Consider the following 72,089-nt stretch of genomic DNA (forward strand, 5'->3'; position numbering starts at 1 on the left):
GCAAGACTTCATCCTCTAGAAATCTTCCCTTCTCAAATACAACTCCTGCCTCCACGCTGCTAAACAAACCTACTACACCATTCTCATCAAAACCCTCTCATCCACTCCTCATTAACTCTTTTCCTTCCTTACTTCACCCCCCCCCCCCCCCCACTGCCTCTACCCATTAACTCACTTACTGCCCAGGAGATTGCCAGTCAATTCAAGAACAAGATCAACACAATTTGTGAAGAGATCTCCAGTGTCCATTTTTCTCTTCCAACCAACATACCAGGTCCAATACCACAATCAATACTTTCCTCCTTAAACCCTGTTACCACTGAAGATGTCAAACTCCTTTTTGAGGCCCATCTTACCACCTGGCCCCTCACAATTACTATGGCCCCTATTCTAAACTCTCTAACCCACATCTTCAACCTCTCCACTGCCACTTTTCCCTCCCTGCTCAACAATGTACTGGTTACCCCCATACTTAAAAAACCCTCATTGGACCCCATCTATTTAAATAACTTACTGCTCCCATTTACCTCCAAGCTTCTTGAATGCCTTGTTCACAACCATATGAGTTGCTACCTCACCGACAACAGCCTCCTCAATTCCCTATATTCTTGCTTCGCCCTCAACATTCCACTGAAACTGCCCTACTAAAACTCACCAACGGCCTACTAACTGATACAATCAATGACCATTACTCCATAGTCATACTCTTAGACCTTTCCGCTGGCTTTGGCACAGTCGACCACCCGCTCCTCCTCAGTAAACTCCACTCCCATGGCCTCCACGGGTCTCTTTCCTGGTTCTCCTCTTACCTATCCGAGAGCACTTTCAGTGTCACATACATTACTACCTCCTCTTCTCATCTTCCTCTTTCTGTTGGGGTAACCCAAGGCTCTGTGCTCCCCCCCCCCCATTCTCTCTCTATGCCTCTTCCCTATTCCAATTGATAACCTCCCATGACTTCCAAAACTACCTCTACACCAAGAATAACCAGATCTATCTTTCTATTCCCCAAAATACCCCCTTGATCTCCTCACGTATCACTAATTTACTGAGCGACATATCAATATAGATGTCACACAGCTTACTCAAACTCAATATTTCTAAAACCGAGCTTGTAATATTTCCTCCCCCAAGATCCCCCACTCTTGACTTGCCCATTGAGATCAACAGCACAAGCAATGTCCCTCCCCACATGCCAGGGTACCAGGTAATATTCTAGACTCTTACCTCTCCTTCGGGGCCCCACATCCAATAACTTGGTAAATCCTGCTGCCTCAACCCCCGCAGCATTTCCAGAATTTACCCCTTTCTGACAAACGACACCACAAAACAACTTATCCACCCCTTGGTTATATCCCACGTTGATTACTGCAACTATCCCCTTACTGGCCTCCCTTTACACAGGCTATTCTATTCCCCCTTCAGTTCTATCATGAAACTAGACTAATTACTAACCAATCTGTGACTGCTGCCCCTCTCTGCCAATCCCTTCACTGGCTTCCACTATAAAATTCAAAATATTAACCACAACGTACAACGTCTTCCACAACACTGCCTCTAGCTACATCACCAACTTCATCTGCAGATATTGTCCAAATTGTTCTCTCTGCTCCTCCCAAGACATCTTGCTATCTAGCTCCATTGTCACCTCCTCCCATGCTCGCCTCCAGGACTTCTCCAGAACCTCTCCCATCTTCTGGAACTACCTCTCCCATCCTCTGGAACTCCCTAACCCATTATGTCTGGTCAGCTCCCACCCTGTCCACCTTTAGGTGATTTTTGAAAGCGCATTTATTTAGGGAAGCCTACCCCACCTCCACCTAAGAACTGTACTTAAGTCACCTCCATCAGATCATCCCTTGCAGATATCACTTTTTATACCACCTCCCCCTTCATTTAGATTGTAAGCTCCATGAACATGGCCCTCCTATTCCTTTTGTATTAAACTGTATTGTAATTGTACCGTCCCCCTTTATATTGTAAAGAGCTGTGCAAACTGTTGGCGCTATATAAATCCTGTATTATAATAATAATAATAATATTAATAATAATAATATCAGGCCCTAACACTACTTTAACTTCTGGGTGGAGGTCAGTGATGGCAGATAGTAAAACATTTGGTGGGTGACACATTGTCAGTCAAAAATACTACAAAGCATGTAGAGGATCAAGTTCATGCAATGAGTGATAATTTCTGCATTGGATGATTTGAAAAACTGTTGCCAGTGTTAATCTTGTAGTATATTCTATCCTTTTTCTCTTTTAGCCTTGGTTCACACTGGTGCGACTTGGCATGTGACTTGCAACACACAGAGTTGTAAAGCAAATGAAAACACATTCATTTCAATCAATGCGACTCAAGTTGCAGCAGCTTTAAAAAGATCCCTGCACTACTTTGATGCAACTTCAATGCAACTTAGACAATGGGGTCACAGCAGTGTAAACCAAGGATTAGCTGTAGCATATTTAATTATTTATTGTAACAATTTAGCCCACCATTTACTTATAACATTTCAATCTTGCTGGGCAAAATTTATATAGATTTGACCTGGGACACTATAGTAACTTGAAATTATTAGTTCTGAGGACAAACCCACATAGTTACATACATTATATTACCAAAAGTATTGGGACGTCTGCCTTTACACCCACTTGAACTTTAATAGCATCTCAGTCTTAGTCCGTAGGGTTCAATATTGAGTTGGCCCACCCTTTCTTGCTATAACAGCTTCAACTCTTCTGGAAAGGCTGTCCACAAGGTTTAGGATTGTGTACAAATAATTTGGTGGAGGGGGGATTATGGTGTGGGGTTGTTTTTCAGGGGTTGGGCTTGGCCCCTTAGTTCCAGTGAAGGGAACTCTTAGAGTGTCAGCACACCAAGACATTTTCGACAATTCCTGTTCCAACATGACTGCCCACCAGTGCACAAAGCAAGGTCCATAAAGAAATGGATGAGCGAGTTTGGGGTGGAAGAACTTGACTGGCCTGCACAGAGTCCTGACTTTAACCCGATAGAACACCTTTCAGATGAATTAGAGCAGAGACTGTGAGCCATGCGCATTTGGAAGAACACTCCCATAGACACACTCCTATACCTTGTGGACAGCCTTCCCAGAAGTGATGAAGCTGCTAAGGGTGGGCTAACTCAATATTGAACCCTACGGACTAAGACTGGGATGACATTAAAATTCATGTGCGTGTCAGGCTGGATTCACAATGTTGCGAATTGGATGCGGGTTTCCCCCGCATCCAATTTGCATGACAGGAGACTGTATCGGGCTCTCAATGAAGCTGGTTCACACAGCTCTGTGTAGGCTGTGGAGTGGCTTGCAGAAAAAAACCTGTGCGTCTTCTGGTCTGTTTCAGGTCCGAATTCAGTAAAAAATTTGGACCTAATTCGAACCTAAAACAGTGTACGGGGTCACGCCAGACTCCCTGCTGCAAGCCACTTCAAATTCAGTATGAACTTTTTATATTACTTTTGGTAATATAGTGTAGTTCGTTTTAAAAAGTTGGAAAAAGGTACAAGTCCATTTAGTTCAACCAATAGAAAAAATAAATAAATATAAAACCCCCATATAGAGAATCTTATACCCACAGTTGATCCGGAAGAAGGCAAAACCCTATAAAGCATGATATTATTTACACCAATGGGGAAAAATAAATACCTCCCTGATCATCCAGAAGTCAATCAGTTATTCTTCATATTAACTAGTATTGAACATTTTACATGCTTTTCTATAGAAATATAAGTGAATTGTCTGCTTTCATTAATTTACTATATATCATTAATATTTTCCAAAGTAACTACAAATATGAAATATATAAAATATTGTAAGTGTGGCCTTTGAGTTACCGTATACGTCAAATATTCTACATTTCCTGTTTACACACTCAGAAATGAAAGGAGAGTTTCTCTACCTTACTGAAATTTCTAAAGAATTTTCAAAGGTGCACTGACAATTTGTAAGTCAAACATACTCTGAAGTTAATGATTTCTTGAAATCTTTTTGCAGAAAAGACTCCTCTGTATGTTAGTTCCTGCATAATGAAGTGGTTTTCCCCTTAAAAGTGTGTGCCAAAAAAAAAGATCTATTATGAGCAACTGATGAGTTGGTGTGGCTGGCATGATAACAAGGTAGCTCAGCAGCAAATGCCAACTTTTCTTAGATGTTTTTTTAGATGTCCACCCCCTGCCTTAACCACTTGCCGACTGCCGCACGACTATATACGGCGGCAGTCAGCCCCTCACAGGCAAAGTGACGTAGGGGTACGTCACTAGCCTGTGAGGCTCTAGGGAGCGAACGGGAGCGAGAGCCCCGTGCGAGTGACCGGCGGACCTGATGTCCGCCGGTCACTTGCGATCGTCGCTGCAGAGGGAGAAAGGCAGGCGGCTAATGTAAACAAGCCGCCTGTCATTCTCCCCTGTGTAATAGCACAGATCATACGGTCCTGTTATGTAGGACCGTTGATCTCTGCTGTTACACACACAGCGACATCCAATCACAGTTAGAAGCATGCCCCTAGGGACACACTTAACCCCTCCCTTTCCAATAAAGTTAACCCCTTCCCTCCCAGTGTCATTATAACAGTAACGATGCATATGTATAGCACTGATTACTGTAGTAATGTCACTGGTACCCCCAAAAGTGTCAAAAATGTCAGTCAGGGGTCCAATCTGTCCGCCGCAATGTCGCAGTCCCGCAAAAAAAATCGCAGATCGCAGCCATTACTCGTTAAAAAAAAAAACAATAAAAATGACAAAAATCTTTCCCTTAGTTAGTAAACGCAATAACTTTTGCGCAAACCAATCAAAATACGCTTTTTGTGATTTTTTTTTACCAAACATATGTAGCAGAAAACAAATTGGCCTAAAATGTTAAAATAATTAGGTTTTTACTTTTTTTTGGGGGGAATTTCATATAAAAAAATGTGAAATATATTGTTATTTTTGCAAAATTGTCACTCTTTTTTTGTTTATAGCGCATGATCAAAAAATCGCACAGGTGATCAAATACCAACAAAAGAAAGCTCTGTTTGTGGGAAAAAAAAGAAGTCAATTTCATTTGGGTACAGCGTTGCACGACCGCGCAATTGTCAGTACATATACTGCAACAGATTGGCTCGTTCCCACAAAACAATGTACCTGTACGTTGCTTTGCAGGATCGTGAGTGGGAGCGCGTGCGTGCCTCCGGGGGGTGTACTCACTTTTGTGAGATACTTTACGTGTATATATATACCTGCGCTATTGGATGTGGTAAGAAATAATAAATAAACTACATGAAATAGTGAATATTATACATGAGGTTGCTGCTCCTTCAAATGGTGTAGTGCCTTAAATAATATATACTGTATATGCGTAAAAAAGGGCGCTCCCACTATGAAAACCTAACATGTGTAAACAGTAGCATAATCATATATATATATATTTTTTTTTATTTTATTTATATATATATATATATAAATATATATATATATATATATATATATATATATATATATACACATACACATATATAAATATATATATATATATATATATATATATATACACACACACACACACACACACAATGTCAAATTTAAAAATCAATAGAAATCAAAATCAATAAAAGTCCATCATATTGGTGAAAATTATTGCAGTTCCATCTTAATTAAAGTGCTGAGTGTGCTGCGCTTTGTGAATGGGCCGGCGGCTGAGGAAGGAGGAGGGGGGACCTCCCCGGCAAGGTCTTTTAACAGTTGGGGGGTACCTTCAGCTGTTCATCTGTGTACCTAGAGCTATCCTGGCCTGTATGCAATTCCAAAGAACGGATTGTCAAATGATCCAATAGCTCTCTTGGCAAACCGCGCTATGTATAAAGTGAATAGTGCCAATAAATACATACAATCAGTAATTAATATATAAGCTCGTTAAAAATCCATAAATGGTGTGCATCTAAAATAAATCAAATACATTTTAGCAAACCATGATTACTAAATATTGCAAAATATGCATAAACAAAAGCGTAAGAAATGCTAGAAAGTGGAGTATGATAATGAAATGATAATTGAATATTGCAATATATGCGACAATAAAGTGCTAAATAGTGCTAAGGCCCCGTTCACATTGCCGCGATCCGACTTGGGGGGGCGACCTCCGAGGTCGCAGTGCGAGCAGCGCGCTGCGACCTCGGAGCGGCCGCCACGGACTTCATAACATTGAAGTCTATGGCGGTCGCCTCCAGGTCGCCCCAAAGAAGCTCCGGACCCTTTTTCTAAGTCGGAGCGACTTGTGTCGCTCCTATTAGAAAGGGTCCGCAGCTTCCCTATGGAAGGCGACCTACGGCGACCTGTGAGGCGACCAGGTCCCCTCACAGGTCGCCTTAGTGTGAACGGGGACTAAAGGTGCAATATTGATAAATAAAAGAATAAATAATGTCCGTTGTACTATCACAGTTCCAAATTAGTGCAGATAAATGTGCACTGTGCAAAGTGAAGAAATTGTCCTTATTGTGTGTAGCAATATTCCCAGGCTTGGAGCCTGAGGTGGGTTTGCCATCAGTACCGGTAACACTTCCAACACATTTAAGTTGTGAACCCAGGTGTGAGAACTGAGACAATGACCATTCCGGCATCTTTGGTTTGTTTTGTTTTATTGTAATGGGGATGGGAGAAGGGAATGAGTGGGATACTCCTCTGGCTCTTCTAGGCTTAACTGGGACTTTGTACAAAAAAATGCTCACTAACGCTGCCTTGGTGCCAGTTGAATGCCGACCAGCGCTTCCTGACGCTTCAAATGCTGCTTGAATGAATTAGTGCTGAAACCTCGACTTTAACTTGGATTGTTAGCTCAGAAGCTCCAGGACTGTAGAACTCTTGACTCCCAATACTTGGTATAGCTCAAAAGTCACTGAACAGCTCCCTCTAACCCTTCACTGGCTGAGGTAGCTCCTTGTCACTACTTGTGCTGCTGCAGCTCTCAACTTTGTACACTTCACACTGTACACTGACTCTTCAGGGCCCAAACTGCAGGTACCCCCTCTAATACTTCAGGGTTCTCTGACTAGGTACCCCCTCTAATACTTCAGGGTCCTCTGACTAGGCACCCCCTTTAACAATTAGCTGACTCCTGGATCCCTAGAACCTTCTCAGGAGTGGTCCCCTCTGACACTAGGCAGATCCCTAGGGGCAGTCCACAGTACTCAAGATCTTTGTAGGCTTTCCTGGAACTGGATCCCTCTCTCTCTCCGCTGGTTCTTGCCACACCGGATCCCCTCTGCAGCTCAACTCCACGCTCTTTGGATTCCCAGGCCGCCACCCGAGACACCCGCTTCCTCTGACAGGAGGAGAGACAGCCGTACTCTCCCTTCTGGGACTCTGCTTCCCGCTAAAGACGGGATGCGTCATGCGTTCCTTCAGAACTTATACCCACTCCCAGAATCCTCTGCGGCAGAATCTGCCTTCTAGGGTAGATACAGGCCTGAGTGTGTCTCTGATTGGATTTCATCCACTGGCCAATGAGAATCCTCTCATGAAGCCAGTGGGGAGACTCCCCTCTCAGCAGACACACCTGGGAGACATGACAGCCAGCTAAAATAATGGCCCTGCTGTTAGGCAGCCAAGGCCCACTATACTTTACCTAGCACCTACCTGTAGGGTGCTACATCTGCATGTGGTTCACACATGAAGAATCCTGTATCGCTCTTCAGAGGGACTTCCACATTAAAGTGATCAAATCCACCACCAACAGAAAAACTCACTTACCAGAGGTAAGTGTATGACTTGTGAATATCTCCGTCAAAGATGTAAACCCCATCAAAGGTAATTTCCACACGCCATACTGGGTAGGAGGGTAATCCTATCTCCATCACATTGTCTCAAGGGTGCATATCCAAGGAAGATAAGAAAGAGAGGCTTCCATAGCATAATACCGTCTTTTTATTAAATATTTTAAAGATCAAAAAGACTTTCAAGCATAAAAACGATTCTGGCTCTTCAGGATACACGGGGATGCCGATTGAGATCCACCTGCATTCCAACCGGCAGATGTGACGTATCACGTTAGTGCGAAACCCAACGAGTTTCGTCACAGGCATCTGACGTCATCAGGGGTCTTGTCTAGTGCCTAGCCTGGACTGTGACTGACACAGTTTATGAGCACAAATACCTATGCCTGGGGCTTTTTTACTAAACGTTGATCTCAGCTAGGTTCTCTGTCCTTTTGGAGTCTTTTAGAGCCTATTGTAGGCAGCCACATGTTACACTGATTGAGTCACAACAACATTGCTGTAAAGAATCCTTGTTTGAACAGCTTTCATATATTTGTGGAGTGTTCATGTTATGTGTATATACATGAAGTGGGCTTTGGAAAAGAGCAGTATATCATCTTATACATGTATTATATGGGTGTGGTATATAGGTATATAGGTATACCAGCATCTAGAGGTAATTGTTGAGAGGTCAATTGGGATGCAGTTAAAAGTGCACTGCTAGATGACTTCAGGCTACCCCTTTTGCAGGTATAGTGAAGTAAAAGATTAAAATAGGTGTCTATACTGTTTAAAATCCAATAATACACTGTCTCACCCTGCTCTGCACATGCTCAGTTGCTCTCCCTTTTTAGGCATTTTTAGGCACTGCTGACTGAGTTTGTAGAAACTGATCTGCTGACATCCTTAGGCCCCTTTCACACTTGTGTGACTGCAAAGTCGCATGACAAGTCATACCCCATGATTTCCAATGAGTGCTATTCATATCTGTGCGACTTCAAGTCGCAGTGACTTCAAAGTAGTCCCTGCTCTAATTTGGTATAACTTTAATCCGATACCTCAAGATTACACAAGCATTGCTTCAAGTGGCATCGAAAACGCTTGGTAAAGTTGCATCGAAGTGGCGGCAAAGTTGCATCAAAGTAATGCAACTTTCAGGTTGTACAAGTGTAAAAGGGACCTTAAAGTGGAATAAACCCTCCTATCCTTTACAGCCAAGGAATCTGCTTCTGTTTGATCTGCACCTGCCATGGTGCTGCACATTTGATCAGTTATGATACCAGCCATTTGATGGTTTGACAGTTTGGTGGAGGACACAAGCAAATGTGACAGTTAACAATCCCGGCATTCCAGGAATGTAACTTTTTTTAAACCGTTAAATTGATGGGTTTAGTTCCGCTTTATGGTTTACTGGGCTTCAGCAAAATGGTAGCCTTTTGGCAAGATGAAACAGGAGCAATGCTGGAGGCAATTTACAGCACACACTAATTTTGGTAGCATAATTAATTATTGTGGAATGTACATTCCTTGCTAAAGAACATTATTTTTTAATCAAGTTGTTATGTTTCAGTATTGTTAAAGTTCAGCTTTTAGGTCAATAAAAAATTAGCAGTATGGTGTAAAGTGTAACAAATTGTTTTAAGCTGTTTCAAAATATGTTTGTATATGGACTAATGTACAATTGTATGATTTTAACATATGGGGGTTTATTTACTAAAGGCAAATCCACTTTGCACTACATGTGCACTGCAAGTGCACTTGGAAGTGCAGTTGCTGTAGATAAGAGGGGGACATGCAAGTGTAGCACCCTGATAGGTAGGTGCTAGTGAGGGAGTATAGTTTTTGGCTCTGTCTACTTATTAGAGGGGCTGCAGGCAAATCTATATTGCTCTTTGCTTACCAGAGAGCAGGATCTGTGAGTGAGGTCTGCTCATTGTGCTCAGTATGCGATTCATTATGTTTAGAGAGTGTTTCACACTGGTCCACTAGGGAGCCATGTTGGACAGTGGGAGGAAACCTGACAAATTAATGCATATGATTTGATACAGTCCTGGTGATTGGCAGTGGCAAGTTGCCTCAGTGTATTCTGGGATACTGAATAAAATCCAGGAGCACATGTGCTGCGGGGTCTTTGGCTGGAGAGCGGAGTCCCGGAGGGAGGGGGGCGGCTGCCTCCTCCTCTGTAGCAATGACACGTGGCATCAGGAGGTCGTCCTGAGGGCCAGAGGAACGGAGCTGAACCCAGAGGTCCAGGAGAGGCTGAGCTGACTAAAGGGGAGACACTGGAAAAACAGTATTGTGAGTACAGGGACTCGTGTCAAGGGGTCTGACCAGTGGCGGCTGGTGCTCCATGGGCTGGGGGGGCAGCAGACGGACCGCACTATACCACCCCCCCCCCAGACCACACCAGGCCGCACACCATCCACCACCCCCCCTGTTCACTCACCCTGCCTGGACATGTGGAGGGAGGGCAGTCAGGCAGCAGCAGCAAACAGCGGTGGCGTCTTCGGCTTCTTCCTCCTCAGTCTTCTGCGTCTTCTCCCTCCTCTTCCATGGCCAATGGCATGGCTTCTCCTTTCGGCCAATCGGGAATCGGGTCTCAGGACTTACTTCCTGTTTGGCCAGGAGGAGGATTTGTGTGACAATAGCGAATATTCATTCGCAATTGTCACACAACTGGGTGGGCTCGGGGCGCAGTGCTCTGCGCCCCGAGCCCACCCTTTTTCTTTAGCCTACTAGAGCCTCTGGCTCTAATCACATGCTAACAAAAAAAAAAGCCCCATTGAACTCCATGCGTCCGGCGCCCTGCATGTAGATTAGGGGACAAAACGCATGGATAGGGGGGGCAGCGCCCCTGGGCCCTCAATGCACCAGCCGCACTGGGTTTGACCTGGTGGGGCCACCCCAGGAGTAGAGTAGTCAGTGGACAGGTGTCGGCGGTCAAGAGAGAGAGAGAGGATGCTGAGGAGAGTGTCCTGAAGATAACCTTTGGTTCATTAGGTCATCTTAGGAAAGAGGCTTAATCTAAATTCACCTTTAGTGGCAGGGTGAATCAACAGCCTGGCTGTACATGAAGATAGAAGTCCTCCAACATTGTGCATAGTTAATTCAGAGTATCCCACTATTCCCTTCTCCTATCCCTAATTTATAATAAAACAACCAAATACCCCTGGACTGGTTATTGGAGCGAGCCAAGGAGAAAGAGTGAGAAACTGTCCATGTCAAGGTTGCTATTGGTAACTCAGGGGGACCTGAAAAGTTTACATTTGGCAGTCCTTGCAGGGGCAGCGCTACACAAGGAAAATTAAAAAATAGCATTTTAGCTTGCACATGAATGGAAGATAGAAATCAGCAGCGCTTCCCCTCATTTCAGAGCTTCCCCTCAGATCAACAGTACTGCACTTCCAAGTGCACTTGCAGTGCACTAGTAATGCACAGTGGATTTGCCTTTAGTAAATAACTCAGGTCTCAGATCTATATTTGTCACCTTTAAAGTCCCACCCTGTTTGAGGGACTAATTTTGGATATGACTATTTAGGGATGTGGTGCGTTGGTCACTCCTTCATACCACAAACTCCTCATACCTCATACCACAAACCCAATTTTCTGTGCCACCATCTGTGTTCCCACTGGGGAAATTCACTCCCTCTATTTGTATTATTGACCACTGTCCATGGGATGGAAAATGAAGGATAAAAAACAACACTCCGAGTTTTGTCCAGAACAGAGAGAAAACCTTCCAACGAGGACACTTGTTCCGAGAGAGAACTTCTGTCATTATGGAGAGTTGACCTTCTGCTTTCTGTTGGGTCAATGGGACACATGACAAAAATCTGAAAGGGCCTTGATTAATTCCCTTCTCTATCCAAAAAAAAAACGTTTAATTTTAGAGATTCCGCTTCTACTTTCACTTGTTCTTTTCTGTCTTTTGAATAAACCATGTTAATGACTAACAGCCTCCTCTAGTTATCTTGGCTTGAATATGGCTTAAAACCATCCATCGTTGTCCAGACCACTTTTAAAACAAGATGAGACTTACTGTAAACTCAAATTATAATTTAGCTATGATCTTTTTTTTTTGTTACCATTATTCCTTTTTTGTACTCATCATGGCTTCCTCTAAAATGGTTTACAAGATACATTATATAAACATTTGCTTTTTGCTTTGGACAAAAGTTCCTAAAACTCGTTATACAGTCAAACTTGTGGCTCACCACACCTTTTGTGTAGGCCGTACCAGCTATGATCTGGGTTTATTCTAGAGGTCAAATAAGCCCACACTTTGTAGTGCATGGTTTAGTGGTGGATGAACCAGAATGTAAGAGAAAAGACAGGCCATACATGACTGCGATTCAGCTTCAGATTACAAAATGTATGTACTCATGAGTGTTTGGTCCAAGGCTGCAGCTTTGTTCTTGCCTCGTAATAATTCCAATCAAAAATTGGTAATCAGTAAGTATTCCATTGCTCTATTTAGTAGTTGGCAGTCAGTTTTTGACTTTATATCCACTTTATTGCTACCTAGCACAGCGTTCAAGTACAGTTTACCGAAAAAGGCAGGCAAGTGTCCGTAGCACCCTCCTAGGTAGGTGCTTGAATCTTTTCTGCTTACCAGAGAGATTGCTAGGTAATTCAATATCGTTCTCTGCCTACCAGAGAGCAGGATCTGCTAGTGAGGTCTGCTCATGGTGCTCAAGGGCAGCTCAGTTTGTCTGAAGTGTTTCACACTGGTCCAATAGGGAGGCATATTGGACAGTGGGAGGAAACCTGACAAATGAGTGCACAGGCATTTAGTACAGCCCTGGTGATTGGCAGAGGAAAGTGTCCTGGTGCATACTGGGATAATACCAAGGGCATATGTGCTTGGGGTCTTTCAGCTGGAGAACGGAGTCCCGGAGGCAGGGGGCGGCTGCCCCTCCTCTGTAGAGGTTGCCATGTGGCCTCGGGTGCTCCCCCCTGAGGGCCTGAGAGTCAGAGAGGAGCTAAACCCAGAGGTCCTGCGGAGCTGACTGGAAGGGAGACACTGGAAAGGATCTGATTCTGCATATGGGGAGTACAGATCTGTGTTATGGGGCCTGTCTTGAGAGCGCCATCCGTTCAGTTAGAAGAGTCAGTGGATGGGTGTAAGTCAAGGGGATGCTAGAGAGTGACCTGAAGATAATGTAGTTGCATCAAGTCTGCTGCTAGAGTGAGCAAGAAGACTTAACCTTTCCATACGAGTGTCAATATGGTTAAAGCAGTGTGGCTGCTTCCACGAGTAACCTGGTAAGGCCAAGCGAGAGTTTTCCTTATAAACTGTGAATAGTTAAAGATGGCGTATCCCACTATTCCCCTCTCCCATCCAAGTTCCACAATAAATACCAAAAACCAAATCCCCTGGACTGTTTATTGAGTAATGAGCAACTGAGAGTAAGGATAAATGTGTGAACTGTCCCCAAGTGACTGTCTGCTGGTAATCAGAGGAGGTCCAACAAGTCATCACACAGCAAGTCCTACGGGGACAGTGCTACAAGTCATTAAACCCAAACTATGAAAAATTCTCATTATATGCTATATAACAGAGTGTGGAATTCTGCCTGCCGGCTGTGACCTCAGCGTGTATTCTGACTCTGCTCCTGTCTTGTGTTCCTGTACTTTGCTGCCCAGCTGTGTACCGATCCCGGCTTGTGTCCTGACTCTGTCTCTATCTGATGTTCCTCTACCTCCCTACCCAGCTGTTGATGACCTTTTGGATTGTGTTCTGGCTACACTCCTGTTTGCCAATCAAGTGTCATCATGTTCCAGTTCCTGGTTCCTGCCTGGTGATCCAAGGTCATCTGCTTCCTGCAAACCCCAGCTGGCGCTACCTGCTACACCGGCCCTCGCACCATTCTGTGCCCTCACACTTCCTGTCATCACTACCAGGGGTGTTGGACCAGAGGTGCAAGAGAAGCCCCCTCTCCAGCTCGCTCTCCACCAGGTACATGACAACGTTTTTAATTTCCCCTTTTTGTAAATATGTGCAGCCCGCATGACTATAGAGCCATGGATGTGGGCGTATAAACCGTGGTAAATTACACTCCCCTCCCACCCTCCTCCTCAATGTCCTCTAATTGCTAAATGCTATGGGGGCGGGAAATAGTATGCTGATTGATTGCATTCACTAAGAAACTCACAAAAAAAAGCTTAGTTTTACTATAAATCACTTCTAATTAAATTAAATGTAATTGCTAATACCTGTAACCTAAAAAAAGAGCCTTGGATGCAGATGCCGTCTGAACAAAATGAAAGCTAGTGTCAATTATCTTTGAAGCCTACACCATATAAATGCACAAAAATACACATTTGATGTTCAATAAAGATTTTTTGGGAGCTGTAAAATAGTTTTTTTTTATATTAATAATCTAATTTGAATTGCTTCTCTAAAACAGTTTTTTCTTAGTCATGTGTCTGCCACAGCACCAATCAGGGCTGTGCAGTAATAGAGTCACACTGTAGAGAGCATACATCAGCAGAGTAATTGAAGCCCCTTCCAATTACACATTTTTCATTATTCAGAGATTCTGATATATCCGAATCCCAATGACAGTACCGACAAATTTTACCGAATTCTCAAAATTGCTAAACTAAATTCTTCTGAATTTTTTTAATTTATTTTTAAAATTCTACTCAAATTTTACGTCAAATTATATTCAAACTGTAAACATATTGTTGAAATCAAAGACTGTGTGTTTTTAGTGTACCATTTCGAAATAATGCTGTTTTTGTTAAGCCAAAGGTGATTTTTCTTTTATTCGTTCACTTTGCAACTGTAAAATTGATAAAAAGAAACCAGTAAAAAATAAATATTTAAAAGCATTTGTACTTGACATTATTCTTTTCTCAGCTGGCTAAAACTCCTGTTGAAAGTAAGATACTACTTTTATCAACCACCTTATCCCCGGAAGGTTTTGCCCCTTTAATGACCAGGCCATTTTTTCGATATGGCACTGCTTTAATTCAACTGACAACTGCATGAACGTGCGACACTGTACCCAAATAAAATTAAATGTAAGCCTAGGGGAGCATTTCTAACTGTATGGGGAAGGGGCTTGTGAAATGAGCATAGAGACCTGTGATCCTATATAGAAGGATCACAGGTGCTCTGTGATCATTCCAGAGAGAAGAACAGTCGGCTGTGTTTACAACAGCCGACCGTTCTTCTCTCTCAGCGGGGAACGATCGAGGGTGCCCAGCGGCAATCAGAGCAGCGCCCCCATGTTTCGGGGTCCCCGCTGTCAAGTGGGGGCGGGAGCGCGCCGTCGGTGGTACGTGCTCACCTCCTAGCTGCAGGCGCGCGACCGACGTAGAGCTACGTCGATTTGCGCAGGAGGGCCAGCCTGCCGCAGTAAATCTGCGGCAGGTGGTCCTTAAGTGGTTAAGATGCAATTTTGATAGGATAATCAATGTTATTCACTTTACCGGTCAGTGGTCACAATGGTATCGCTTATTGATATATACCTGTTGTTAGAAACAAAATGGCTCTGTTAAATGGAACTAAAGATAAAGAAAGAAGGCACTGAAGTGAATTAACCAATAAAGCCAGCCACAGTAAAGTTCATGTAACAGTCTGCATTCCGATGTGGCCACATCTTATAGTGTTTTATTTACTCTGATATGCTTATTGAGACATCTTCCACGAATGCTGATTCCAAAACAAATAAAGCCAGAAAACCATCCATCAGAGTAGAAAAGCAGACAAGAAAATATTTTCTTTCTTTTGGGTTTTCTTGTTTGGTTTCTAACTACCTATATCAAAAAAAAAACTTCCATTTTTATGTACTTTATACTTTGCACAGAACCTTTTATGGCACAGATGGTCTGGATTTGTGGGCTTTACAAATAAAAGGAGAATGCAGAAAGAGAGCATATGGGTGCAATCTCCTCTGCTCATCATTCAAGGCCAAAGGAAGCCTCAAAAAATGTTCTTAAATGTCAACTCACGATTTTCCTCATAACTATGGAATATGTTAGAAGCTCGGCTGGGTCATTATTTGAGGTTGAAATTACAACATTGCATATTAAATAGATTCACCATGTGCTTTCTGCGTTCAATCTGTAAATTATCAGCAATATTAAAAATAAAGGAGAGATGGATTGAGAAATGAATGATGATGGGATAATATTAAAATCTGCAAGAGCCAATAAAATGAAGAACTCAGTTGCATTAGAAAAGCAGGACATTGTTTGAAAATTAATTTCTGTTGAAGTCACTAAAATATCAATTTGAGTTTGAACCTTTTTTTTTTTTTACATTTAAGGAATTGGCTTGACAACTTGGAGAAAGCACGGTAACTTTTCATTTTATGATTCAAATTTGCTTACTTACGTAGCGCTACTCCCGCAAGAGCCACTAAATTTCTGGTCCCTCTATTCCTGTACAGCCAGGTAATACACATTTCGAACTTGCATCCAGACACCCGTAAACAGTCCATGGGGTGTTTTTGTTGTTTTATTAGGGAAATACTTTGATGGGGTATAGGGATTATGGGATGCCCAACTTAATGTAAAGAAACATCAGGTGAGGACAACTTCCTACTCTATGTACAAAAATGAAGATGCTGGATTGTACTCCATCCGGAATAAACACAGTCTCTATGTAACAATAACAAGATCCTTTATGGACCAGGAGCTCTCAGTCCTCTTTAGAGAAATAGCACAAAGTTGCAAACTGTATGCAGAAGTATCTTGTCCCTCTGCAGAACTTCACCCAGTTCTGACGTTTGCAGATAGTGTAGTGGTGTGCCCCTTTATCCAGATGCAGGTGCAAGTCCCTTTAACTCGATTCCCCACAATCCTCTTGGCTCCCAGCATCCCCTGAGTTCCAGGACACGCCCAGGGAGTATAAATGCCAGCTCCGCCCAGCTTCTTGTGCTCAGAGAGATCCTGCCTGATGGGACAGCAGTGACTGGGCAAGTGAGCTGTCCCCAGGTGCTGGGTCCTCATCTGATCAGTCTGGTGTGTGAGCCACCAGCAGTGAGCACAAGAGCATGCAGCATCTATCCAAGCCCCAGTCACTGGAGAGGACTCTGTTACAGTCCATGTGGAGAAGCTGTCCAAGCAGTGGGTTGGTCCTATCTACGGCCCCCAGAGCCTCCTGACCAAAGTCAGCATCAGCAGTGACAGTGTGAAGTCTGTGCCAGCAGGAAATCCCTCAGCTCACAGTCTGCTGAATGAACGATTAAAGCGGAGTTCCGGGCAGAGAAACGTTTTTTGGATGAACATTCCCCCGGGACAGTCAGGGCTAGCACATTCCACAATGGCTAGCCTCTGATCTGTCCCGGTTCGCACTTACCTATTAGAAGAAATACTTACTTAGAAATTTTCTTCCACAGCGTTTCCATCTCGGTTGTGGGCAGCTGAAGCCGGCGCGGTCCTCTTCTCCGTCTTCTTCCGCGTCTTCGTGTCCCAGAATGCACTGCACCGGCCCCTCTCGTCACTTCCGGTGCGGCGCCGCATTCCTAAACAGCTTCTGGGCATGCCCAGAAGCTGTTTAGCAGGGGAATGCGGCGTCGCCCGGAAATGACGAGCGGGGCCGGTGCGGCGCATTGATTCCTGGGAGCAATGACGTTTAGCTCCCAGGAATCATCGCGAGGCAGGAAGTGACGGGGTGAGCCTCGGCGCTGGAGGAGGAAGCTGTCATAGGTGAGTATTTACGATCGTCAATAAAAAGGTGAGTAAACAAAAAAAAAAAAATAACTATCCAATTCCTTTTCAGGTGCGGCATACCTAGCGGAGGGGCACAAAAAAAAAAAATCTTTTTTGTGCCCGGAACTCCGCTTTAACATCTTGGGACACGTGAGATTTCTCTAGCTCTCTATCCTATCAGTAAACTGAACTCAGAACACTTAGCTGCCATCTAGTGGCCATTAGCAGAACTGCAATAGAATTGTTTTCAAATGTTTTATGCCTGTTTCTCCCTACCTCATATTGCTGTTTTGTACTGCAAACCCCTGTCCACATGATCTCCTGTGTAATCTACGTTCTACATTGTTAAGTAAAGTAGAAATTGCACATCACCACTGTTCTGATCATTTTGCTGATACCGTTACATAACACTATTATGAGCCCACCTGGCTGCCTTGACTACCCCTGAAGAATTCCCCTGGACAAGGGATCGGGGTTTAGCACAACGCTGTCCCTGGAAAGTAAGCTGCGTCAGGCAGTCTTTCCCTTTGTATGCCCCTGGGTGTGCTGAGGTACTTGCACTGTCCTTTGCTCCCCACTGCGCCGGGCAAGACTTCTGTTCAGGCCTCCAACTGATCAGATCTTCCCATGCCAGCCCGGATTTCCAAAAACAATGGAGATTCCTCTCTTAGGCACCCTCTCTGTCCTTTCCTCAGCTCCCAACCTGGAGGCAGAGCCCCTAGCCCTGGGGTCCCTTTCCAGGCCGCACAACAGCAACCTCGGAATTCCATCTTCCACCCGACTCCACTGCTGATCAGGCTCCACCATATTCAAAGGATAAGTCCATCCTAACAATAAAATCCCTGCATCTACAGACATCCATGATCTAACAATAACCTATCTAGCCCACCCCAGTTGAAGTCTCCTCAAACGCGTTGGTCCTGGGAGTCTACTCCACTACATTGCGCCATTGTGTAATGTTCTGGTACCTCTGGTACCCTTATTCCACTTTCCATTCCGTGTATGTGTCCCACCATTCTTTTCTGGTAGGTGCGCATACACCTTTAAGACCGATGCTGTCATCACTGAGCGCTGCAGAGCGGCTATTTCAACCGCCGGCGTTCTCACTCACATGTTCGTTCAACCTGCCTTGCATCTATGCTTACAAGCGTGTCTCGCTGTGGAACCTCGCTACAGATCCCTGTATCTCGCTACCAGGATCACTTCCTCAGACCCGAACCTCGCTACTGATCCCTGTATCTCGCTACTGGATCACTTCCCCATCACCGGACCCTTCTACTACAATACTATAGTAATAAGTACCCCGCAGGGGAAACCTCCATAACTTACACTACTACTATTGCATTAAGGACTGTTATTACCTATCCATACTATCCTATCATCTGCACTGTTACATAGATTGCTAGCTCTTGAGACTACTACCATCTATCATCTGCACTGCTGCATAGATTGCTAGCTCTCCTGTCTACTACTATCTATCCTTGCACTGGGTTAGTCTATCCTGTATTTGTCATCTGCTGTCCTCACCACCTGTTAGCATACTCAATACTAACCTATCTGCATTCCTAAATACCATCTTGAACTCTCCTGTACAAACCTATCAAGTGCTTACCATCCTTGTCACTGTTCACACCTGTCCTTTCAGCACATCACCTTCATACTATCATATACATCCTATCACTCCAGGAACATCTCATTGAGTGTGTATATATCTGTATGTTGAAGCTGACAGGCCCACGGTGATGAGTCCTGGAGAGTTGGATCTGGTATTCAACACATCTCTACATGACTACTGAGTGGAGATTTTGCAGCTGTAAATCCAGCCTATAACAAAAACGCAGGAGCGTTACACATTGAAACCTTTTTTGATCACAACCTCTTTTGTATATTGCCTGTATACCATTGGGAGCATGTAAGTGTTCTACCACTAAAGTTATACCAATGATGGTTTTACGCTATGAAGAGTTATTTATATTTTTTGGGACATCCATGCTTACTGACCCAATTGAGATCTGATGGAATGACGAAAGCTATCAGGAGATTTCCTTTGACCTTTCTGCCTGCATGACTCTGTACTGCTGGTAGCAGAGTCCACTGGCTTCGGTAAGCTCTTCTGACTCTTCTTTGGTGATGGTCCCACCCAGGGTGTCAAGCTTTTGATTTCAGAACACAGGCTTCTCTTGGATTTAAGGTTTCAATTGGGAAGCTCATTTGTCAACCAGGTCTCTATACAGTGGGTACGGAAAGTATTCAGACCCCCTTAAATTTTTCACTCTTTGTTATATTGCAGCCATTTGCTAAAATCATTTAAGTTCATTCTTCTTCCTCATGAATGTACACATAGCACCCCATACTGACAGAAAAACACAGAATTGTTGACATTGTTGCAAATTTATTAAAAAAGAAAAACTGAAATATCACATGGTCCTAAGTATTCAGACCCTTTGCTCAGTATTTAGTAGAAGCCCCCTTTTGATCTAATACAGCCAGGAGTCTTTTTGGGAAAGATGCAACAAGTCTTTCACACCTGGATTTGGGGATCCTCTGCCATTCCTCCTTGCAGATCCTCTCCAGTTCTGTCAGGTTGGATGGTAAACGTTGGTGGACAGCCATTTTAGGTCTCTCCAGAGATGCTCAATTGGGTTTAAGTCAGGGCTCTGGCTGGGCCATTCAAGAACAGTCACGGAGTTGTTGTGAAGCCACTCCTTCGTTATTTTAGCTGTGTGCTTAGGGTCATTGTCTTGTTGGAAGGTAAACCTTCGGCCCAGTCTGAGGTCCAGAGCACTCTGGAGAAGGTTTTTGTCCAGGATATCCCTGCACTTGGCCGCATTCATCTTTCCCTCGATTGCAACCAGTCGTCCTGTCCCTGCAGCTGAAAAACACCCCCAGAGCATGATGCTGCCACCACCATGCTTCACTGTTGGGACTGTATTGGACAGGTGATGAGCAGTGCCTGGTTTTCTACACACATACCGCTTAGAATTAAGGCCAAAAAGTTCTATTTTGGTCTCATCAGACCAGAGAATCTTATTTCTCACCATCTTGGAGTCCTTCAGGTGTTTTTTAGCAAACTCTATGCGGGCTTTCATGCGTCTTACACTGAGGAGAGGCTTCAGTCGGGCCACTCTGCCATAAAGCCCCGACTGGTGGAGGGCTGCAGTGATGGTTGACTTTCTACAACTTTCTCCCATCTCCTGACTGCATCTCTGGAGCTCAGCCACAGTGATCTTTGGGTTCTTCTTTACCTCTCTCACCAAGGCTCTTCTCCCCCGATAGCTCAGTTTGGCCGGACGGCCAGCTCTAGGAAGGGTTCTGGTCGTCCCAAACGTCTTCCATTTGAGGATTATGGAGGCCACTGTGCTCTTAGGAACCTTAAGTGCAGCAGAAATCTTTTTGTAAACTTGGCCAGATCTGTGCCTTGCCACAATTCTGTCTCTGAGCTCTTCAGGCAGTTCCTTTGACCTCATGATTCTCATTTGCTCTGACATGCATTGTGATCTGGAAGGTCTTATATAGACAGGTGTGTGGCTTTCCTAATCAAGTCCAATCAGTATAATCAAACACAGCTGGACTCAAATGAAGGTGTAGAACCATCTCAAGGATGATCAGAAGAAATGGAAAGCACCTGAGTTAAATATGAGTGTCACAGCAAAGGGTCTGAATACTTAGGACCATGTGATATTTCAGTTTTTCTTTTTTAATAAATCTGCAACAATGTCAACAATTCTGTGTTTTTCTGTCAGTATGGGGTGCTATGTGTACATTCATGAGGAAGAAAAATGAACTTAAATGATTTTAGCAAATGGCTGCAATATAACAAAGAGTGAAAAATTTAAGGGGGTCTGAATACTTTCCGTACCACTGTATACACAGTAGTTTCCCAGGTTATTTGATGAACAAATATATAATTTCCTTTAAAATGTGATAATTCCGATTTCTAACATGACTAAGATTTATTAGTGTGTTGTTAGTTAAACTCAAATAGAGAATTTGTATTACACTGATGAAAATGAGAACATGAAGTAACCACAGGGAGCTGTTTATTGCTTATTCATTAGTAACAGGCTTCAGAATTGCTAATACAAATTACTATAGTGAACTGTTAATGATTAAAGATGGGCTCGGGGCTTGTTCGGGATCCCACCTGCTCGATCCCGCCAGAAAGTGACACTGCGCACTGCTAATCACAGGCAGAGATATTTCCTGGTCTGTGTAGCTGTGGACCTGGAAATGTCTTGCTGCCTGTGATTAGCCGTGTGCAGTGTTGGCTTCATGGTGGGATCAGGCAGGTGGGATTCCGAACACGCCCAAGCCCATTCCTATTGATGATACTCCAAACAAAATAATTAAAGACGATACACCGTTGAGGCACAGGTTAAATGGACAGGTGTACAACGATTCCCTGCTCATGAGACCCAAAGTACAGGCTATTCATCAAAGGGTGGGAGTACAAGGCATGCTATATGGGGAACAAAATGGGGAGATGATGGCCCTCTCTTTACCGGTGGTCATCAGGAGCCCTCAGTAGAAAAGCAACGCATCAACAAGTATACTTACACTCTGCCCAAAGTCATGCAAAAGTTGATCTTCTCCGGTATTCACAGGTCAATTTTTGAACAGACAGAGTCCCCTCTAATCCCAGAGTGAATTATAAATCAAATTTTAATTAGGTATTCAGTTTGAGAGTCTTGTGCCAGCCTTTCCCATTTCTATGCTTTTTCTACTAGACTGGCACTGTGATTGGTGATCTCACTAGAAAATGATGAATATATCATAGACTACCTCATTCCAAAGAAGAGTTAACAACTTCTGTCTGACGTTGCGTTTGCTTATGAATAGCAAAAAAAAAAAAAAAAAACACAGGTGCATCTAAAAAAAGAACAATATTATCAAAAAGTAAATTTATTTCAGTAATTTAATTCAAAAAGTGAAACTCATATATAGATTTAATACACACAGAGGGATGTATTTCAATCATTTCTTACTTTAATTTTGATGATTATGGCTTACATAATTGTAAGCTTGATTGGCCAGCAAACTCGCCTGACGTAAGCCCCATAGAGAATCTATGGGGTATTGTCAAGAGGAAGATGAGAGACACCAGACCCAACAATGCAGACGAGCTGAAGGCCACCATCAAAGCAACCTGGGCTTCCATAACACCTCAGCAGTGCCACAGGCTGATCGCCTCCATGCCACGCCGCATTGATGCAGTAATTCATGCAAAAGGAGCCTCGTCCAGGTATTAAGTGCATACTATACTGTACATGGACATACTTTTCAGTAAGTCAAAATTGTATTAAAAATGCTTTTTTCTATTGGTCTTATGTAATATTTTAATTTTCTGAGATACTGGATTTTGGGTTTTCTTTAGCTGTAAGCCATAATTATCAAAATTATTAGAAAGAAATGCTTAAGAATATAGAATATATCTGTAGAATATATGAGATTCACTTTTCGAATTGAATTACTGAAATAAATTAACTTTGTGATGATTATAACATTTTTTGAGATGCACTTGTACAGCGCATCCGGAAAGTAATCACAGCGCTTCGCTTTTTCCTCATTTTGTTCTACAAACAATTCTACAAACAATACCCCATAATGACAACGTGAAAGAAGCCTTTTTTTTAAATCTTTGCAAATTTACTAAAAATAAAAAAACTGAAAAATCACATGTACATAAGTATTCACAACCTTTGCCGTGACACTCAAAATTGAGCTCAGGTGCATCCTGTTTCCACTGATCATCCTTTGGATGTTTCTACAACTTGATTGGAGTCCACCTGTGGTAAATTCAATTGATTGAACATGATTTGGAAAGGCACTCACCTACCTATATAAGGTCCCCCAGTTAACAGTGCATGTCAGAGCACAAAATAGGCCATAAAGTCCAAGAAATTGTCTGTAGATCTCCAAAACAGGAGTGTATGGAGGGAGAGATCTGGAGAAGGGTACAGAAAAATGTCTGCAGCATTGAAGGTTCCAATGAACACAGTGGCCTCCATCATCCATAAATGGAATACGTTTGGAACCACCAGGACTCTTCCTAGAGCCGGCCGCCCGGTCAAACTGAGCGATCAACATAAGGAACTTAGTCAGGAAGGTTACCAAGAACCCGATGTTCACTCTGACAGAGCTCCAGCGTTTCTCTGTGAAGAGAGGTGACCCTTCCAGAAGAACAACCATCTCTGCAGCACTCCACCAATCAGGCCTGTATGGTAGAATGGCCAGATGAAAGCCACTCCTAAAAAAAAGCACATGACAGCCCATCTGGAGTTTGCCAAAAAGCACCTGAGGGACTCTTAGACCATGAGAAACAAAATCCTCTGGGCTGATGAAACAAAGATTGCACTCCTTGGCCTGAATGGCAAGCGTCATGTCTGGAAGTAATCAGGCACCGCCTATCACCTGGCCAATATCATCCCTACAGTGAAGCATGGTGGTGGTAGCATCATGCTGTGGGGATGTTTTTCAGCAGCAGGAACTGGAAGACTAGTCAGGATCAAGAGAAAGATGAATGCAGCAATGTACAGAGGAAGCCTTGAATGAAAATCTGCTCCAGAGCGCTCTGGGCATCAGACTGGGGCGAAGGTTTGTCTTCCAACAGGACAATGACCCTAAGCACACAGCCAAGATAACAAAAGGATGGCTGCAAGACAACTCTGTGAATGTCCTTGAGTGGCCCAGCCAGAGCCCAGACTTGAATTTGATTGAGCATCTTTGGAGAGATCTGAAAATGGCTGTGCACCGACGCTCCCCATCCAACCTGATGGAGCTTGAGAGGTCCTGCAAATAGGAATGGGAGAAACTGCCTAAAAATAGGTGTGCCAAGCTTGTAGCATCATACTCAGAAAGACTTGAGGCTGAAATTGGTGCCAAAGGTGCTTCAACAAAGTACTGAGCAAAGGCTGTGAATACTTAAAATGTCTGTACATGTTATTTTCTTTTTTTTTTTTTTTTTTTAATTTGCAGAGATTTCAAACACATTTTTCACATGTTGTCATTAAGGGGTATTGTTTGTAGAATTTTAATGAAAATAAAGAATTGAATCTTTTCATGCAGTTTCAGGGCCAGCATTGCAAATACACAAATCTTCTAAATAACATGCTAGGAGGATGCCTTAACCACTTAAGCCCCAGCCCTATTTCGGACACTTTTTGTTTACAAGTTAATATCAGTATTTTTTCCTAGAAAACTACTTAGAACCCCCAAACATTATATAGATTTTTTTAGCAAAGACTCTGGAGAATAACATTTCGGTCATTGCAATATTTTTTTTGTCACGCGGTATTTGCGCAGCGGTCTTTAAAACGCCATTTTTTTTGAAAAATTTTGAAAAATCACATTTCACTGCATTTAAAAAATACTAAACAGTAAAGTTAGCCCATTTTTTTGGCATATTGTGAAAGATAATATCATGCCGAGTAAATAGATACCCAACATGTTACGGTTTAAAATTGTGCCCCCCCCTGTGGGATGGCGATAAACTACGGTCAATAGAGATTAGGCGACGCTTTCAATTTATTTAACGGTTACCAGTTTAGAGTTAGAGTGTAGCTCTTTTTTTTTAATTATTGCCCACGCTCTGTCGATCGCGGCGAAACCTCACATGTATGGTTTGAACAGCGATTTCATTCGCGGCTCGACTTCCGTATACGTTTTTTTTTGTGTGCGAGCTAACGGTGATGGGGGCAGCTAAAATTTTTTTTTTTCCTATTTATTTATTTATTTTTTTAACTTTATTACAGGTTTTTTAAAAAAAAAAAATCTGATCACTTTTATTGCTGTCACAAGCAATGTAAACATCCCATGTGACACCAATATGTAGTGACAGGTATTCTTTATGGAGGGATCGAGGGTCTAAAAGACCCTAGACCCCTCCACTACACTTCCATGTATGCAAAACGCTGAAAACGGCGTTTTTGCATACAGCCGTTTTTTAAATTTGCCGCCTTTTGCAGCACAGTAACCCGGAAGTGACGTCATGGACGCTGCCTCCGGGTTACATCATCGGAGACCCGATTAAAGCCATTTTCGGCTTTGATCGGGACTCAATCCAGCCGGCGGACGTGCCGGCTGGGTGCTCGGGGCTCCTGGTGGGACGGGAGCCCCGAGCAAAGTCACGGAAGGCGGCGGGGGGTGGGGACGTCCCCTCCCGCTCACCCGGGTAACGATCGAGCGGCTCCGAGCCGCATCGGTCGTTACTGATGGAAAGCTGACCGTCGGCTGTAAACCACGGTACCGGGATGGTGTCTCTAGCTCGAGGCATCATCCCGGTATACTACCGCAAAGTTTGCTGACGTAGATCACTTTTACCAAAAAATAAATACATACCGTATTTATCGGCGTATAACACATACAGGCATATAATACGCAACTTCATTTTAAGAGGGAAGTTTCACGAAAAAAAACTTAAATTTCAAAACAAGAACTTTAGAGCAAAATAAGGGTAGCTCAGAACTTTTTTTTTTTTTTTTATTAATATTATTACCACCTATAAGGTAAATAACACAATATGAGAGTAAAAGCAACTGTTTTAAGAAAGAAACTTGGATATTATATGTTTTTACAAAAGTTTATTCTGAAATTGCTGCTATCTGGGAAAACAAGGAACTCTTCATCTTCACTGCTTGCTTCAAAATCGAACTGAACACTGCTGCTTTCACTGCTACTGTCTTCATAAATCAGGTTGTCTTCTTCACCATCCAAAGCATTGCTTTTGCCACATTTCATAAAAGATTTGATAACAATATCTTCTTTAACTGCGTCCCACGAAGTCTTTATCCACTGACACACTTTTGAAATGCCAGGTCTTTTCATTCGCCCAGAATTTGTAACTCCATGTTGGTTTTCATCACACATGTATTTATCCAATTCTTCGTGCATGAAGGCTTTGAAGGGCTTGTTAACGCTTGGCCTCTTGACAGGGTTTTCTCAGAACCTTGAGCTTGCTCCCTCCAGGGACTTCTGGATTCCCTCCAGCCCCCTGGATTCGCTATCCTCCTCAGCTTCCTCAGTCTCCCAGAGCCTCTCCTGGTCTCCCAGACTCTTGTAGCTGTCCAGACTTTCCCAGTCCTTGGGCAAGGAATCCCCCTCACAAGGGTTGCAATCTCCAACAGGAACTCCCAGCTCTCCTGACAGGGCACTGTCCCCACATGGTAGCAACTGCCCTGAGCTGTGCTCAGACCTGACATGTAGAGTGTGTAGAGCCTGACCACCTGTGCACTCAGGCTGTAGGCACTTAGCAAAACTTTGACACAGGATTGAAGGCTCCGTCCCACCCAATATGCTTTGGAGCCTTCAAGCTTCCAGCCCTGGTCAGGACTTACCAAATCCAGAGAAAACTTAAGACACTGGGGTTGATTCACTAAAATTGGAGAGTGCAAAACCTGGAGCAGCTGTGCATGGTAGCCAATCATCGGCTTCTAGCTGGATTTGCTATCCTCCTCAGCTTCCTCAGTCTCCCAAACCCTATCCTGGTCTCCCAGACTCTTGCAGCTGTCCAGACTTTCCCAGTCCTTGGGCAAGGAATCCCCCTCACAAGGGTTGCAATCTCCAACAGGAACTCCCAGCTCTCCTGACAGGGCTCTGTGTCATGGTCTTACCTTCTTGCTGTTCTCCTTCGTTTGACATGTGCTGGCGGCCATCTTGGTTTCTGGGTTTCTTGTAGCCTCCCACCCTGCGGCTCCTCCTTCCCACTGGGAGGAGCTGGATGCCTAGCTCATATATATAGGAGGTCTGTGGCTTCAGTTCCTTGCTTGGTCCTCCTGTGTTCACATGCTTCTAAGACTGCTGCTGCTTCTGGTCCCTGATCCTGGCTTCGTCTGACTACCCTGCTGGTTCCTGATCCTGGCTTCGTCTGACTACCCTGCTGGTTCCTGATCCCGGCTTCGTCTGACCACCCTCCTGGTTCCTGACCTCTGGCTTCGCAAGGACTCTGCCTCGGTTTCGCCATCCGTTTGGACTTTTGCTTTACAGCTTTATTTTCAATAAAGCCTTCTTATTTTCACTTATCTGTTGTTGTACGTCTGGTTCATGGTTCCGTGACACTCTGTCTCCACCTGGTAGCAACTGCTTTGAGCTTTGCTCAGACCTGGCATGTAGAGTGACTATTCAGCAGAAGAGGCCACAGAGGAAAAAGAAGAGGAGGGGGTGAAGCAGACAGATGTGGCAGAATCACCACCGGCTTTTTTTAGGCATGGTGGTGGAACAAGCTCCAGCACTGAACCCTATCCTGCATCCTTCCCAGCTGCCAGCAGAGTTACCCAGTGCGCCATGAAGGAAATGTAACATAACTGACCATGCATGCTGGACCATGGGTCAGCAGTAATGTGAACCTTCCTGCTGACTGCTTTGTCCAACAAGACCAAAACATTGCCTTCCATATGATGGTGCAGAGCTGGAATGGCCTTACCTGAAAAGAAATTTATTTTTGGAACCTGCCACTGGGGTACAGCACATTCTGCAAATTCACGAAAGGGAGCAGAGTCTACCAGATGAAATGGCAACAATTGTAGTGCTAGCAACTTGGCCAAGCTAGCATTTAGATGCTGGGCATGTGGATGGCTGGGACAATATTTTTTTTACGGTTCTGCAAACAGCAGCACTGCGGTCTGCTGCACGTGTTGAAAAAGCCCACACTAATGCACTTTTGGAGGTTAGCAGGGAGTTAGCAGGGCCCTGCACCTGTGGAGCTCTGTGGAGCTCTGTGGTGTGATGCAAAAGGGTGGCTGCCCTTAAGCCGGCCCCTGGAGGACATTCTGCCTCATTGGCCTCCTCTATTTTCTCAGGTACCAGGTCTCAAGCAGAATCAGTGACCTCATCATCCCCTCCTCGTCACTGGAGCAAACTTGGCAGTATGCTGCTGCTGGGGGAACATGACTGCTAGTTTCTTGACCGTCATTGCCACCCCCTTCCTTAACCTGGGAACCAACATCGGAGCATTCAAATTGCTGTGCATCCTCCAGCATCATGTAACTGACACTATGATCAAATAATTCAGGTGACTCCTCTGTGCATGATGGTGGGGCTACAGAAGGAGTAGCTATGGACAAGGAGCCTGTGGAGTAGGCCACCTTGGCAGCTGCGGTGGAAGGCAAACTAGTATGAGCCTGGGTAACAGAGGATGAGGAGGACGAGGACGGCTTAGTTATCCAGTCCACCAACTCTACTGCATGTTATGCCTCAATAACACAGCCAGCTGCTTGCCCTCCTTTAGTGGCCTGTGAGTGTCTGCCTCTCTTTGCTGGCCTTTCAGACATGATGGGGATATTTTAGGGGGATTTTTTATAACTTTTTATTATGTGGGATGGAAATATGGTGCTTCGGCGCAATACTTTTGTGCTGGGTGCACAATAAACCGTTTTATTATATATTTATTTTTTTTAAATACCAACCTAATCGCTCTCTTCGTTCCTCTCAAAACCTCCTGCTCTCTAGCTCCCTCGTCACCTTCTCCCATGCCCGCCTCCAGGACTTTTCCAGAGCCTCTCCAATCCTATGGAACTCCTTACCCTTATCTGTCGGATTATCTCCTACTCTATTAGCTTTTAGGCGATCTCTGAAAACCCTCCATTTCAGAGAAGCCTATCCTACCAACCCCTAACAAATGTACCTCCGTTTTCTCCATCAACCCATCCCCCACGGTTATTGCCTTTTGTTTCACTTGACCCTCCCTTCTAGATTGTAAGCTCTAACGAGCAGGGGCCTCTAGTTCCTCCTGTTTTGAACTGTATTGTAACTGTATTGTCTTCCCTCACATTGTAAAGCGCTGCGCAAACTGTTGGCGCTATATAAATCCTGTATAATAATAATAATAATAATTAATAAAGAAAAACGTAATAAAGCAAAAAAAAGAAAACCCCTGCTGATGCAGAAGGAATAGCACCTCCAACAAAGAAAGCTGGACAGCAATTATGCCCTAAATAATATTAGTGTTGCCGCACCACACAAAAAAAAGAAAACCCCTGCTGATGCAGAAGGAATGACACCTGCGACGCAGAAGGGGGGACAGCAATTATGCCCTAAATATTATTAGTGCTGCTGTGCCACAAAAAAAAAACCACACACTGCTTACGCAGAAGGAATGGCACCAGAGGCACAGAAGGGGGCAGCAATTATACCCTAAATATTATTAGTGCTGCTGTGCCACAAAAAAATAAAAAACACACCGCTGAGGCAAAAGGAATAGCACCTGCGATGCAGAAGGGGGGACAGCAGTTGTGCCCTAAAAATTACTAGTGGTGCTCCACCACAAAAAACCCTGCTGATGCAGAAGGAATAGCACCTGTGACACAGGAGGACAGAAATTGTGCCCTAAATATTATAAGTGCTGCTGTGCCACGAATTAAAAAACCCCACTGCTGACGCAGAAGGAATAGTACCTGTGACGCAGAAGGGGGGACAGCAAGTATGCCCTAAATATTATAAGTGCTGCTGCTCCACAAAAAATAAAAAATAAATAAATAAAAATAAAAATCACTGTTGACGCAGAAAGAATAGCACCTGCAACACAGAAGGGGGGAGTACTAATATTGCAGTGACAGAACCTTATGCTGCAAAAAAAAAAGAATGAAAATAAAAATAAAAATCTATCAATGAAAAAAAAATGGGATCAGTGGGGTGACAGACGTGTTGTATACACCAACACTTCAGTGGCACAACTACACTGTGTTACACAAGAATCAGCACAACACTACACTGACTGCACTACACTGTGTTACACGAGAATCAGCCCTACACTACACTACACTACACTGAGTGCAGTACACTGTGTTACACAAGAATCAGCCCTACACTACACTGCACTGACTGCATTAAAATGACAGAAAGCACAATCCACTAACTACCCTGCCTAATCTCCTAATCTCTCAGTGTAAGCAGCCTTATATATTGTGGGGTGTGGACTTAGTCCCTGAGCCATGACTGGTTAAAGGCACCCTGCCTTTGACCAATCATGGCTTTGAGAGGACATTGTACTGTGATTGGCCAAAGCATACAGGTCAGGTGCATGCTTTGGCCAATCACAAGCACTTAATGCACTGCAATTGCGCAGTAAATAATGGTCGTCGGCGGGCAAACTTCCCGCGTGTTCGTGTGTTCAGCGAACATACAAACATCCGATGTTCGACTCAACATACGTTTGACTCGAACATTAAGCCCATCACTAGTCTTGCCCGTAAATCATTCTGCCACAGACTCTCTCAAAGAAACTGTAAGCTTCTGTGCTGATGCACATTGCCTAGAGATATTCTGCTGTTTTCACTATAAAAAAGGTATGTGATAAAAAAAAAATGCAGCCAACAACAATTAAGACATTTGCCCTCTGAAGAAAAACATGCATCCTGTTATCACTGTAGTGCATGTACACAGAAACAGGCTGTAAAGAGGCCGTAGGATAACCCCCCCATTTATCTAAGATACACAGCATTTTGCTACCTACATGCCACTCAGTAGGGGCTTATGCCTGTTTTTTTAACTAATTGCCTACTGGGCACTTTTACCCCCTTTCTGCCCAGGCCAATTTTCAGCCTTTTTTTAGCCTTTAGCGTCATGCAACGCTATACACAAGAAAAATGTTATCATTTTTTTCACACTGGGTTTTTTATTTCTTGTTAAAAAAAATGAAAAAAGACCAAAAATTTTGAAAAAAAAAAGTTTTTCTTAGTTTCTGTTAGAAAATGTGTAAATAAGTATTTTTTCTCCTTCACTAATGTACGCTGATGAGGCTGCACTGATGGGTCCTGATAGGCTGCACTAATGGGCACTAATGAGGTGGCACTAAAGAGCACTGATGGGGTGGCACTGATGAGGAGGCACTAATATGCAGTACTGATGAGCACTGATAGGCGGCACTGATGGGTACTTATAGGCGGCACTGATGGGCCCTGAAAAACGGCACTTATGGATACTGATAGGCAGTACTGATAGGGCAGTATGAATAGGCGGCACTGATGGGCGGCACTGATGATCACTTATAGGCGAAACTAATGAACACTTATAGGCAGGCGTCACTGATGGGCACTAAAAAGTGCCACTTATGGGCACCAATAGTCGACATGGATAGGCAGTTCTGATGGGCACTGGTTGACAGCACTGATGAGCACTAACAGGCAGCACGAATAGGCAGCACTGGTGGGCACTGATTTGTGGCACTGATAGGCACTGATGGGCAGCACTGATGAGCAGGCACTGGTGGGCACTGAAAGGCAGAAATGACTTGCATCACTGCTGGGCACTGGTTGGCATCACTGCTGGGCACTGTTGGGGCTGCACTGATGTTCAGTGCCGATAACTGGCATTTCTTTGTTTACATGTCATCAGCTGTGATTGGACACAGCTGATCATATGGGTAAAGAGCCTCGTCATCGGTGATGCACCCGTCATTTCACAATACGGTAGGCAGAAGGTGGTTAAAAGACTTGCCTGGGCATACAGGCCCTACACTAATCTCCCACTATGCAGTTTTTTAACAATACGCCCTATGCTTTTCACATGAAAGATAAAGCACATTGTCAATATGGCTGCTGTGACCTCACCCTTTTGTAGTCAGGTGCTGGCTTTTTCAAGAGCCCTCTCATTGGCCTTTCTAAGCCAGGTGACCTAAGTTCAGTATCCAGGCAGTGCATTACGGTTACAAAGACTTTAGTCTGGCAAATTTCCACATTCACTGGTACCATGAATTTGGAATGCACTGGATCCACCACAAGCCACACGGCATCAGAACCTTATCCCTAAAAGTTATACTGTACCAGTAAACTGAAATAATACTTTTACACTTTATGCCATTGCATGTTACTGTCTGGATGTTATTAATAGAAATAATGTGGAAAATCCTATCCTCAGTAAAAGTAGACGTATGTTATAGCTACTGTAAATGCTTAAAAGTGTTAACAGCTCCACTTTGTTTAAGACTTTTCTGATGCAAATAAATCCCATTCCTAAGCCGTATAAACGTATTTAATACCCCACCTCTTACTGTGGATTCAATAAGCTGATACATGTTTTCTATCTGTAGTCTGTTTATTGTACCTTTGCTGGGGACTTTACCAGGAAGCTCTCCTGGAAGTTTGAGTTGCCTTGGGCCTGGGCTGATTGTATCTGTTGGAATGCGGACAGTGGAGATTAAAAGCAGCACCCTGTGAGAACATATCTCTTCTTCCTAATATTTAGATATCTATTGCCTGCTTGATGATAGAACATCATTTTTCAATAATTACTGTTTTTTTGTCTTTCACTAAATTCTATTTGCAACAACTCAGTTTATGACTAGATAGATTTTGGACACTCAGGGAAAAGAGGAAAATAAACAGTAGACTGATGAAATGTATTTACTGAAGGCTTTAAAGGCCTCCCCACCCATCTTCCGGTATTCTACTCTTACTTCTCTTATCTCTTACATTTGGAAAGACTCTTTTTGGGGAACACATGACCCAAACTTCCTGGATTCTCACCTAGATGAGAATGATGTATTTAGTTGCCTGCTGCCCCCTGGGACAGGGGCGTAACTACAGGGCCCCATGCTCCAGGGGGCCTGTGTGGCTCCCCTGTACACCTGGATAGGAGGGGCGGGGGGGGGGAGCATTTAGAGAAATCAATGTCCTTTTTCCTCCTGTAGCTGCAGGAGGAAAATAGGGTTCCTCTGTATGCTGCCCCCGCCACTCCTCCTATCCAGTTCACTTGTGTTCTGCTGTCTCTGGGCCCCTGTGTGCTCCTCTGGTCCCCCCCCCCTACTGTTGTGCTGCCCCCCTGTGCTCCCTTCCCTTCCTCTCCTGCCAGCTGCTGCAGGGGATGTGTCACAATAGAGAACCAGGAAGGGGTTGGTAAATATGTAATTTACCAGCTCCTTCCTTTTCTAATTGGACAGAGTCATAGTCAGTGACATTGTAAAAAATAAATAAAAATGATAAAAAAATAATACAATTAAAATACCAAAAAATAAAAACTACTGACACTAGTGGGTCACACTTACGACCGGGCCCTGGCATTCCACCACCGTGGGGAGGCCCCAAAATGGCAGGAAGGGGGCCCACTGCAGAACTGGTGAAAGGGTCCAGCTGCGGGACCATAATAAAGGTCCCGGCAACAAGAGTAAAGGGCCCTAGGATCAGTGGGAAGGGCCCCAGGCTTGAAGGGAAGAGCCCTGGCCAGGGTTCCGGGGGGGGGGCCCTTCATGGTTTCTTGCACCTGGGACCTGAAGGTTCTAGTTACGCCTCTGCCCTGGGATAACCATGAGGAAACAAACACCCAGGAGGTGCTTGGATTTTGGTGTGAGTTTATACAAAGTAGTGAGAGGACATTTGGAGAGCTCACTGGCTCAGGTTAGGTTGCTCATAACAGACAGTGCTACCATCAAGTGGGTACCGGGAAAAAATAGCACCAGTGGAAGGGGCACCAGACTAAAGAATAAATTATTCCAGATTAATTTACTGGTTTACCCTTCAACACAGCCAACATCTTTCAGGGGTCTGAAGACACTCCCCCTTCATCAGTGCCTCAGGTATAATTACAAACTTGTATGTTCTCAAAATAAGACTTTCCTGTGTGAACGTATGTAGGGAAGCTAACTGCTGGATTCGAATAGTTACTGACCATCAGTATCTGTGTGAGCAATCAAGATCTTAAAATCCCTGATGAAGGGGGAGACTCTTGTTTTATCCTATGGTCTGGTGCTCCTTCCATTGGTGCGTGTTTTCTTCTGGCAAATACATGTTCAGTGCTATCCTCTATACCAGTGGACCTCAACTCTGGCCCTCGGGGCCCACTAACAGGCCAGATTTTAAGTATTACCTTAAGTATCACTGCAATCACTGAGCAGCAAATGAGATCACCTGTGATGTAATTTAGTTATCTTGCAAACCTTGCCTGTTAGTGGGCCCCGAGGACCGGAGTTGAGGACCACTGCTCTATACCTATACATACAGTATATATTTTGCTGCTATATAAACCCTACATAAAACATAGAAAAGTGGTGGAAAAAAAGGCAGAATAGTCCATCGAGTCTGCCCATTTTTTTTTCCCTGTTAACTTTATTGTCTGGGTATAGATCTACAGTATGTTTGTCTCAAGCATGTTCGAAGCCATTTACTGTTGACTGGCTCACTACCTCTGCTGGTAGTTTATTGTTAGCATCAACTACCAGTTCTGTAAAATAATACTTTCTAAGATTAGTTTTGAATTTTCCTCCAGTTAGTTTGAGGTCATGTCCCCGCGTTCTTGATTTTGGTTTAATTGAAAAAAAAAAAATAAAAGTTGCCCTTCTGAACCATATTCGCCCCTATGATGTATTTAAAGGTTTCAATCATGTCTCCCCTTTCCCTTCTTTCCTTCAGACTGTACAGATTAAGTTCCTAAACTCTTTCTCATTATGCTTTATTTTCCAAACCTTTCACTAATTTTGTTACCCGTGTCTGGACGTATTCTATTTTATCAATATCTTTCTGTAAGTGAGGTCTCCAGAACACAGTGCTGGTGATCTCTCTTGTTTCTGATAACTAAAGATCTATATAGAGGAGTAAGGACCTACTTCCTCCTTTTGGTGATCCCTCTAGTGACTAGTCTACAAGATCTATGTAGAGGAATCAGAACCTCCTCCTTCCTCCTGCTGGAGATCTTTTAAGTGATATAAAGATCTATATAGGGGAATCAGGAACTCCTTCCTCCTGCTGGAGATCTCTCAAGTGATATAAAGATCTATATAGGGGAAACAGGAACTCCTTCCTCCTGCTGGTGACCCCTCTAGTGATAAAAAAAGATCTATATAGGGGAATCAGGACCTCCGCTGGTGATCCCTCTAGTGATGTAAAAATCTATATAGGTAAATCAGGACCTCCTTCCCCCTGCTGATGACCCCTCAAGTGATATAACAGTGGCAGCCTGTCCATACGCCCCCCCCCCCCCAAGCCACGCGCCCGGGCCCTAATCTACATACAGGGCACTGGACGCATGGATTTAAATTTTTTTTAGCACATGATTATAGCCTGAGGCTCTAACTGGCTTAAAAAAAGGGCAGGCATGGGGCACCGAGCACTGCGCCCTGAGCCCACCCAGTTGTGTGACAATAGCAAATTATTATTTGCTATTGTCTGCCTGATTCTCCTCCTGGTCAATCAGGAAGTGGGTCCTGAGACCCGATCCGCCAGGGAGTCTTAGGAATCATGGCCAGTTGGGTCTCAAGACCCACTTCCTGTTCGGCCAGGAGAAGAAGCAACGGCCGCAGAGCAAGGAGTGCCTGGAGTGCAGAGCAGCAGCCCTAGCTCGGATCCTTGTCATCTTACTCCTAAGGTAAGGAGACCTCTGATCGCTGCCTTCCCGTCCGTCTCCCACAAGGGAAGCATTGGTTTGCTGCCCCCCCCCCCCCCACCCAAAATATTGAGCACCAGCCACCACTGGATATAAATATCTATATAGGGGAATCAAACCTCCTTCCGCCTGCTGATGATCCTTCTAGTGATATAAAGATCTATATAGAGGAATCAGGACTTCCTTCCTCATGCTGGTGATCCCTCTAGTGACGCATCCTAGAATTCTGTTTACAGTTTGCTCATTTTGCAATCATCTGAAATAAGTATGCCCCAGGTCTTTTTCTTCTGTAGTGCTGGCTACCACTGTATCCCCAATGTTATACTCTCTCAGGGGATTCGTTTTCTCTAGGTGCATTATTTTACATTTAGAAACATTGAACTGCAGTTTCTGCTGCTTTGACCAATCTTCCAGCAATGCCAAATCATGTTCCGTGTTACAGACACCTCCAGGGATATCAACCCTATTGCTAACCTTTGTATCATCAGCAAAAAGACATACCTTGCCCAACAAACCTTTAGTTATATCACTTAAATATAGATTAAATAGAGCAGGGCCTAGTATAGAGCCTTGTGGTACACCACTAGTGAAGGCTCTCTGTTCTGAGTGAACCCCATTTACAGCCACACTCTGGTATCTATCCTTTAGCCAACTGCATATCCACTGACCCACCCAAGGGTTAAGTCCTAGCTTCCACAACTTTTGTATTAGATCATTATGTGGAACTGTATTAGACACCTTGCTGAAATAAAAAGATACCACAGCACCTCCCTGGTCCAAAATATTGGTAATATAGTCAAAAATTAAATCAGATTAGTCTGACATGATTTGCCCTCAGTAAAGCCATCCATGCTGCTTTGGGTCCAGAAAGTTGTGTATTTTTAGGTGATAAATGATCTTTCTTTTCAGGAGTGATTCCATTAACTTGTCTTATTGATGTTAAACTCGCTGACCTGTAATTGCCAGCTTCTACCTTGCTGCCCTTCTTGTGGACAGGTACAGTATTAGCAGTGGCGGCTGGTGCTCAACATTTTTGGGGGGGCACAAACAGAAAAATGTAATAGGCATTGCTTTGCGGCAAAAAACGCTGTAAAAAATTGCGTGACTTTGAGATCACAAAAGTGTGAAAGGGGCCTTCATTAATTAAGGTATAGTGTGCCCCCTTTCAATGCAGAGAGACCAGCGTGCCCCCTTTCAATGCACAGTGACCAGCGTGCCCCCTTCCAATGTACAATGACCAGCGTGCCCCTTTCAATGCACAGTGACCAGCGTGCCCCCCTTTCAATGCACAGTGACCAGCGTGCCCCCTTTCAATGCAGAGAGACCAGCGTGCCCCCTTTCAATGCAGAGAGACCAGCGTGCCCCCTTTCAATGCACAGTGACCATCGTGCCCCTTTCAATGCAGAGAGACCAGCGTGCCCCCTTTCAATGCACAGTGACCAGCGTGCCCCCTTTCAATGCACAGTGACCAGCGTGCCCCCTTCAATGCACAGTGACCAGTGTGCCCCTTTCAAAACAGTGACCAGCGTGCCCCTTCAATGCAGTGACCAGCGTACATGCCCCCTTCAATGCAGAGACCAGTGTACATGCCCCCTTCAATGCAGAGACCAGCGTACATGCCCCCTTCAATGGAGAGTGACCAGCGTACATGCCCCCTTCAATGCAGTGACCAGTGTACATGCCCCCTTCAATGCAGAGATCAGCGTGCGTGCCCCCTTCAATGCAGAGATCAGCGTGCGTGCCCCCTTCAATGCAATGAACATTGTGCCGTGCCCCCATCAATGCAGAGTTCAGCGTGCATGCCCCCTTCAATGCAATGAACATTGTGCCGTGCCCCCATCAATGCAGAGTTCAGCGTGCGAGCCCCATTCTATGCAATGAACATTGTGCCGTGCCCCCATCAATGCAGAGTTCACCGTGCGTGCCCCCTTCAATGCAATGAACATTGTGCTGTGCCCCCTTCAATGCAGAGTTCAGTGTGCGTGCCCCCTTCAATGCAATGAACATTGTGCCGTGCCCCCATCAATGCAGAGTTCAGCGTGCCTGCCCCCTTTAATGCAATGAACATTGTGCCGTGCCCCCATCAATGCAGAGTTCAGCGTGCGTGCCCCCTTCAATGCAATGAACATTGCGCCGTGCTCCCTTCAATGCAGAGTTCAGCGTGCGTGCCCCCTTCAATGCAATGAACATTGTGCCGTGCCCCCATCAATGCAGAGTACAGCGTGTGTGCCCCCTTCAATGCAATGAACATTGTGCCGTGCCCCCATCAATGCAGAGTTCAGCGTGCGTGCCCCCTTCAATGCAATGAACATTGTGCCGTTCCCCCATCAATGCACAGTTCAGCGTGCCGGCCCCCTTCAATGCGATGAACATTGTGCCGTGCCCCCATCAATGCAGAGTTCAGCGTGCCGTCCCCCTCCAATGCAGTGTGGGCCCCCGGACCCCCCCCGAGACCAGTGCACTTACCTGGAGCAGCCGGCAGGGCCTTCTCTTCAGTCCCGGCGGGCGGCTTCTCCTCACTCTGTCCCCCGGCGGCGCATCTTCTCGAGTCCTCCTGCTCCCGCCTCCTCCTCAGCCAATGGCATGGGATTTGCCTTGCAGCCAATAAGGAAGCTATTCGCTATTGTCACACAATGGGTGGGCTCTGGGCGCACTGCTCTGCGCCCCGGGTCCACCCTTTGCATCCCCCTATTAGAGCCTCTGGCTCTAATCAGGTGATTTAAAAAAAAAAACATTGAGCTCCATGCGTCCGGCGCCCTGCATGCAGATTAGGGGGCCGGACGCATGGATGGGGGGGGGCCGCGCCCCTGCGCCCTCAATACACCAGCCGCCACTGAATATTAGCCATCCTCCAGTCATAGGGAACTTCTCCTGTTAGAAGAGATTGATTAAAAAGATCAGTTAATGGTCCAGCAACTATGTCTTAAAGCTCTCTTAGAACTCTAGGATGAATGCCATCAGGGCCCATTGCTTTTTTAAGCTTTAACCACTTACATAAAGGGCCTGTTCTGGCTTTACTCTCCTATATGTAAAAATCATAATTTTTTTGCTAGAAAATAAATGAGAACCCCCAAACATTATTTATGTTTTTAGCAGAGACCCTAGGTAATAAAATGGCTATCATTGCAATGTTTTATGTCACACGGTATTTGCGCAGCAATTTTTCAAACGTGTTTTTTTGGGGGGAAAAAAACAAAACACTAAAGTTAGCCTGATTTTTTTGTATAATGTGAATGATAATGTTACGCCGAGTAAATAGATACTGAACGTCACGTGTCATGCTTTAAAATTGCGCACGCTCGTGGAATGGCTCCAAACTTTGGTACTTACAAATCTCCCTAGGCGATGATTTAAAATTGTTTACAGGTTACCTGTTCAGAGCTTCAGAGGAGATCTTGGGCTATAATTATTGCTCTTGCTCTAACGTTTGCACTGATACCTCACATGTATGGTTGGAACACTGTTTACATATGCAGGCGCGACGCACATATCTGTCTGCTTATGTGAGCATGGGGGGACGGGGTGCTTTACATTTTTTTTACTTTTATTTTTTAATTTGACACTTTCCTAAAAGCCTGAGATCATAATAAAGAAAAAAAATGTTCCCTTCCCAGCCGAGGCAACGGCAGTGTTTACATCTGCCGAGGCTGGACATGACGTCATAATGTTACGCCCGGTCTCTGAAGGTCATAGAGATGCCTGGGGACCAGCATGGGGTGGGGGGGGGGGAGGGGGGATTATGCTATAATTGACAGGGAATCGCCGGGAAAAAAAAGAAGATATCTGAATGATGCCTGTAACTGCACCCATCTACCAGATTTAACCATTTAAACTCATATGACATCCACCTAAGGAGAAGTGATTAGCAGAGCCAGTTCCTCTGCTACTTCTGTCTCTATCAATCCTAAAAATGAACTGTCATTCCTAGAACCAATATGATTCCATAACTTGTTATTGTAAGTGCAATTTATTGTTCTTGTTAGTGCAATTTTAAAATCCTGTATTATAACAATAATAATATTAATAATATTATATATACTGTATTTATTTCTCAGATTACGACCTTAGATAGTTTAGAATAAGATCTTTTTACATGGGCGGCTGCATGATCCAGAGTGGATAGCTTTTTCAGTAGTTGCTAGCTTGTGGTTACTAGGAGATCAGGAGGTGATATACTGCCTCCCACATGGCTGTTTAAAGCAACATTTCACACTAAAGTCCCTCCTCACCATGAAAAAAACTGCATCAATTAGATGCAGTTGCAGTGCAATTGTGGCATGGCCCATTACATTTTATGGGGTGCATTCAAAGCTTCTTCTAAATGGCAAAGTCAGAAAGCATGACAACATCAGCACGCCCCTTCGACTCAGCCAATCAGAGAAAGCTTTGTATTCATTCACAGAATACAAAGCTGTCTATGAATGTCCGAGCGCCACTTAGCCTGAACTGTTTTGTTCCGGATGTGAGACGGGAAGTCTCTGTCTCACAGCGGGAACCCAGCACTGTGTACTGTATGTAGCTGAAGCACTGCAGTATTTAGTAAAGGAAATAGTTTGTTTGGACCAACTTGGTCCAAACAAACTATTTAAAGTGACAGGAAATGTGGAAATAAGCTTTAAAGTGTCACTAAAACCACATTTTAAAAAAAAAAACATCAATAAATTGTGTATTCCATGCTGTTCATACTCACTCAGTCACTTTGAGATTAGCTTTCTGTATTCTGCACAAAAACCTGGTTGATCCTGCTTCTCTCTTCTTTCCATGTCCCCTCTGCAGTTGGGGATTTTGCAGCTGTAGTGGCAGCTCTGCACATGCTCAGTTTTCAGTGAGTTTCTTTGCTTAGCATTTCCTCCCTATTACATCTAAGCAGCATATGTGACTATAGAGTCACACATGTGGGCGTGTACACAGTGGTAAATGACAGCCCACTCCCGCCCCTCCTCCATGCCCACTAACCAGCTAAATACAATGGGGGTGGGATATTGCATGTAGATTGATAGAGGATTCACCTCCCTGTTATTGTAAGACACAGGCTGGAGGGGCGTGACACAGCCTAAGACTGGCAGAAATCCACCCACACCATGCTATTGCCAAAGAATATTAAATATTTATTTTCAAATATATATTTGTATGATAATGTAAATCAAATGTGTTGGCTGTGCCTATCTATGTGCAATCCAACTAATGTTTTCCAAAAAAACTTACATCTAAACCACAAAACGTGTTTGATATAAAACAAATGTGACAATCCTTGATAAATACAGTTCATTATTAGTGCTTTTCTTCTTTCAAATATTTTACCTTTAAAGTGTGCTTCTCATATCCTGCAGTCTTTCCTCCTTCACCCTCGTGGATCTCAATTATAACAATTGTGCAGTGACTCCCACCACCTTTCACCACTGCGCTCACCTCCAATATGGACCTGTTTTCAGGTCTAAAATCGCCTTCCCCTGCTGGGGTTAAATCCAGACTCCTCAGCTGTTCAATCTCCTTCCGCTCGCCTCTTTCCTCACTGAGCTGGCTTTGTCTGGGCTTTAGCTTTGTAAACTCCTTTCCTCTACTTTCCCTCCGTGAAAGAGATACGCTCCCATTATGTAGGAAATAAAATGTTTCACATTTATTGCATAATATACACTTACATGTAAACTTGAGACAGCGCACTTTAAAAGACCATCCAACGGGGCATCGGCTCCCGTATGCTCCACGATCACAGTACTACGCCACCCGACTCCACCCAAAGCGTATCGTCATGATCACGAGACTTCCTCAGGGTTCGTCACGATCATCCCTGAGGAAGTCACGTGATCATGACGTTATGTGTTAGGCGGAGTCGGGTGACGTAGTACTGTGAGTGTGGAGCATACGGGAGCCACTGCCCCATCAGATGGTCTTTTAACTGCTTGCCGACCGCCGCAAGTAGATTTACTGCGGCGGTCAGCCCCTGCCAGGCAGAGTGACGTTAATTAACGTCACTAGCCTGGGAGGGTCTGGGGAGCGAGCGCGTGCCCGCGGAGGCGCGCTCCCGCTCCCGCGCGGTCACGCACCCCCCCGCGCGCGTGTGACCAGCGGACCCGATGTCCGCCGGCCACTCGGCGATCGTCGGGGGAAGAGGGAGAATGTCAGGCAGCTTGTGTAAACAAGCTGCCTGTCATTCTCCTCGCTGTAAAGACACTGATCACACGGATCTAGTATGTAGATCAGTTGATCAGTGTCCTTACAGCTAGAGCCACAGCCAATCACAGTAAGAATCACGCCCCTAGGGACACACACAGCCCCTCCCTCCCAAATAAAGTTAACCCCTTCAATGCCAGTGTATTTTTACAGTAACAGTGCATATGTATAGCACTGATTACTGTAGTAATGTCACTGGTAACCCCAAAAGTGTCAAAAATGTCAGTCAAGGGTCCGATCTGTCCGCCGCAATGTCGCAGTACCGCAAAAAAAATCGCAGATCGCCGCCATTACGCGTTAAAAAAAAAACAACAAAAATGACAAAAATCTTTCCCTTTGTTAGTAAACGCGATAACTTTTGCGCAAACCAATCAAAATACGCTTTTTGTGATTTTTTTTACCAAACATAGGTAGGATAAAACAAATTGGCCAAAAATGTTAAAAAATTTTGATTTTTACATTTTTTTGGGGGGGAATTTCATATAAAAAAATGTGAAAAATATTGTTATTTTTGCAAAATTGTCGCTCTTTTTTTGTTTATAGCGCGTGATCAAAAAATCGCACAGGTGATCAAAAAGAAAGCTCTGTTTGTGGGAAAAAAAGGACGTCAAATTCGTTTAGGTACAGCGTCGCACGACCGCGCAATTGTCCGTTAAAGTCACGCAGTGCCGAATCGCAAAATACCCCCTGGTCTTTTAGCAGGAAAATCCTCCGGGGCTTAAGTGGTTAAAGAGCGACTTGGAGTGGAGATGTGAACCAACTCAATAGAAAATAATAGATTTTTTCTCCTCCAGCGTTTTGGAGCTTTGAGCTTCAAGATACAAAGTGCTGAGATGTGACTGTGGCCTAATACAGGAGATGTATTTATGGCCAAAATAGTTCATATTCCCATTGCACACCTTCCTGGATCTAGACACATCTGTTGTGGGTGCTGCAGCGATCAGTGATCACTAGCTGGACACTGGATCAATCACAGATACTATAAACATACATATTCGCCAGTACACCATGGATCTTGCACAGCAGTCCGAAGAAGCTTTTTATTGCAAAAGGATCACATCAGAATAAGTGCAAAGTTTCAGAGTCACGCAGGACCCCTTCATCAGGCATGTGATGAAGAGGTCCTGCGTGACTCCGAAATGTTGCACTTATCCTGATATGATCCTTTTGCAATAAAAAGCTTCTTCGGACTGCTGTGCAAGATCCATGGTGCGCTGGCTAAAAAGTATGTGTATTTATGGTCAGATTACCAGGTGAAAACAGGGGGGAAAGGCCTAAAAAAATAAAACTAGTGCAGCCACCACATCTAATGATTGGTAAGCTGCAATATATTACATTTTTAGTTTTGGGTTTTTAAACCGCTTCCCGACCGCCCGCCGCAGTTATACTGCGGCAGGGCAGCCCTCCTGCGCAAACCAACGTAGGTATACATCGGTAGTGCACCTGCAGCTAGGGGGCGAGCGATTCCGCCCCCACCGGTCAGCGGGGATTCCAATGCCAGGGGCAGTCAGCTCTGATTGGCGCCTGACACCCGCAATCGTTCCCCCCCCCCCCCCCCCCCCGAGAGAGATGGATGGGCAGCTGTTGTAAACACAGCTGACCGTTCTTCTCTCTGGAATGATCACAGAGCGCCTGTGATCCTGCTATATAGGAGCACGGGTCTCTGTGATCATTTCACAAGCCATGCCCCCCATACAGTTAGAAACACTCCCCTAGGTACACATTTAACCCCTTGATCACTTACTGTGTTAACCCCTTCCCTGCTAGTGTCATTATTACAGTAACAGTGCATATTTTTAGCAATGATTACTGTAGTAATGTCACTAGTCCCCCCAAAAGTGTCAAACATGTTGGTTTAGGAGTCTGATCTTGCCGCCGCAATGTCGCAGTCCCACAAAAAATCGCAGAACGCCGCCATTACTAGTAAAAAAAAAAAAAAAAACTATAAAAATGACAAATCTTTCCCATAGTTAGTAGACGTGATCAATTTTGCGCAAACCAATCAAAATACGCATATCACAATTTTTTTTACCAAGAATATGTAGCAGAAAACAAATTGGCCTAAAATGTTCAAAAATTTAGATTTTTTTTTTATATTATATTATATTATTATATTATATTATATTACGGCTATATTTTATATAGCAGATAGTGAAAAATATTTTTTTTTTCAGAATTGTCGCTTTACACCCCCCCCCCCCCTCTACTAGTTTTGGTTCTACTGTTAAACCCTTATCTGTGTATTGTATTAATATCTGTTGATTATCATTTGCTCACTTTTCCTTGTAATGTGAAACATTTTCAATAAAATTTATTATAAAAGAAAAAAAAAAATCGCACAGGTGATCAAATACCACCAAAAGAAAGCTCTATGTGTGGGGAAAAAAGGACATCAATTTTATTTGGGTACAGCGTCGCACGGCCGCGCAGTTGTCCGTTAAAGTAACGCAGTGCCGAAACACAAAATATGGCCTGGTCATTAAGGGGGGCAAATTCTTCCGGTCCAGAAGTGGTTAATTTAGAATAACACCCCAACAAACAATTGCCATTGCAGTACACCACATGAACTAATGCAACATCTAGTGTGAATGGGGGCCTTATTTTGTTTAAAGCTATAAAATTATAATAAGCATTTTTTTCTTCAGGAACAAAATCTAATATTTTTAGAACAGAAACCAATGAATAAAAATTGAGTTTTCTGTCAGATCGGGCTAGATGATAATGGTAATATATTATGATTTATGCAGGAGAAAACTGCTGACTTCTTTCTATTATTACCGCAATCGCTGTGTACATTAGCCAGAGCAGATCTTAGATGTGGGTGAGGAAAGGAACAGATTTACTGTATAATAGGGTGCAGAATCTCTTCTACAAAGACTACAGCACGGATCTTGGATGCCGAAATGTCCTGAGCAGTTTGCATGCTTGCTCAATCATTATGTGACCTGTGACTACTGGCCGTGACCTCTGGGCACTAATTAGTTTAGTGGAAAAAAAACAACTTGGAAATGTAAAACTTCCGTATGAGTTCAAGGTTGTATTTGGAATTGATGTTGCCTTAGGCTTTCCTTAGCTTATATCCCCTAATTGACTAACCGGCCACACAAGTTCATTATCTTTTACAGGCTTTATGATGCTAATAATTGCTAATAATACTACTCTACTAGTACTACAACCGCTAGTATTGGTAATGGTAATACTTATGATCTTTGGGTTAAATTTTCATTTTCAAATTCAGTAAAATAAAGCAAATTAAAATAACATTTAATTAAATGGTTAGCTATACTTAGCAGAGAGAAAAAAAAAAGAGTGAAAAATGTGTCCTTTTTAACCAGTTCCAGACCGCCCACCGCATATTTACTGTGGCAGGTTGGCCCTCCTGCGCAAAACGACGTAGACCTACATTGGTTGTGCGCCTGCAGCTAGGGGGCGCTCCTGCCCCCACTCAGCAGTGGGGAAGCCGATGCACGGGGCAGGTGGCTCCGATTGCTGCCTGACACCCACGATCGCTCCCCGCTGAGAGAGAAGGACGGTCAGCTTTTGTAAACACACTTTAACCGCTTCCCGACCGCCCGCCGCAGTTATACTTATATATATATATAGGTATGTAGGCATACGTCGGTCACACACCTGCAGCTAGGGGGCAAGTGCGCGCCGGCAGCGGTGCGCTTCCACCCCCACTGGTCAGTGGGAACTCCGATGCATGGGGCAGGTGGCTCTAAATGCTGCCTGACACCCACGATCGCTCCCCGATGAGAGAGAAGGACGGTCAGCTGTTGTAAACACATCTGACCGTTGTTCTCTCTGGAATGATCACAGAGCTCCTGTGATCCTTCTATATATAGGATCACAGGTCTCTCATCATTTCACAAGCCACGACCCCCCACAGTTAGAATCACTTCCCTAGGCTCACATTTAAACCCTTGAGTCAACCACAGTGTTAACCCCTTCCCTGACAGTGTCATTATTACAGTAACAGTACATATGTATAGCACTGATTACTGTAGTAATGTCACTGGTCCCCCCAAAAGTGTCAAAAATGTCAGTCAGGGGTCCGATCTGTCCGCCGCAATGTCGCAGTCCCGCTAAAAATCACAGATCGGCGCCATTACTAGTAAAAAAAAAAAACAATAAAAATGACATAAATCTTTCCCGTAGTTAGTAGACGCGATAACTTTTGTGCAAACCAATCAAAATACGCTTATTGCGATTTTTTTTTTTTTTTTTTTTACCAAAAATATGTAGCAGAAAACACATTTTTTTTGGAGAATGTTATATAGCAGAAAGTGAAAAATATTGTTTTTTTTTTTTTGTTTTTTTTTTTTTTAGAATTGTCGCAAATTTTTTGTTTATAGCGCAAAAAATAAAAATCGCACAGGTGATCAAATACCACCAAATAAAACCTCTATTTGTGGGAAAAAAAGGACATCAATTTTATTTGGGTACAGAGTTGCACAACTGCGCAATTGTACATTAAAGTAACGCAGTGCCGAATCGCAAAATATGGCCTGGTCATTAAGGGGAAAATCTTCCGGTCCAGAACTGGTTAAACAAACAAAAAAAAAAGGGGAACTAAAGTCTAAAAAAAAACATTATTGGCAAGTAGGATTTTACTTTACCACCTCCAGCCTGCCCGTCATTTTACAATACTTCGTCATATGACATCGTCCCACTCTGGCCGTGCTGTCCGTGGAGGCGCGCGGCGATCAGTGGTGCGTTGTATCCCTGGGACACAGCACATCACCGATCTTGTTAAAGAGCCAATGATGAGGCTCTTTTCCCATGTAATCAGCAGTGTCCAATCACAGCTGATCACAGGGAAACAAGGAAATGCCAGTTACCTGACGGAGTGTGAGGAGAGGAGCATTTCCTAACAGGAGAGATCTGAACAGATAATCAATGCCCTGATTATCAGTGCAGCTCCAACAGTGCCCAGCAGTGATGCCAATCAGTGCCCATCAGTGATACCAGTCAGTGCTGTCTTTCAGTGCCAATTAGTGCTACCAATCAGTGCCACCTATCAGTGCCCATAAGTGCCGCCTGTCAGAGCCATCAGTGCCATCTATCAGTGCCCATTAGTGCCACCTATCAGTGCCCTTCAGTCCTGTCTAACAGTGCTCATCAGTGCTGCATATCAGTGCTGCATATCAGTGCAGTTTCATCAGGGCCGCCTCATCAGCGAAAGAGATTTTTTTTTTAAACAACATTTTTATTAAAAATACTTTCTTATTTACAAAATTTTATAACAAAAACTATGAAACACTTTTTTTCTTTAACTTTTTTGCATTTTTTTTTCTTTTTTAGTAAAAAATAAAAAACCCAGTGGTAACTAAATACCACAAAAAAAGTTCTGTTTGTCTAAAAAGAAAAAAAACGTTGTTTGGGTGCAGAGTTGCATGACCGCGCAATTGTCATTCAAATTGTGACAGCGCTACAAGCTGAAAATTGGCCTGGGCAGGAAGAGGTGAAACTGCCTGGTATTAAATTGGTTAAAAGAGATTCTGCATATTTCTTCTCCTGTAAAAGAGTCTGCCTATCCCACATGCAACGAGTTACCTAAAGGCTCAGACTGGCCATAGGACACACTGAGCATTTGCCCGGTGGGCTGGGGCCGTATGTCCTGGCAGAAGCGGCCTATTTCTGGCTGGGTCGAGTGGCAAAGGTGGGCGGCAACCGCGATCTGGACAAGGCTGATGCAGACCGCAGTTGCCACTTGCCTCCTGCTGTGTGCCCATGCCTGTGTCTCCTCTCCTGGCTCTCCTACCCCGCTTGATGTGTCATCCTGTCAGCGGGGTAGGAGGAGCTGCATATCTGCAAAGAGAGTCTTTTCATATTGACAAGCAGGTGGTCATCCACTTGTTTATGTTATCCACGTTCTCCAGGTCCTTCCACCCCCTGCCCTGCTGGTGGGGGGGTGTCGGCGGCAGGGCAGTAGACCCTGGAGGGGACATGCAGGCTGAGAGCCTCTGCCCTGCCGGAGGTGGGACTGTGCAGCGGAGGGGCACTTTAATCATTGCGGTGCCCCTTTGTAGTGCGGTCCCCTTTGTATTGCAGTGCCCCTTTGCTTTGCAGTGCGGGGGCTGACTCCGTGGATGTCCCTGGGTCCCTGGAGGAATTGGCTGCTTGATCTGGAATGCCTGGCCCTGTTTTTTGCCCCAGTCTGGGCCTGTTTAAATGCACACTGAGCCAGGCATGTACAGCTCAGCGTACATTCATGGTATGAGGCTTAGGGCATGGTGGTTGTGACAGTGTTCACCATCACTGGGAGTGAGGGACAGATACTTGGGGGACGCTGAGAGAATGGTTTCGATAGCTTCAGATGGGAGAGTCATATTTGTCAACAGTGTCTCTCAAGAAATGTGGAGATTTGATCCCACTTTGCACTGTGAGACCTGTGGCCTGTTGCCATGGAGTCTGTGACACCTAGATGTTTATTCCATGTGTTTCAATGTAGTAGACGAACAGACTGTCATTGGCAGTCTTGTCCTATTGTCTATGTATTGAGCTGGGCTGTGGATTGTGTTAAGTCTGCCTGTCCCATTGTTAAATGTTAATGACCTCATATTGTTCTGTCTAGATGGCCAGATAATTAGTTCAGGTTAATTCTGTTTCTGTATACAATTTCATCTGCATAGGATAATGTAATCAGGCAACCCCTGACCTGTGTGTAGTAATTTGATCAGGAGGGGGATGTGCTCATGTGTGTATAAATTGAGTGTGAAATTGTTCAATAAAGGAGAAGGTTCCAAAACTTGTACGAGCTAAGTTGTTGGCTAGCTTTGTATGAGGGCAGCTGGGAAAATCTGGGATATATGTTCATGACTGCAAGGAAGCCGTATACTGACGGAAGACCACAAGTACAGTGTGGGTCGACGGTTCTGTTACAGTGGTCATAAGAAGGTTCGAAGGGTTTGGTTCCAAAAATACTGACCATTAGTCTCTGAGGCAGCTTGGGGGGAGGCTGAAAAGAGGGAGGCAGGAAAGCCCTTATAGTGCAGTAATTTGGTCCAAAAAATGATGATTAGCTCAAAAGGTTGGATTAATAGAAAAAGAGAAAGAATAACTTACTGTACATCTGTTAGGAAGCAGTCACACAGTGGGTTAGGAACATCCTTCCATGTGTGCAGGTGAAGAATATTCTGCCATGAGGGTCTCAATCCTGGATCCCATTGTGTGGTTCTCACGTGGATGGTTGAATTAGAAGAGTTTAAAAAAGTCAGAAAACAAAACGCCGACAGTGGTCTGAGGTGCCTGTTGTCAACTGTTTCACTTTTTTGATTTAAGAACAACACTGCGCCACAGAAAAAGTGAAACACTAAATAACAGGCATAGAGTTGAGTGGACACCTGGATGTCCGTGTTCAGGGGGTTCGGCCGAACTTGAAAAAAAAGTCTGAGTCCGTGACCCGGACTTTTTCCAAACTTTACCCGGACACCGAACCCCATTGAAGTCAATGGGGACCCGAACTTTTAGGCACTAAAATGGCTCTAAAAAACCAATGGAAAGGGCTAGAGTGCTGCAAATGGCAGCAAAATGTAGTTAAGAGCATGGCAAGTGCTCTTAAAAAAAAATTCCCCTTTAAATTTGTAATTTTTAAATAGCAGATTAGAACTGCACTCTGTAGTAAAATATAGCTGAATGCTGCACACAACAGACTGATAAAAATATTTTTTTTCTCCCTCCTCCTCAGTGGTCTCAAGTGAGGGCAAAAAGATCGTTCACTGCACCACCCCCCACACAGCAAAATCGATGTTCTGTCCTGTGTCTCCTAATCTCTCCCTGCCTAATCTCTCCAGCCTGTCCCTAAAATGCTCAAATATCTTTCCCTGCCTACACTCCGCATTCTTTTCGGGCACAATTTTTCCCTGTCTGTCCCTAATCAGCAGCAGCCAGCACGTATGATGTGTGCTCTCTCCCTACACTACAGCAGACTGACGCACCGCGCTGTGTCTCTCGAGCTTATAAAGACATGGGTCACATGCTTCAGATGGCCAATCACAGCTACTAATACATTAGTAGGCATGGCTGTGATGGCGCACACCAGTTAAACGCTTGTTGATTGGCTGTTGAAAGCCCGCCATTAAAAGCGCGCCATTACATACAAAACAGGAAATAAAATTACCGAACACGGATTTTAAACCCGAACATACAGTAAAGTTTTCGGGTCCGTGTCCGAGTAGCAAAAATCCAATTATCCGGTACGGACACGAACAATACAGTCCGTGTTCGCTCAACACTAAACAGGCACCTCTCCCGCTTTCATTGCATGCCTTCTATAGTAGACTGGGCGAACATGTCAATAGCGGCTATGGAACTGCGAAGGAAATCACAGCCACCATATCACTGGAGGGGTGCTTTGACAGGTTTTTTCTAACTAAAGACATGTAGCAGAATACATTTTTGGACAAAATGTGTAAAGAGATTTGTTTTAATTTTTTTATGAGATATATTTTATAGCTGAAAAGTAAAAAATATTGTTTTAGTTTTCTTTTTCAACATGTTCGGTCTTTTTTCATTTATATAATAAAAAAATAAAAAAAACAGAGGTAATCAAATACCACCAAAAGAAAGCTCTGTTTGTGTGAAAAAAATGATATACATTTTGTTTGGGTACAGTGTTGCATGACCGCACGATGACTGTCACTTAACCACTTGCCGACCGTCTCCTGTATTTTTACTGTGGCAGGCTGGCTCGTACAGGCAAAGCGACGTAGATCTACGTTGCTTGCCGGGGGGCAGCTAGGGGGCGAGTGCCCCCTAGTAAGAAAAAAAAAACACATTAAAAATGACATAAATCTTTCCCGTAGTTAGTAGACGCGGTAACTTTTGCGCAAACCAATCAAAATACGCTTATTGCTATTTTATTTTACCAAAAAATATGTAGCAGAAAACAAATTGGCCTAAAATGTTAAAAAATTTTGATTTTACATTTTTTTTTTTTTTTTTTTTGAGAATGTCATATAGCAGAATGTGAAAAATATTCTTTTGTTTTCCAAAATGGTCGCTCTTTTTTTGTTTATAGCGCAAAAAATAAAATCGCACAGGTGATCAAATACCACCAAAAGAAAGCTCTATTTGTGGGAAAAAAAGGACGTCAATCTTATTTGGGTACAGCGTTGCATGATCGCGCAATTGTCAGTTAAAGTAACGCAGTGCCGAATCACAAAATAGGGCCTGGTCATTAGGGGGAAAATCCTTCCGGTCTTAAAGTGGTTAAAGTAGCCCAGTGCCGGTTAGCAAAAATGGCCTGGTCATGAAGGGGGTAAAACCTTCCGGAGCTTAGATGGTGTAAAGAGACCTTGTCACTAGGGAAAAACATTGCTGCCGGTATAAAGTGCAGTGCACATACCTGCAGCAGCTTCAAAAAGCGTGCAGATACAGATCACTATTTGATGCTGCCTAACCGGCCAATATGAAAGTGCAAAAGACTGTAAGGAGAAAGCATGATTTGTTACTACGAACAAGTGCCGAATGCTTGTCAAAATGCTCAGAGTCTGGACATGGGCAGTATTTGCAGGTTTTTTGAAGCCCCATTAGGTTCCTGCACTTTATAAAGACAAGATTTTTTTAATGTGAACCTCTCACTGATAAAGAGTAGATTTGAGGGCTCCTGTACCCTGGCATGCTCTGTCCAAAGTTGACTTTGTACCTGGTAAGCTTCTGAACCCTGGCAAGCTCTGTTCAAGATGAGTTTGTACTTGGGGAGCTCCTGAACCCTGGCATGCTCAGTCCAAGATGAATTTGTGCATGAACCCTGGTACCCTGAACCCTGGTACACTCTGTCCAAGAGAACTTTGTGCTTGGGGAGCTCCTGAACCCTGGCAAGCTCTGTTCAATATGGTTTTGTTTAAGATGGTTTTGTACTTGGGTAGCTTCTGAACCCTGGCAAGCTCTGTCCAAGAATTACTTTGTGCTTGCAAAGCTCCTGAACCCTGGCATGCTCTGTTCAAGAAGATGTCCTGTGCTTGCAAAGCTCCTGAACCCTGGCATGCTCTGTTCAAGATGACTTTGTGCTTGGGGGGCTCCTGAACCCTGGCATGCTCTGTTCGAGATGACTTTGTACTTAGGTAGCTCCTGAACTCTGACATGCTCTGTCCAAGATTAGTTTGTACTTGGGTAGCTCTTGAAACCTGACATTCTCAGTCCAAGATGACTTTGTACTTCGGTAGCTCCTGAACCCTGGCATGCTCTGTCCAAGATGACTTTGTACTTGGTTAGCTCCTTAACTCTAACATGCTCTGTCCAAGATGACTTTGAACTTAGGTAGCTCTTGAAACCTGACATTCTCAGTCCAAGATTACTTTGTACTTGGGTAGCTCCTGAACCCTGGCACACTTTTTCCTAGATGACTTTGTGCTTGGAAAGCTTCTGAACCCTGGCAAGCTCTGTCCAAGATACTTTTGTGCTTGAGAAGCTCCTGAACCCTGGCATGCTCTGCCCAAGTTGACTTTGTACCTGGAAAGCTCCTGAACCCTGGCACGCTCTGTTAAGATGAGTTTGTACTTGGGGAGCTCCTGAACCCTGGCATGCTCAGTCCAAGATTACTTTGTGCTTGGGGAGCTCCCGAACCCTGGAATGTTCTGTCCAAGATCACTTTGTGCTCGGGGAGCTCCTCCTGAACCCTGGCATGCTCAGTCCAAGATTACTTTGTGCATGAGTAACTCCTGAACCCTGGCACACTCTGTCCAGGATGACTTTGTGCTTGGGAAGCTCCTAAACCCTGACATGCTCTGTCCAGGATGGCTTTGTACTTGGATGGCTCCTGAACCCTGACATGCTCTGTCCAAGGTGACTGTACTTGGGTAGCTCCTGAACCCTGACATGCTCTGTCCAAGGTGACTTTGTACTTGGGTAGCTCTTGAAACCTGACATTCTCAGTCCAATATGACCTTGTACTTGGGTAGCTCTTGAACCCTGGCACGCTCTGTCCAAGATGACTTTGTGCTTGGGGAGCTCTGGAAGCCTAGCATGCTCAGTCCAAAATGACTGTGCTTGGGGAGTTTCTGAATTCTGGTACACTCTTGTCTTTGGCTATGCCATTCTGCAAAGCATAGTTGAATAAGAATTAAGGATAATTGATTGATTGTTATCAACAACAAAGGGTTTTCTTAACACACATTTCATAAATAGGCCTAATAAAAAATGTATGCAGATAGGATGCAGTATATACATTTACAGTATAACTTACTCGAAATCGGCAATTGATGAACAGCTGATCAATTATTGATTATATTATATTAGGATTATAGAGTCATTTTACATAGAAGCACTAACAATTATGTATATTATAATATAAAATAAACATTCTAATAAAAATTATAGTTTACAGGCTACTCAACCACAACGTTAAGCACTTGTTGGTTGGCCACCAACCAAGGGTAAAGTTGGTGGGAGGGCTTACAATTTACACCAAAGCCCTGAAATGTTTTTCTCTGCCAAGGATCAATTGATGATGCAAAAATCTGATGAGCTACTGAGTAGCTAGCCAGAGAATTGAGGGTAAAAGTTGCATAATTCCCTGTACTCCTGCTCCTCTCTGAACTCTCCTATCCATAGTTCTGGTCCGAACCCAGTTCTGCAGAACCTATGTGAAGCTGTCACATGATAACACCTTTGCCGGTCCAATCAGTATTGCCCGGGTCACATGTCAATATTAGGTCAATGACATTGACTAAATATGGCCATATCAGATCAATGATGTCACAAACATCGCCGCCTCTTTGTGAACGGGCATCTACGAGGTTGGGAATGCCCCAGCCACAGCTGACTGGGCCAGCAGGGATAGAATCATGTGACAGTCTCCCATGGGATTGTCAAACTAAGCACAGAAGTTTTCAGAGAAGAGCAACAGTGCAGGGAATTAACATTAACTTTTAATTCTTTTGGTTAACAGCTGTCATGCTGCCTGTCCTTGACTTAAATATACTAGATTTTAGGATCAATTACACTATTGTCCCAGTTGACATAGGGGTTGATTTTCTAAAGGCAAATAGGCTGTGCACTTTGGAAAGTGCAGTTGCACTCTGCAAGTATAGTTGTTTCAGAGCTTAGTAAATGAGTTAAAGCTGAATTTAGCTAAGAATATCGCAACAGGTAGAAGGAAAATTAAAAAAAAAAAGCATTTTTGGTTGCATGTGATTGGATGATGGAAGTCAGCAGAGCTTCTGCTCATTTGGTCCTTTGCCAGTCTTTATCTGGCCCCTGGGGCACTATTCCTTCCACTGATATAAGATACTGTTCCTCCCACTGGCACCAATAGCATGGCACTTCTCCTCCCACTGATACCAACGATGGGGCACTATTCCTCCCACTGATGCCAATGATGGGGCACTATTCCTTCCACTGAAACCAACGATGGGACCCTGTTCCTCCCACTGATACCAACAATAGGGCACTATTATTCACACTGCTACCAATGATGGGGCACTATTTCTCCCACTGATACCAATGATGGGGCATTATTCCTCCCACTGATATCAACAATAGGGCACTATTACTCCCACTGATACCAATGATGGGGAGCTATTCCTCCTAGGAATGCCAATAATGGGGCACTATTCCTCCCAGGAATGTCAATGATGGGGCGCTATTCCTCCCAGGAATGCAAATGATAGGGTGCTATTCCTCTCAGGAATGGCAAAGATGGGACACTATTCCTCTCAGGAATGCATATGATGGGGCGTTATTCCTCCCGGGAATGCCAATGACAGGGTGCTATTCCTCCCAGGAATGCCAATGATGGGGCGCTATTCCTCCTAAGAATGCATATGATGGGGTGCTATTCCTGCCAGGAATACCAATGATGGGGCGCTATTCCTCCCAGGAATGCCAATGATGAGGCGCTATTCCTCCCAGGAATGCAAATGATAGGGTGCTATTCCTCTCAGGAATGCCAATGATAGGGTGCTATTCCTCCCAGGAATGCCAATGATGGGGCGGTATTCCTCCCAAGAATGCATATGATGGGGTGCTATTCCTGCCAGGAATACCAATGATGGGGCGCTATTCCTCCCAGGAATGCCAATGATGGGGCGCTATTCCTCTCAGGAATGGCAAAGATGGGACACTATTCCTCTCAGGAATGCATATGATGGGGCGTTATTCCTCCCGGGAATGCCAATGATGGGGCGCTATTTCTCTCAGGAATGCCAATGATGGGGCGCTATTCCTCTCAGGAATGCCAATGATGGGACACTATTCCTCTCAGGAATGCATATGATGGGGCGTTATTCCTCCCGGGAATGCCAATGATGGGGTGCTATTCCTCTCAGGAATGCCTATGATGGGGTGCTATTTCCCCCAGGAATACCAATGATGGGGCCATTTCTTCTCCTACTGACCATAGGTGCTATGTAACTGACCACCAATCCTGAGGCAATGTTTATTCTCACTGATTTTGGGCTGGGGACCTTTTTTTTCCTCACTGGCCACAATCCGGCCCCCTTAAAGTCTAAAGGACAGTAAACTGGCCCTTTGTTTTAAATCTTTGGAGACCCCTGCTCTGAAGCAACTGCCCTTGCAACGTGAAACTGCACTTTGCAAAGTGTACAGTCTACTTTCCTTTATTAAAACAACCCCATAGTGAGATTACTGGGGGGCCCCATCAAAATTCTGCTCAGGGACCCCATGAATTATAGTTACACCCCTAATATCACTATACGAGATTGCATGATTGCATGTAGCCCACAAAAGCAGCCAATACTTTAGAACTCAAAGCAGACCTCTGATCGCACCGCCAGCGTGATGTAAGCCTGCGACTTGCCTTTTATGACTGCATCGGGGACAAAAATGTTTCCACCATTTTTATTTTTAGCTTTTCGCTAAGTCACCGACATTTTGCAATAGAAAAACAAAAAAAAAAAAGAAACAAATCTTTCGGTTTAGTGTGATGCCAACATGAGTGCTCGTGTTTAAGCTGGCACATGTTACCAATTTCTTATGCCTCCCTCGTGTAATTGTGAAAAGAAGTGGAATTATTCGGAGCAAAAGTGCTGAAAAACAAGCGGAGTGGCGTAATAGCACATCTGTTTTTATAAGAAATTGTGGATCCTGGGCTCTCTTTTTTTTTTTTACTCGGTGTGGTATTTTACTACCACATGTCTTTAATCCTACATCTGGGCATGTTGTTTTATGAAATATTTCCCACAGATGATGTCAATTATAATTTTTCTCCTGGTCGTCAATTTACTGACTTTTGGAATAAGACTAAATGAAACAACCAAAGAAGGAACAACTTATGTGGTCTGAGCCCTGACAAAATTATAGCTTTGTGATACACATCTAAAATCAATAACTCTGTTAATTATTAGCAGAAAACTCGCTGGGTTTAAGAGCAGAGATGTCTTCAGTCTTCTGCAGATGTTTGGCTCTGACCTGCATTCTTGTTTGCTGTGTATTTACTAGCAGATGTTCACCCTTATATTTAATACCTCTTGTATTAGCGAGTGGTGTGTCTAAAACTGTGTGCCGTGTTTCCAAGCCATCTGCCAGCAATACAGGTGGAATGCTTTAAAGCTTTTTTTCTTTCGGTGATTAAACTGTACTCAGTACACCTATTCACGTTTAACTCAAGAATGTTCTGAGGGAGAACTGAAACAGCCCCATTCAAAAGTCCGCTTCAGCCTACGGTGAGGGGGAAAAAAGTATTTGATCCCCTGCTGATTTTGTAGGGTTTGCCCACTGACAATGAAATGATCAGTCTATCTTTTTCATTTCAATACATTTTTATTGTGTTTTTAAGCATAACATGAACAAATCAAGAAACATGCGATGTCCAAAATACAAATGATGGATTGTTAAAATTCAACATAACGATAATAGAACATCTTATGATGGGGGGGGGGGGGAGAGCCCTGCACAGACCACCCCTCGGATCCCTCATGTATGGTCCAGGAGCCATCGCCCACCGGTGCCCACCCCGGGAGAGACCCCCCCCCCCCCACACTCTGAAGTGGCCAGAGATGTATAGTAACTAAGTAGAACTACTTCACTACTGTACTTAAGTACCGAAAGGCGGTATCTGTACTTTCCTAGAGTAGAATATTTTTCTCCTACTTCCACTTTTACTTCACTACATTTTTTCGATGATTTCAATACTTCTACACCGATATTTTTTTTTTGTGCTGCATAGTTACTCGTTACAATTATAAAAATGACCACTGCCAGAACAGTAGATGGCAGGTTTCATGAAGTTCAAAACATGTGTATTATCAGCGCATACGAAAATAAATGCTACTGTATGTATAAATAAAAGCTGCATTTGAAATAATAAAAAACAATATGATGTTCAAACTTTTGACTTCTTTCTTTAATAATTACATAACACAGTACTTGTACTTTTACTTTCAGTACTTGAGTAGCAATTTTTTTTCAAAACTACTGGTACTTTTACTTTCAGTACTTGAGTAGCAAAATTTAAAAAAAAACTACTTGCAATACTTAAGTACAAAAAATGTTGAATACTTTAGTACTTCTACTCAAGTCACTTTTTGATTGAGCACTTGTACTTTTACTCATGTATGGGTTTCGAGTACTTTATACAACTCTGGAAGTGGCTTACCGGAGGAGCGCAAGCCCCCTCCAATTCCACCACCATCCATATCTGCACAGTTAAAGAGGTTGTAAACCCGATTTTCTTTTTTTTTTCACCCTGAAAGAGAAACACATAATACTAGCTCATTATGAAATACTTACCTTAGAACGAGTCCCGCCATGCCGCCCGCTTACCTCTATGACGGGCGACATGTTCAGTCGCCCGTCTTCCGGGATCGCGTCATCCGGCCATCTGATTGGCCGGAGCAGCGGTGACGTCACTCCCGCCGACGGTCACGGCACGGGGCTCTGAAGGAACAGCACCAGCGGCCGTTCCTTCAGAGCGCATGCACCAGTGATGTCACTGGCTGCATGCAAGGTAAATATCTCCTAAACGGTACATGTTTAGGAGATATTTATAGTACCTATAGGTAAGCCTTATCATAGGCTTACCTATAGGTAAAAGTGTCAGAGGAGGGTTTACTTCCTCTTTAAAGGCATGTAGATGAACATCAGCGATACAAAAGAAGAAGAAAATAACTGGTCAAATTTTTACTAAAATAAGAGTAGAAATGTGAAGAGAGAAAGTCACATGTGGTCTCTGAGTGAAGCACCTGTTAAACAGGACAATAGTCATCAATAACATAAGCTCGATTTAGAATACCAGCCTAGCTATGGCACTCATTTCCCGTGTGCCATTTCTGATTTTCCAATAGAAGAAGCGAACATGAGTTCATATGTAGCATTAGTATGTGTGGTTAGGATTACCTCTTTAATGCTAGGAGCTACTGGTCTTCTCCAGTGTCTGAGGATCGTAAGGCTTGACGCTAGGAGGACATGAATGAGTGGTGTCCGTATCAGTCTATAATTTTAATGGTTGGTTTATTTTAACAGTGAGAGACAGAATAACAACAAAAATATCCAGAAAAACGCATTTAAAAAAAATTATAAATTGATTTGCATTTTAATGAGTGAAATAAGTATTTTATCTCGCATAATTAGCAAGATTTCTGGCTCCAATTTGTCTTCTATACAGGTAACGAGCTCAGATTAGGAGCACTCTCTTAAAGGGAGAGCTCCTAATCTCAGCTTGTTACCTGCATAAAAGACACCTGTCCACAGAAGCAATCAATCAGAGTCCAATCTCTCCACCATGGCCAACACCAAAGAGTTGTCCAAGGATGTCAGGAACAACATTGTAGATCTACACAAGGCTGGAATGGGCTATAAGACCATCGCCAAGCAGCTTGGTGAGAGGGTGACAACAGTTGGTGCAATTATTCGCAAATGGAAGAAACACAAAATAACTGCCAATCTCCCTTGGTCTGGGGCTCCATGCAAGATCTCACCTCATGGAATTTCAATGATCATGAGAACGGTGAGAAATAAGCCCAGAACTACACGGGATAATCTTGTCAATGATCTCAAGGCTGCTGGGACCATAGTCACCAAGAAAATAAATGGTAAGACACAGGATTGAAATTCTGCAGCACCCACAAGGTCCCCCTGTTTAATAAAGCACATGCACATTCTGAAGTTTGCTAATGAACATCTGAATGAATCTGAATGATTCAGAGGAGATCTGGGTGAAAGTGTTGTGGTCAGCTGAGACCACAATTGAGCTCTTTGGCATCAACTCAACTCGCTGTGTGTGGAGGAGGAGGAATGCTGCCTATGACCCTAAGAACACCATCTCCACCATCAAACATGGAGGTGGAAACATTATGCTTTGAGGGTGTTTTTCTGCTAAGGGGACAGGACAACTTCACTGCATCAAAGGGACAATGGACAGGGACATGTGCTGTCAAATGAACCGCCTTCCCTCAGCCAGGGCATTGAAAATGGGTCATGGATAGGTCTTACAGCATGACAATGACACAAAACACACGGCCAAGGCAACAAAGGAGTGGCTCAAGAAGAAGCACATTAAAGTCCTGGAGTGGCATAGCCAGTCTCCAGACCTTAATCCGATAGAAAATATGTAGCGGGAGCTATAGGTTTGATTTACCAAATGTCAGCCTCGAAACCTTACTGACTTAGAAAGATCTGCATAGAGGAGTGAGACAAAATCCTTCCTGAGATGTGTGCAAACCTGGTGGCCAACTACAAGAAACGTCTGACCTCTGTGATTGCCAACAAGGGTTTTGCCACCAAGTACTAAGTCATGTTTTGCAAAGGGGTCAAATACTTATTTCACTCATTTAAATGCAAATCAATGTAAAACTTTTTGGAAATGTGTTTTTCTGGATGTTTTTGTTGTTATTCTGTCTCTCACTGTTAAAATAAACCTACCACGAAAATGATAGACGGATCATTTCTTTGTCATTGGGCAAATGTACAAAATCAGCAGGGGATCAAATACTTTTTCCCCTAGCTGTATATTTTAGAACCAAAGTTTAAAGCACAGTCCAGCTTGGACCAATGTAAGTACGCATAATCTCATACCTGCCGATCCTTGTGTAAGCTGCAATTCATTGTAGTAGCCGCTGCCACTACTGTTATAGCAGCAGTCTTCCAGGTCCTGTGCCGAGTGATCACCCTTTGGCATTGTAACCACTGGGGGATGCCCACTTGGCACTACCATCATTCAGTGAAAAAAACAATGTATACATGGGGGGGGGGGGAGCGCCAGACAAAAAAGAGTCCAAATTCATTTATTGTTATTTTGCTAAAAGGCAGCCAACATGTTTCGGGGGTCAAAGGAACTCCCCCTTCATCAGGGCTTCAGTTAAAAATGAGAACCTTGGGTGCCGGTTCACACTGGTGCAATGTGGGAACCCTGAAAATCCACTGCGGGTTCCCGCATCGCACCCAAATGGCAGGCAGTTCACATTGCCATATGCAAACTGATGGGGGTGGCAATACAAAGTTAATGACACTCCCAGATTAGTTTGCATATCGCAGTGCGAACTGTCGTTTTGGACATGAATCAGATCGCATAGGTGTGAACACCCATGTGATCCGATTCTGGTGCGGACCAAAAAAAGGGTCCTGCACGACTTTGGCCAGAATTCGAATTGCACAGACATCGCATGTGATTTGCAGAGCAGTGCGGTGCGAATCCTGGATTTTTTTTTTTTTTTTTTATAGGAGTCTACCATTCAGAAAAAAAGTCTGGTATTTTTTTAACGAATACAATGCATTCTTTGATTGGATGAGGTGAAAGGTGGGGTGGTGATGTCACAATCTCCAATCAGAGAATTAACTAAAACAAAAAAAATTGTGGAAAAAATTATTATTTTATGACCAGCCTAAAGAAAGTGGAATGCAAGTCAAACCTATCTAAGCTTAAATCTACTCCCACCCCCATACTAAGCCTATTTTATCTAAGACCGTGAAAGGAAATATGTCTATACTTACCTATTTTGGATTTTCTCTGGTCTGGTCACATGATCTCTCCAGCGCTGGCTTCATAATAGAAAAGAGAACGCTGACAACAACTACAGAGCCTGGTCAGTGACATCACCAATAGGCTTACTATGGGCCAGCCATTGTCAGCTGTCCCTCCACTACACTGAAGCCAATGCTGGGACCCAATCATGTGGCCAGACCAAAAGGACTTCAGAATAGATAAGTATAGACATCTTTCCTTTTACAGGGAAGACAGAATAGGCTTAGAATGGGGGGAGTGGATTTAAGCTTAGTTAGGTTGTTGAATAGGTGCAGCGTGGTGTGGTAGGCAATAAACACACAGAGTCCCGAATTGCAAAGAACAATGTTTTGAAACAACAGGTTAACAGCACAAACAGACCCGGTGGAAGGCTCACCCGTCAGGTGCCACTTACAACTGTGCAGATGAGAGAGAACGGTCAGAAGACTCAGGGATGCTGACAGAGTCTGCCATAAGGAGCAAAGTGCTGGCTGGCCAGTCTGACCCAAAAGGGAAGCTTCCTGAGAAGGTAGATGCAGTCCCTGCTCTCTCCCTACTCCACCGGAACCTCTACCTATAACTGACACTGTCCCTGTCAGATGGGGAACCTATCCCTACCCTGTCCACTCATATAAAGCACACCATCCCAGGGGTCAGAGTCTTAAATAGAATCTGCTGGACCCAAGATGGCAGCCAGGGTCACATGGGGCATGTGCATCCAACCGGATCACGGAAATCATTGAGAAAGCTTAGAGCATAGCGCTTCTCTTTACTTCCTCTCCCATCTGCAATACCTCTGCAGTGGAGTGCCACCTGCAGTAGAGAATACAGACTTCACCTGCCTACAAGGCTTTGACTTGCCTTCCATTTTAAGTGTGAATGGGGGCTAAGTAGATCTCCAGACTCCTAATATTAACACCACCCCACCTAAAAAAAAAAAATCTGTATCCATATCTTTTTCCAGTTGTCTGGGTGGTGAATTGGTGTGTGGCATCCTCATTCTTTTCTGTTCTTCTCCAGCGGTGAGTGGTCCTCCATAATGCAGAGAACAGCACTTACGTGGTGACATGAACATCATTCTATGCATCAATGCCCTTGGCGCACAGGCTGATGTATCAATGAATTTCCAGGGGGTGTCCATGACAGTGTGAGCTCACAGGAAGAGAGTAAATTACATTAGACATCACTGAACCTGGAAGAGGGTTGATACTGGAGCATGGGGAAAGCTTTAGAGGGCATTGTTGAAGAGGGTGAGTAGCACTTTAATCACTTAAGCCCCGGAAGATTTTACCCCCTTCCTGACCAGGGCCTATTTTGCGATTCGGCACTGCGTGACTTTAATGGACAATAGCGCGGTCATGCAACGCTGTACCCAAATGAAATTGGCGTCCTTTTTTTCCCCACAAACAGAGCTTTCTTTTGGTGGTATTTGATCCCCCGTGCGATTTTTTGATCATGCGCTATAAACAAAAAAATAGCATCAATTTTGCAAAAATAACAATATTTTTCACATTTTTTTATATGAAATTCCCCCCCCAAAAAAATGTAAAAATCAAAATTTTTTAACATTTTAGGGCAATTTTTTTTTTTACCATATGTTTGGTAAAAAAAAATCGCAAAAAGCGTATTTTGATTGGTTTGCGCAAAAGTTATTGCGTTTACTAACAAAGGGAAAGATTTTTGTCATTTTTGTTGTTTTTTTTTTAACGCGTAATGGCGGCAATCTGCGATTTTTTTTTTGTGGGACTGCGACATTGGGGCGGACAGATCGGACCCCTGACTGACATTTTTGACACTTTTGGGGTTACCAGTGACATTACTGCAGTAATCAGTGCTATACATATGCACTGTTACTGTAAAAATTACACTGGCAGTGAAGGGGTTAACTGTATTGGAGAGGGAGGGGTTAAGTGTGTCCTAGGGGCGTGCTTCTAACTGTGATTGGCTGTGGCTTGAGGTGTAAGAACAGTGATCAACGGTCCTACATAGTAGAACCGTTTGATCATCATTCTTACACAGGGAGAACTGACAGGCGGCTTTGTTTACATTAGCCGCCTGCCTTTCTCCCGCTGTCACGGACGATCGCGAGTGCCTGGCGGACATCGGGTCCGCCAAGCACATGCGCGGGGGGGACCGTGACCGCGCGGGAGCGCGCCTCCGGCGGCGCATGGGAGCTCCCAAAACCCTCACAGGCTAGCGACGTAGCCCTATGTTACTCTGCCTGTGAGGGGCTGATTGCCGACGTAAATAGTCGTGCGGCAGTCGGCAAGTGGTTAAGTGTGAATGGGGACTAAGTAGATCTCCAGACTCCTAATATTAACACCATTGCACCTCAGAAAATCTGTATCCATATCTTTTTCAGTTGTCTGGGTGGTGAATTGGTGTGTGACATCCTCATTCTTTTCTGTTCTTCTCCAGCGGTGAGTTGTCTTCCATAATGCAAAGAACAGAACTTGCGTGGTAACATGAACATCATTCTATGCATCAATGCCCTTGGAGCACAGGCTGATGTATCAATGAATTTCCAGGGGGTGTCCATGACAGTCTGAGCTCACAGGAAGGGAGTAAATTACATTAGACATCACTGAACCTGGAAGAGGGTTGATGCTGGAGCATGGGGAAAGCTTTAGAGGGCATTGTTGAAAAGGGTGAGTAGCACTTTAAAACATTTTTATAACAGCAAGGGGATAGCACTTAAGGGGAAAAAAAACAGGGATCCACTTTAAAAAAACAGACAGTCTACTGACTTCACCTAGGTTGAAATGATGTCATCAGTCTGCTGCATGCCGGAGAAGGCATTTTCTCAGGCTCCCCTCTCCCTGTGATTAGACTGTAACATTGTAACTCTGGAGCAAATCATAATGTGAGAGACTGCAGCCAGGTCTGATCTGTGTCAGACATTTATGAGCACAGCCAAGAACTGCACAGGCTTCAAGACGTACATTGTGAATATGATTGCCATCCCTGAGCCAGCATCTCAGTCCAGGAAGTTCGTACTGTTCTTGAATAATACTTTCACAAAGCTCTGTCCTTCAGGAGAAAGAAAAAACATTACCAGGGGGATGACAACATTTCCAGAATCCCTGCCAGTACTTCCAATGGTACTCACAGAATGCCTGACAGTACTTCCAAAGCTACTTCTAGAATTTCTGCCATTACTTCTAATGTTACTCCCAGAATGCCTGACATCACTTCCAGTGGCACTCCTAATATCTTTTCCAGTAGTTCCAATGGTACTCCCTGAATGCCCACCAGTTCTTCCAATGGTACTTCCAGAATTCCTGCCAGTACTTCCAATGGTACTTCCAGAATCCCTGCCAGTACTTCCAATGGTACTCCCAGAAGCCTTGCCAGTACTTCCAATGGTACTCGCAGAATCCCTGCCAGGACTTCAAGTGGTACTTCCAGACTCCCTGCCAAGACTTCCAATGGTACTCCCAGAAACCTTGCCAGTGCCTCCAATGGTACTCACAGAATCCCTGCCAGGACTTCCAGTGGTACTTCCAGACCGCCTGCCAGGACTTCCAATGGTACTTGCAGAAACCCTGCCAGTACTTCCAGCATTGCTGCCAGGCTTTCTCTGTCCTCTGACCAAAACGATATTTCGACTCCAGTCTTTGAAGTGGCCGGTAATGTGTCTTCAAGCCATCTACCCATGAGCAAGAGCTATAACCCTGACTCTCTGTCTATTCTCTCTTCTTCTGCCTTCTTCATTACCAGCCTAGACTGCCGAGACTCCTGTCTAAGGCTACGTTCACATCTTGGCGTTGCTAATTACAGGCGTTTTTTAGGCGTTTTTATGGGCGTTTTTATGGGCGTTTTTCAGGCGTTTTACAGGCGTTTTTGTGCAGGCATTTTTAGGATGACTAGTGACCAATGTAAAAAAATAAAAATGCCTGTAATGTGCCCAAAAAGAAGCTCATGTACTTTTTTGAGCGTTGGGCGTTTTGCTTAAAATGTCAAAACGCTCAGATGTGAACAGGGGCCATTGAAATGAATAGGATTTGTCTTGTTGGGCGTTTTTTGAGCTGATCCTAGAGCAGAAAAACTCCCCAAAAACGCCCCAAAACACCTACATGTGAACTTAGCCTTAAACTCATCTCCAACCTAGTTTACGCCTACTTGTTGCTGACTGTCCGACTTTTCCTTCTCTCTGCATGCTGCCTGCTAAGACCATTGCTTGGTCCCAACTGCACTCTTCTCTCATATCTCCACACTGTAGCCATTCTGTATCTGCTACTTCCTGGTGGGACAATCCGAAGGGTCTTGCCCTGATGCCATTTCCGGGCAGCTAAGGGTTCCAGGGATCACTAGGATTTCCAGCCCATGCCCATTATCAGAGGTCCTGAAGAAGATCAAATGGAACTTAGATTGCTCGCTTTGCTAAAATCTGTGTCACCTGTCAAAGATTGTCATAACATAGGGGGAGTCCTGTGATCTCTAAAAGGGGTAATTAAGGGATTTGAAAACTTGTGAATATTACACATAAAAAATATCTGTTAGGTCTGCTTTAAAAAACCCCAATAAACCTTTATTTTAAAGAGAAATCTTGTGCATTACATTGCAAGATTTTAGGTGGTTGTGCTCACTTTCTCAATACCAAGGTAGCATGTCCCTAGGTAGGTGCTAGAGAGTATATAGTTTTGCGTTTCCCTGCTTAACAGGGGGACCGTCATGCAAATTTAAGTACTCTTTGCCTAACAGGGAGCAGTGATCCATTGATAGGATCTGCTCAGTGTGATCAGGTGCTGCTCATGTTGTCTGAAGTTTCACACTGGTCCAATAGAAAGTGGCATATTGGACAGTGGGAGGAAACCTGACTAATGGGAGCATGGGTGTAGATACAGCCCTGGCCATTGGAAGAGGAAAGTGCCTTAAGGCATGCTGGGTGACTGTATTCATACCAAAAGAGCATGTGTGCACGGCGTCTTCGGCTGGAGAGTGGGGTCCCAGAGGGAGGGGGTTGCTGCCCCCTACTCTGTACAGGCTGCCATGCGGCCTCAGGTGGTTGACCTGAGTTCCAGAGTCAAAGTTGAAACCCAGATGTCCTGCAGAGCTGATTGGAGGAAGACACACCTAGAAGGATCTGTTCCTGGCTACTGAAAGTACAGACCTAAGTCTAGGGGCCTGTTCGGTGAGGGCCATCCCTTCAATCTAGGGAAGTCAGTGGACGGGTGCCAGCTAAGAGGAAAACTGGTTAGTATCCTAAAGAATCAGAGTTTTTTGGTCTGCTGCCAGAGCAAGCAAAGGACTTATTCTTCCATTCAAGTGCTGTATTGTTCAGCAGAGGGTGTGCTATTTAGTTCAACCCAGGGATGCCAAGTTAGAGTTGTCCTCCTCTGTGCATAGTTAAAGTTGGATTATCCCACTAATCCCTTTTCCTATCCAAGTTCTACCAATAAATACAAAAAACAAATCCCCTAGACTGGTCATTGGATAACGAGTGGATGAGTGAGTACCTGGCTATGTGACAATACCCAATCAACTGGCTGCAGGATAATCAGAGGGAAATCTATATTTAGCGACCCCTACGGGGGCAGTGCTGCACCAATTACTCCCACTTATGTACATATACTTATAAGATGCCTAATAAGTACTATAAACCTTCACTATTTCGGGCTCAATGGGAACCTATAAATATTAGAATGTTGGAGCTTCCACTAACTTGGTTTTCAAAGGTACAGGCACCTGGTCGATTATTCTTGTCCAACTCCAAGCTTGAGTGATCCACTAACAGGGGAGAAATATGCAAGATGGGAGTATTCAACCTTTTCAGGCTTCACTGACTAGATGCTTGCTCCAGGTCCTGCAAGGTAGTAAAACCATGACCAGAATACCAGACCTGGGGCCTTTATCTGCAAAAAGCAAAGTCAGAAATGACTGCTCCCATATTTCTCTTCTTACAGGTTCACTTTATGACAGGAACTAGGGTTTTAGTATATATCTTTTAGTCTAAATCAAAACCAAAGTCCAAAATTAGTAAAGAAAAATGAAAATTACAGTAAAAGACAATATAAAACAAAACAAAAAAAATGCTACAATGCACCTATAATCTAGAGACCTTGCCCCTTGCAGCACTTCTTTTCAGCTACTAGATGGTCCTCAGTCTCCTGGCTGAAATGGCCAACATCATTCTACCAACTTTTTTATGGGCCCACATCCTGTGACTGGACAGTGAAATGAAAAGCAGCACAGTGGTGAGCTCATCTCTCTGTCACTCTGCTTTCTCCTACTATTAGCATGACCATTTTCAGCATATGAATGTCAGGGTGTCAGGAAACCAGAGCACACGAAGATACAAGTAAAATAAAGCAGTTTATTAATGCAATAATAATAAATGCACAGCAAGGGAGAAGAGCGAAATCAAGAACAGCCGGGGTCTAGTTCGGAAGCAGGTAGTCATCCAAGCCAGGATCGAGTCCAGGAGTGGGTAGTCATCCAAGCCAGGATCGAGTCCAGGAGTAGGTAGTCATCCAAGCCAGGGGTCGAGTCCAGGAGCGAGTAGTCTGCCGAAGCCAGGTCGTCAACCAATGCGGGGTCATCTGCTGATGGGGAATCAAGAACCAAGAAGACCGTCAGCCAAGCCATGCATGGATAACCCACAGCGACCAGAGGCCTGCTAACAGTGATGCACCTTGGAGCACAAGGGCAAGGTCTAAAAGCCATCAGGTGTTATATATATATATATATATATATATATATATATATATATATATATATATATATATATAGTCAGGTGTGCAACATCATCACTGAGCGACACCCAGACAGCAGACAAGTGATGATGCAAACAGAGTTTATAAGAGACAGCAGTCTGCACATGTCCAAGATGGCTGCCAACAGGGAGGCAAGGTAAGACCTTGACAATGAATTGATTGGCACCCTGTGCTGTGTAGAGATGACCCCCCGAAGGAGCCGCTTTAAATGAATGGGTCCCATATCTGTCCAGAAGCTGCCCACCCTGTTACTAGTCCTGATAGCTCACTGACAAACTCAGATTCCAGTCTAGTGGTCTTTTTTACTGTTTATAGCAGAACACAGACAATAGTGCAGGGAGAGTGGGTTTAGGGTGCAGGAGGCACAAAAAAAATATTCTGAAGACAGCCTCCTTAAAATCTCAGCATTAACAGGCCCTTTAGCAGTAGTCACAAAGTAGGGTCTCGTCTACAAGGGCGTTGAGACAGGCATGTGGGTACAGGTGAGTGGCCCGAATGCAGACAGTGTACATTTGGGGAGGCTCACTAGCACCCACATGCTTGTCTAACTAGAGCAAGTGGCTGTGTCCATGCAGCCGCTGCATCCTTATAGACTCAGATGGGCTACTTGCATTCAGCACTTGGCAGCTCAAGCTGGGAAAAAGCACATGCCTCATTCAAAGACTATATGTCCCAGTGCCCATGTGACTGAGGTCTTATACTGACAATGAGGGGGCAGCCAAAAAGTCTGCGACCCTTTGAGAGCAGTCACAGTCTTTGTAGTTCTATGTGGCATCTGACCCTCAGAAAAAAAGTTCCACAACAGCTGTAGCCAATAGATCCTTCTAACATTGTTCTGGTGGAAGATTTTGCACAGCTCCCCATTAACACTCTTCAGTGAGGGATCTCTTCCCCAGCCCAGCTTCAATACGTGTCTCTTCCCTGGGCCCGAGCCCATGCAAAAGCTTGAGCCTAGCACATGGGTAGACAGGCCCAGACTAGCCATAGGGCACACCGGGCGCAAACCTGGGGAAGCTCATTCACAGGGCCGGCAACTGCAAATGCCATCGGGCACCCGCGATCGCTCCCTGTGGAGAGAGAACGGCGGCCTGCTGTTGTAAACACAACAGACTATTGTTCTCCCAGGAATCAATACAAAGCTCCTGTGTTTCTCCTTTTTAGGAACCAAACAAAGAAAGTCTCGCTGCTCCAGGTGAGAAGAAGGAAGCCTAATGATGTAACGGGTGACCACCTAGGCTCGCCTCCGCATACAATAATAAAAAAAGAAATGGCCGCACTCTCCTTTTTAGGAACACAGGTCTCTGTGTTGATTCCACAAGCCCATCCCCCTCACAGTTAGAAAACACCCCCTAAGCATACATTTAACCCTTTGATCGCCAGTGGGTTAACCCCTTTCCCTGCCAGTGCCATTATTACAGTAACAGTACATATTTTTAGCACTGATTACTGTAGTAATGTCACTGGTCCCCCCCAAAAATGTCAGGGGTCCAATCTGTCCACCGCAATGTCGCAGTCTCGCTAAAAATTTTCTAGTAAAAAAAAAATATGACATAAATCTTTCCCCTAGTTTGTAGACGCGATAACTTTTGCGCAAACCAAGCAAAATACGCTTATTGGGATTTTCTTTTTTTTTTACCAAAAATATGTAGCAGAATACAAATTGGACAAAATTATGGAAAAATTAGATTTTTACATTTTTCTTATTCGGAATGTTATATAGCAGAAAGTGCAAAATATTGTTTTGTTGTGTTTTTCAGAGTTGTCACATTTTTTGTTTATAGGGCAAAAAATAAAAATCGCAGAGGTGATCAAATACCACCAAAAGAAAGCTCTATTTGTGGAGAAAAAATAACATCAATGTTATTTGGGTACAGCGTCGCACGATTGTCCGTTAAAGTAACACAGTGCCAAATCACAAAAAATTACCTGGTCATTAAGGGGGAAAATCTTCCAGGCCAGAAGTGGTTAATCAAAAGTTCAATCTCTTTTACCACTATTCCTACCTTAGGGGCTACAGAACCTTTCCAGGTATTCCCCAGCCGGGGCATTCCTCCCACTGGTAAGGCTACATAATATGGAGGTAGGGCCGACAATTCCCATGGGGGCCAGCCGGGGCATGTCTCCCAATGGTGGGGTTACATAATATGGATGTAGGGCCTGACCAGTCCCATGGGGGCCAGCCGGGGGATAACTCCCACTGGTGGGGCTACATATTAAGCATTTATGCCCCGACCAGTCCCATAGAGACCAGTTGGGGCATTCCTCCCATTGGTGAGGCTACAAAATAAGCAATTAGGCCCCGACTAGTCCCACGTGGACCAACACTGACAGAAGTCACTTCTTCTCCTATTGATACTGTTCCCCCTGAAACCCAGATGCCCACACTAGTAACATAAAAATATTCTACAGGTGCACCACCTAGTGGCTGGATAAGGAAGTGCCATACCCTCCTCTAAACACTGTTAGTGCAATTAGGTTACATGTGCCACATTATTCTTTTTCTCAGACTCCCCAAGGGTGCCCTGGGTCTTTTACAATCCTAGTTATGCCGCTGAATGGAAATAAAAAGGGTTTTGCATGTAATTGTATGATTGAGATTAACACAGCTTGATGAGGAACTTCACTCTGCCTAACACCCCCCCCCCCTCCCCACCTCCACCTCCACATCCAAAAAAAAAAATCCCTAACACTTTTCCCTGTCTCAAAATGAAAGAAAACATACTTAACAGTGATGGTTTCCAGTGTTATCTTGTTGAAGCATATCTACCCTCTTTGCCTTTCCTCTCCAGTGCCGCCATCTTTAATTGAGGTCCAGCGCATGTGCAAACACGCTGTGAGTCTCTGCCAGGCAGAGGCCCTCTTTAACACAGGGCGAAAGGGCCAGCTGCCCTGGGCCCAGCCATTGTTGTGGGGCTCAAAGCAGCTGCCCCTTGAGCCCGCACTGCCCACAAATAGTTGATAAGTGCATTTGGTAGGGCCCAAGAAAATATTTGCCCAGGGTCCAATCAATACTAAAAATGGCCCTGCCTGCAGCGTGCCTGTTCATGTACTCGATCCCCTTCACAAGTGTAGACATGCTTTGGGGTCTCAGTCAGTTCTCTAGCAAATAAACTGAAAAAATGTGCAGCGCTAATAAATATGTATAAACAAATAATACATAAAAGTCCAATCAAAGATTGGAAAGAAAAGTCCATCAAAAAAATTCCAAGTGAATAATGTGATGAAGTAAGTCCAACAAAGGATAACGTGATCTTAATGTGCAGCAAATCCCAACACCAATAAAGATAAGTGGATTGCGCTCACCAGATGGATGGGACCCAGATACCATATAGCATATGGGTCATACAGGCTTATGGGAATATTTGTAAGATGTCCCAGCTGGATGTACCGACCTCAATGGATTCCATGTGGATCAGCAACGATTATGGACACACCAGATCTCAACTCCAACACGGATATAGATAAAAACCAAAGGGGGGACAGACATAGTGTAATACTGCTAAAATCAATTTATTATTATCTTTTGATGAAGGCATTTAAGCTGAAGCGCGTTAAGAGGACTACAGTCAGCCCTGCTATGTATACCTGACATGCATTTTACCTGTGGATGTTTGTAAGTGTATCGGCTTTATCTTTTAATAAATTGATTTTAGCAGTATTACACTATGTCTGTCCCCCCTTTGGTTTTTATCTATATCCGTGTTGGAGTTGAGATCTGGTGTGTCCATAATTGTTGCTGATCCACATGGAATCCATTGAGGTCGGTACATCCAGCTGGGACATCTTACAAATATGTAGTCCTCTTAACGCGTTTCAGCATAAATGCCTTTATCAAAAGATAATAATAAATTGATTTTAGCAGTATTACACTATGTCTGTCCCCCCTTTGGTTTTTATCTATATCCGTGTTGGAGTTGAGATCTGGTGTGTCCATAATCGTTGCTGATCCACATGGAATCCATTGAGGTCGGTACATCCAGCTGGGACATCTTACAAATATTCCCATAAGCCTGTATGACCCATATGCTATATGGTATCTGGGTCCCATCCATCTGGTGAGCGCAATCCACTTATCTTTATTGGTGTTGGGATTTGCTGCACATTAAGATCATGTTATCCTTTGTTGGACTTACTTCATCACATTATTCACTTGGAATTTTTTTGATGGACTTTTCTTGCCAATCTTTGATTGGACTTTTATGTATTATTTGTTTATACATATTTATTAGCGCAGCACATTTTTTCTGTTTTTGTATTATTGGTCACTTTTTTGTCTAGTGATTGGTGCTAGCTGCTTTTTTCACTTTATTAGTTACCGCAGTATTTTCTTGCTTTCCCAGTTCTCTAGCAAAGACCGCGTGGCACATTTGTGACTTTTCCCAAAGCACTTCTGCAATGTCTATGTCCCACATCTCGGGAGGCACTTTACAAGTGCAAGAGACAAAAATATATATAGTTAACAATCCAGACTTTATTTTACCAAAAGTTAAAAAGACATATCCATGTATTCTACCAAAAGAGGGTTCACATATTCCATATATAAAGTTATTATCATTATATAAACCAGTCCACATGAAGGC

The sequence above is a fragment of the Pelophylax lessonae genome, assembly GCF_965119305.1.
Source record: "Pelophylax lessonae genome assembly, chromosome: 3".
NCBI classification, from domain to species: Eukaryota; Metazoa; Chordata; class Amphibia; order Anura; family Ranidae; genus Pelophylax; species Pelophylax lessonae.